The sequence below is a fragment of the Odontesthes bonariensis genome, chromosome 1 (genome assembly GCF_027942865.1).
Source record: "Odontesthes bonariensis isolate fOdoBon6 chromosome 1, fOdoBon6.hap1, whole genome shotgun sequence".
Lineage (NCBI taxonomy): Eukaryota > Metazoa > Chordata > Actinopteri > Atheriniformes > Atherinopsidae > Odontesthes > Odontesthes bonariensis.
In genome coordinates, this window is record NC_134506.1 from 25,020,674 (window position 1) to 25,092,762 (window position 72,089).

The window sequence follows — 72,089 nt, forward strand, 5'->3', positions numbered from 1 at the left end:
AGCCGCAGCTCGTGTGAGAGCATATGACAGTTTTGAAGAAGAAATTGACAACAGAACTAGCTCAGCTCACTACAGGACACAAACAGAGCCTTGGTTGAATCCAGATGCTGCTTCATTCCGACCTCGACAAGCAGTTCCTGAAGTGACAATGACCCAAGAGTCTGTCAGTTTAGCACAAGCAATTGCTAGCTCATTGAGTATGAACCGCTTGCCAGTCCCTGAACCCAACACGTTCAGTGGTGACCCTTTAAAGTTTACAGATTGGAAGATGTCATTCATGACTCTGATCGACAGAAAACCACTTCCAGCAAGTGAGAAGATGTTTTATCTCAAAAATTATCTTGCTGGAGAGGCACGCAAAGCTGTTGAAGGTTTCTTTTATAGAGATTCAGAGGATGCATACAATGGAGCATGGAAAGTTTTACAGGACAGATATGGGAACCCATTCATCATACAGAAAGCTTTCCGCGATAAGCTCATGAAATGGCCAAAGATCAGCACAAATGATCCGCTAGCACTACGAGAGTTCGCCGACTACCTCCAAAGCTGCACTGAGGCAATCCCACACGTCAAAGGATTAGCTATTCTTAACGACTGTGAGGAAAACCACAAGTTGCTCAAAAAACTGCCAGAATGGATCGTTCGAAAGTGGAGTCGAATTGTTGTGGATGAACTTGACACATCTGGCAGCTATCCAACTCTTGCATGTTTCACAGAGTTCCTTAGCAGAGAGGCACGGATAGCTTGTAACCCTATTGCTTCTCCATTCTTGATAAATTTCAAACCTGTAGATGATAGAATCCCAAAGAGAGCCAAAGCTTTCAACACAAGCATACAACCAAATAGTTTCGCTCAAGAGAAACAAGAAACGAACAGCAACAAACCAAAATCGCCTTGCTCTGTCTGTAAAAGTGAAACTCATGGCATCACAAGGTGCCCCACTTTCACAGCAAAGAGTGTTGAAGATAAGAAGGCATTCATTCATGAAAATCGGCTATGCTTTGGATGCTTAAGAAAGGGTCATATGACTAAGGATTGTAAACGGCGACACACGTGCAACACATGCAGCCGTCGTCACCCAACCTGCTTGCACGAAGACAGGAATCAAAGACCTGTGGAAGCAATAACGAACAGCTCCACTTCCACAGAAGAACGTGCAAGCCAGGAAACACACAAGGTCGTGTCCCATACATCAACACAACGCTCTTCTGCTACCTCAAGTATCGTCCCAGTCTTTGTGTCTTCAGTACAAGAACCACACAGAGAAATACTTACATATGCAATACTGGACACACAGAGTGACTCAACATTTGTCCTAGAAGATGTCCTTGATAAACTGAATGTGGATGTCCAGCCAGTAAAGCTGAAACTGAGTACCATGACAGCCATCGACACAATCATATCGAGCAAGAGTGTTCATGGTCTACAAGTTCGAGGACTCTACTCTGAGAGTTGTATTCAACTACAGCAGGCCTACAGTCGTGACTTCATCCCGGTGGATAAGTCTTACGTTCCAACAAAGGAAACAGCATTACAGTGGCCTCATCTCAGAAACTTGGCAGACAAGTTGCCACCCCTTCAGGACTGTGATGTAGGGCTCTTAATAGGATACAACTGTCCGTCAGCACTGGCTCCTCTTGAAGTTGTCTTAGGTGACAAAAATCAACCGTTTGCGCAGAGATCAGAACTAGGATGGAGTATAATAGGATCGTCAAACCCCCACCTAGACAGACAAGGAAGTCAAAGCTTTGTGCATCGGTTAACAGTAAAAGAACTGCCAGTTCCAACGGCAACAGATGTTCTAAAGACCCTGGAATCAGACTTTATTGAGAGAACTTATGAGGATAAATATGTGTCCCAAGATGATGTTCATTTCATACAGTTCCTCAGCGACCACATCACGCAAAAGGAAGACGGACATTATGAGATGCCCCTCCCTTTCAAAGGCAACAGTCCACCCAACCTACCAAACAACAAGAGGCTAGCCAAAGTTCGCCTACAGTGTCTTAAGAAAAAATTGAAGGCCAACAAACAATACTATGATCAATACAAAACATTCATGGAGGAAACCATTAACAAGGGTGATGCAGAATCTGCCCCTACAACATCTGAGGGAGAGACGGAGTGGTACCTTCCGCATCATGGTATCTACCACCCCAGAAAACCAGAAAAGCTGAGAGTCGTTTTTGACTGTTCAGCCAAATTCCATGGTATTTCTCTAAACGACACCCTGCTAACTGGGCCTGATCTAATCAATCCTCTGGTAGGAGTGCTTTGTCGCTTCAGAAAAGAAGCTGTAGCCATTATCTGTGATATCGAACAAATGTTTTATCAATTCTCTGTCACTCCTGAATCCAAGAATTATCTGAAGTTCCTCTGGTGGAAAGGTGGAGATTTGGAGAAGGAACCACAGGAGTACAGGATGGCTGTCCACCTCTTCGGAGCTGCTTCGTCTCCAGGATGTGCCAATTTTGGATTAAAGCACTTAGCACGACAACACAAAGCCAACTATCCTCTGGCATCAGCATTTGTGGAGAAAAATTTTTATGTTGATGACGGGTTAGTCAGCGTCCCATCAGTTAATGAAGCCAAAAAACTGATAACTGAGTCCCAAGAGTTGTGCAAAAGAGGAGGCCTGCGCCTTCACAAATTCAACTCAAATGAAGAAGCTGCCCTGTCTTGCTTAGACCCCTCTGAAAGAGCAGCAAACGTTAAGCCTCTAGAGTTTGATCCAACCCCATCAGAAAGTGCTCTTGGCATTCAGTGGTTGATAAAAGATGACACTTTCAGCTTTAACATCAGCTTGAAGGATCAGCCTTCAACCCGTCGTGGTTGTTTGTCTGTCATTGCCTCTCTTTATGATCCACTCGGATTCATTGCTCCATTCAGCCTAAGTGGAAAACGTATCCTTCAAGAGCTTTGTCACAGAGGCATTGGATGGGATGACCCACTCCCAGAAGATATAAAGCCACGGTGGGAGGAATGGATAAATGGTCTTCTCAAGCTGAAAGAGGTCTCAATCCCAAGATGTTATCACCCACATGACTTCCATAACATCGTCAGAGTAGAACTACACCATTTTTCCGATGCCAGCTGTGTAGGATATGGTGCATGTTCTTATCTCAGGTACAAAAATGACGAGGATGCAGTCCATTGCAGTCTCGTAATGGCGAAAGCAAGGGTTGCTCCCTCAAAGGTAACAAGTATCCCGAGACTGGAACTCGCAGCAGCAGTGGTTTCTGCAAAAGTAAGCGTTGTGTTAAAGAGTGAGCTTGACATGAAAATAGATCAAGAATTCTTCTGGACTGATTCGCAAGTTGTACTTGGGTACATCAACAATGATGCTCGTAGGTTCCACATATTTGTTGCAAACCGTGTTCAACTGATTAGAGATAATAGTGATCCTAATCAATGGCATTATGTGGAAACCTCAGAAAACCCGGCCGATCACGCATCCCGAGGTCTTCATGCTTCAGACATTCACTCAACGAACTGGCTGCGAGGACCAAAATTTCTCTGGGAGCGTGAATTACATCTAACACCCAGCAGTCCAGCAGACTTACTTGTCGGTGATCCTGAAGTAAAGACAATTCAGGTTCTTGCAACCGAGACCAATAACTGCAATGACATCCTCGAGCGTCTGAGTCAGTTTTCCTCATGGACAACACTTGTAAAGGTGGTTGCAAGAATCAAGAGACTGAGGTCTAAACAAAAACAACATAGTGAACATGTGACTGTCGAGGAGCGCGAGAAGGCTGCTGAGACAGTAATTAAGATCGTACAGCAGCAAGCCTTTCCCCATGAGATAAAGATGCTTCAAGGTGAAAGGGACCTTCCAAACTCAAGCTCTCTCTTCAGTCTTGATCCCATCTGGTCTGAAGGACTTCTCTGTGTTGGTGGGAGATTAAAACAGTCATCTCTCTGTCACAAAGTCAAGCACCCACTCATCTTACCAAACAATAGTCCTGTAACTAAGCTCATAGTGTCTCACTACCATGCTAAGACATGCCATCAGGGTCGAAGCCAGACACAAATGGAGCTTAGGGCCAATGGATTCTGGGTCATTGGTGGGAGCAAGCTGGTCACTAAGCTGATACGCGCCTGTGTGCTTTGTAGGAAACTTCGACGACCGACAGAGAACCAGCGAATGGCTGAACTACCTAAAGAACGTCTTGAAGCCTCAGCACCTTTCACGTATAGCGGCATGGACTGTTTTGGACCATTCATTGTAAAGAAAGCCCGCACAGAATACAAAAGATATGGACTCATTTTCACATGTCTGTACTCTAGAGCTGTCCATATTGAGATGCTCGAAGATTTGTCGACAGACTCGTTCATCAACGCATTGAGATGCTTCATCAGTCTCAGAGGAGCTGTTAGACAACTTCGTTGCGACCAAGGCTCTAACTTCGTTGGCGCCAGAAATGAGTTTAAGGAAGCACTTAAACAATGTGACACCAAACTTCTGGAAATCTTCCTGACTGAAAGGCAGTGCGAATTTGTCTTTAACCCCCCCTCTGCCAGCCACGCAGGTGGTGTCTGGGAACGGCAAATTAGAACCATTAGGAACGTGCTAAATGCTACCTTTGCACAGTGCCCAGGTCGACTTGATGACGCCTCTCTCAGAACACTGTTCTATGAAGCCATGGCTATTGTGAACAGTCGCCCATTAACAGTAGATGGAATAAATGATCCTCAAGCGATGGAACCTTTAACACCAAATCACCTCATCATGATGAAATCTAAAGTTGCACTTCCTCCCCCTGGAGTATTTGTTAAGGAGGATTTGTACGCCACAAAGAGATGGAGGAGAGTTCAGTATCTCATTGAACAATTCTGGGGTCGTTGGAAAAGGGAGTATCTACTCAACATATCCACAAGACAGAAATGGCACTTACCTCAGCGCAACCTCAGGGTCAATGACATTGTCATTATTAAAGATGACAACCTCCCGAGAAATCATTGGAAACTAGGACGAGTGGTGGAGACTGTTCAAGACAGCGACAGCTTGGTCCGTCGAGTCAAAGTTCAAGTAGGAGACCGAAAGCCTCATAGAAAACAAGATCCCCCCTCTAAACCTTCAGTTATTGAGAGGCCAATCCAAAAATTAGTACTTCTCCTTGAGAACTGATTAGACACACTGCTTGATTGTTTGTGATGTTGTACAGTTCACCTGTATACCTCAATGTGAAGTTATTAATTTATTAGAGAAATCCTGTACAATTCATTTAGTTTTTGTGTATGTGTTCATTCATTGTAGCAGGATTTGGTGGGAGTGTAAATGGCAGCTAATTTTGTTTATGATAAATGATGCAGTTCTGCCACTCTACATTTTTGTGCTTTTATTTTGAAGAGCACCGCTCTTCTTCTGTTACTTCCTGTTAACGCTGACGCTAGATTTTCTGCTCCCGTCTCATAACGACATGTGCACGTTGCTCCAGAGTTGGTAAATACACAAGAACAACTTAATTACTTTTCATATTCTGTTGAAACTTGTGAAAGGTATTTTATTGTGGTTCGCTCCTTGTTTTGTGTCATTTGTATGTCACATGCAAAGACTGTCACTGAGAGATGTGGAAGATAGGCTGCTAGCAGACAGAGCTCAAACTTAGCGCCCTTGGAAGCAGAAGGAGGTAAATGGTGTATTTATTTAATGAGTGATTTATTTAATTTAAGACAAAGGGAAATTGTCATTATTATATTATTTTCAGTTAGAGCTGTAACTCATAAAATGTTAATTTCATGTAAAATTCATTACTTACGTTTACTACAAATGATTCATTTAAGTTTAAAATGTAAACATGATTCTATGCATTATCTGTGAAATATGGTACTATGGCATTTGTATTTTTGTGTCCATTTTATAGTTTTCACGGTGTCAAAATGTCGGTGGTGAAAAGAGGAGAGAAATAAAGTTGCACCAGTCGAAGCTCTGAGCATTTTGTGTGAACAATCCAAGTGGGCCGCTACAGTAGACAGAGAAGTATCTACAGCAGATAGCTGAAATCACAACATTTTCACAACTTACCAGGTAGACCGGGCGAGCTCCTTCGTATTCCTATTCCGGTAGGAGGGTGAAGTGATGTCGTATAGCTCCGGGAGCCCACAGACAGCAACGATTAATTGTTCCTCCATTTTTCATGGAATAGGCGGGATCCCAGGACGCATGACGTAGTCCAGAATCTCAACGCTGATAGGCTGTCTGACGCGAATATTTTGCCAAAGTTGGATTTTATGAACTCGCGCGAATTCGCATCTTTTCACTCGCGCAGCGAGTAACGGTAGTCGTCCACTATTCCGGCACGTCAACGTAAAGCCTGATTCTTACTCGGCGCAACCTCGCTTTGACCCATTCTTACTAGCTGGTCGCAAATGGCGCAAACAGTCACGTGACCCAAAATTCCGCCACGCCCCCCATCGCAGGCTAAAAAATCCTCGCGCGTCGCAAGGGCGCGCACACAACTTTTTTTCTGACTTCGCGCAAGCTCAACCGGAAAAAGCTGACCAAGAGAAAGGAAACATGAACACTGCAGAGACTGCGGGGACCGAGAGGGTGCGCCTCTACAAACATCTGTACGACACGTCTATGAAGTTACACTGGGACAACGTTGTCCCAAAGGACAACGTTTGACAACGTTTGACAAAGTTCGTCTTGTTGCAAAGGACGAACATTCCACCTTCTTTTCTGTTTTTGCCGCAGCCGCTTAGCTCTGAGATACATATACAGTTCTACACCACAGGTGGCATTGTGTATGCTTTCTTCGTATGCTTTTCTTCGTCCGGTTCTTCAGCTTGTTTCCTCAACAGTGACGCCCGCTGGTCTGGAGAGAACTGCAAATGTGACGCATACTCGGCGCATACTGCGCTTATGAGCTGAAGGAACTGTGAAGGGGCTGGCGCTTTCGATGACGTCATTAATGGTTCTCGAGCCAGAACAGTTGCGCGGTTGCGCCGAGTAAGAATCAGGCTTAACTCGCCGGATTGGATGCCTAGTCTCGCAGTGTTGCTACTACAGTGGGTGTGTACAGAAGGGCGTGTAGAATGGCTCCGGGGGAAAGTAAATAACTTGTGATTTTAACCAACCAAAGTTTCTCCCTCTAAAAATTTGAGTTTTGGAGGGAAATTAATGTGTATAAATCGTCAGCAATGGAACATTATTTCATATTGCACCATGGATCCGGATCTGCGAGCTACCTACCTTTACGGTACCTTTAGTGGACGACTACCGTAAAGGTAGTCGTCCACTATTCCGGCACGTCAAGCCGTATCCAACGCATTCAATTCATTTTCAATGAAATCCGGCCGATCATTGTCGCCGTGCTCGCAAAGCATGCTGGGATTCCGGCACGGCGAGCGGGGGACTTGCGGCACGTCAAAAAGTTGGGCTCGCTCGAACTTTATGCAAATTTGCCACGGCAGACGGAGTGCGTTATCCAATGAAAGTAGATCATGTGATCTCCTGTGTCGCAGCAGCAGCAGCAGCACAGCAGCTCTCCTCGCTCGCAGATCCACAGCCATGGTGAAATACGAAATAATGTTCCATTGCTGACGAGTTATACACATTAATTTCCCTCCAAAACTCAAATTTTTAGAGGGAGAAACTTCGGTTGGTTAAAATCACAAGTTATTTACTTTCCCCCGGAGCCATTCTACACGCCACTCTGTACACACCCACTGTAGTAGCAACACGGCGAGACTAGGCATCCAATCCGGCGAGTTACGTTGACGTGCCGGAATAGTGGACGACTACCATAAGCCTCGCTGAGATGCAGCTAAACTGGCTTCGTGGAACGACTTGAGGCTTAATTGGGAGATGGTGCTAGTTCAAACGAGGCTTTCCCTCTACAGCCTGGCTTTCTTTAGCTACTTTCGTGGAATACCCCTCAGGGGGGAACCAAGGAACTTAGTGCACAGTTGCCAACACTTGCCCTCAGAGATGGGATACAACAAGGCCAAAATTCTTCTCGCAGAGCATTTTGGAAATGAATACAAAATTGCAAGTGCTTATATGGAAAAAATTCTTAACTGGACACCTGTTAAAAGTGAGGATGTTAAAACATTACAGTCGTTTTCTCTATATCTGCAAGGATGTTTGAATTTAACAGAGCAAATGACTCAAATGGAAAGAGCTGGACTTGGCCTCTAACATGAGAAGCATCATCATGAAACTTCCGTACAAGCTAAGGGAAAGATGGAGGAATGTTGCTTGTAACCTACTTGAGAAAAAAGGTCAGAGAGCACTATTTGTCGATCTTGTCACTTTTATTGAAAAGTAGGTCAAAATTGCCTCAGATCTGCTTTTTGGCAACATTCAAGACTCACCACCTACCAAATCCATGTCCTTCAAGACCAGCCATTTCATGCAAAGGAAGAAGGAAAGCAGTTTTGTTACTAATGTAACCACGATAAAGGAAGGAGACATGACTCAATGTACAGGAAATAAAATCTAGCCCTCCTCAATTCAAAGTTGTCTGTTTTGTTCACAAAGTAGTCACTCGATGGATAACTGCTCTCAGTTTAGAATAAAATTACATCGGGATAAGATTAATTTCATCAAGGAAAAGGGAATATGTTTTGGTTGCCTGAAGGTAGGCCACATGAGCAAAGACTGTAGGAGTCGCTTGGATTGCAGCGTGTGTAACCAAAAGCACCCAGGAATCCTTCATATCGAGCGACAGGATAAAGGTAAATTCTCCAAACAATCACTACAGACTGTGAGCTCTCCAAGTGTTTCTACTGTAATGTCACAGACCTGTGGTCATATTGGGGCCGGTGCTGAAGATGATTCTATCTTATCTGTTGTTGCAGTTAAAGTTAGGAGCCCCAAGAGTAACAAAACTCTATGGACATATGCTTTTCTGGACCCCAGAAGCTCAGGAAAATTTTGCACAGAGAGCCTGGCAAAAAAATTAAATGTGAGTGGTAAAAAGACACGTTTTTTGACGAGAACAATGGGACAAAAGAAAATTACGCTAAACGCTCACATTTTGTCAGGTCTTGTGGTGTCTGCTGTGAACATGAACGATTTCATCCAGTTATCTGATGCTTTAACACAGAGATCCATGCTTGTGTCCTCACTCAATGTCCCTCAACAAGAGGATCTTGTTCAATGGTCTTATCTGAAGGATGTAAAGGTCCATGACATTGAGGCAGATGTAGACCTCGTAATTGAAACTGATGCCTCCAAAGTAATGGAGCCTTGGGAGGTAATAAACAGCCAAGATGGAGGACCCTATGCAATAAGAACTAGGGTTGGTTGGTTTATTAATGGTCCACTTCGTGGCACAAGCTGTAAAAGTGGCCGCCCTGCTGTAACAGCCAACCGAATCTCCGTTGAACATCTTCAAGACATGTTGGTTCAACAATATGACCACGATTTTAATGAGAGATCAGCTGAGGAGCAGTCTGAAATATCCAGAGAAGATGTCAAGTACACGAATGTTGTAAGCAGCACAGCAGAAATGATTGAAGGTCATTATTGTATTGACTTACCTTTCCGACAGGAGGATTGTGTCTTGCCAAACATTCGCTGTGATGCAGAACAGCGCCTTTAAAGCCTGAAAAGAAAATTTAACAGGAACAGCACATTTAAGGAGGAATACGCTGCATTCTTAAAGCCATAATGTGTAACATTTCACGTTGTCTATTAACAAATTTGAGTCTTATCATTCACAAGTATTACCTCAATCGTTATTAATTACCTCCATCACAAAAGTGCAGTGTTCTTATATTCTTTATATTCAGCATACGAATGTACATAAGAGTGTTACACTCCAATGAATGTCTCCATGTTGCTCCGCCATTTTAAAACTACGGGATTTGTAGAAGGACATGTCCACATTGGAAACGGAAAATGCGAAGCTGATGACATGTCCTTCTACAAATCCCGTAGTTTTAAAATGGCGGAGCGACATGGAGACATTCATTGTCCGTGAAATATTACACATTATAGCTTTAAATGACATGATCGCTCAAGGATATGCTGAAGTGGTGCCTGCTGATGAACTGAAAAAAAGTGAGGGAAAGGTGTGGTACATTCCCCATCATGGAGTCTATCATCCCAGAAAAGGCCAACTGAGAGTTGTTTTTGACTGTGGAGCAACATATAAAGGGACATCACTGAACAGCCAACTCTTGCAGGGACCTGACCTGACTAATACTGTGATTAGAGTCCTCATTCGATTTAGGCAAGAACATGTTGCAATAATGGCGGACATCAAAGCCATGTTTCATCAAGTACATGTCCCAGATAAACACATCAACTTTCCCCGTTTCCTCTGGTGGCCAGATGGTGATACTGCACAGTCTCCACAGGAACATCGCATGAGAGTTCATCTGTTTGGTGCTGTATCCTCACCAAGTTGTGCAAATTATGCTCTAAGGAGAACAGCCTAAGACAATGCACAGCATTTCCCACTTGAAGTGATCAATACAGTGAAACATAATTTTTATGTGGATGACTGCCTGAAAGCCATGGCTTCAGACGTAGAAGCAGTACAGATGGTCAAGGATTTGACTGCTCTCTGTGAAAAAAGATTATTTGCTCTTTCAAAATAGATCAGCAACAGCCGTACTGTGCTGCTGTCAGTCACGGAGGAGAGGAGAGCAAATAAAATGATGAAGCTGGATTTGGATGTTGATCAATTTCCAACAGAGCGAGCACTAGGGCTACAATGGTGCATTGGGACTGATATGTTTCAGTTCAGAACTTCAGTTCGAGAACAACCACAGACCAGAAGAGGCATTCTTTCAGTGGTCAGCTCTCTTCATGACCCTTTGGGATTTTTGGCCCCATTCAGTATGCCAGCCAAATTGTTGCTACAGGAGCTCTGCAGGAGAAACCTGAAGTGGGATGAAGTAATTCCCCTTGCCTTCTCTAAGCAATGGTCTGAATGGCTCCAGGATCTCCAAAAAAATGGATGAATTCAAAGTGGAACGCTGTATTAAACCCAGAGACTTTGGAGTCCCAGTTTCAGCACAGCTTCACCACTTTTCTGCCAGTCAAGTTGGATATGGAACTGTGTCTTACCTGAGACTGGAAAAGGATGATAAGATACAGGTAGCATTTCTTTTGGGAAAGGCTAGAGTTGCTCCCCTCAAGCAGACCACAATCCCAAGATTGGAACTCACAGCTGCAGTTCTCACTGTTTGAGTTAACGCTACGGAAGGAGTTGCAACTTATGCTGGAGAAATCAGTTTTCTGGACAGACAGCACAACAGTTCTTAAATACATCGCAAATGAGACCAAACAATTCCACACTTTTGTGGCAAACAGAACTTCTGTCATCAGAGAAGCGTCAGATGTTGAGCAGTGGAGATATGTGGGTTCAAAAGATGAAGCATGAAGAGGAATGAAAGATCAGGATTTCCTGACAGGCAGGAGATGGTTAAATGGATCTGAGTTTCTCTCCAAACCAGAGGAGGAATGGCCTAATCTGAAAAGAGATTGTGATGTGGTTTCTGACGATGACCCAGAGGTCAAAAGGGACTTGACAGTCAATGTTATTTTCAAGGATGTGGAAAAGGCCACCAGCCAGCTGATCAATTATTTTTCATCCTGGATTAAGTTAAAAACGTCTGCAGCTTGGTTTTTAAAAATCAAAGCAGCGATCATGACATTGGCACAAGAGGGAGGAGTTTAGTGCTTCTGCAGGCCTTAATGAAGAACAAGAAGTGGACAAGAAAGTTCAGAACTTAAAATCACACTAAAAGGGCAAAGTCTGACTCCTGAAGATCATTTTGCGCCATATCCATAATCAACTGGGGCATGTGGGGAGGAATCACATGCTGTCCAGGTTACAGCAAAAATACTGGATAACTAACGCAAACTCTGCTGCCAGGAAGGTAATATCTGACTATATTGTGTGCAGACGCAACAGACTAGAGGATCTTGGATCATAGGGAAAGTTTTGGATATCAGACCAGATGCAAAGGGTCTGGTACGCACTGTGCGTCTTCAAACTAGGACCAGTATTCTGGAGAGACCTGTGACGAAGCTCTGTCTACTAGTGGAAGCAGCAGTCTGACATCATGACTTACGGTCACTATCTCGATTTTTCTCTAATTATTTGACTTAAATAATCTATTGAAACAGCTGTTTGTTCTAAGGGGGCAAAACCTGTCCTCCTCTGTCTCTCTCAGGTTTACAGTCCTTCTGTGTGCTTTCCCTCACTCATGATGCCTAAAGCAGGTAGGTTTCACCAAGCCAGTATCTCAGTATCTGAGATTTCATTCTGGATTGCAAATATCTAATGCTTGACTGGCAACAAGCAGGTCTCTGAGCACAGAATCTGTCTCTGGGCAGGCAGTAGCTTGGCACCCATCCAAATTTCTTCAGAAATGTTCTAGTTCTGTTTAATATTCGCTTTAAGTACTCCAACTTTGGCTGTTTCTACTAGAGTGAGAAGCAGTGAGAACAATGCTTTTATGATGTTGTCCCAGGTTTTAAACTCTTTCAACCATAAAATTTTCCATTGCATGTGTGTGGTTTGCTTCCCAGCATCAAATTAGATTACATTGCTGTCATCAGATCCCAAAACACAAACTATCTGCTCACCAACACGTCACTCTATGGATAAATCTTCAGTGACTAAATGATATGTGTTTTCATGCAGTTGCCTCAACTTACTCATAGAAATATGTATGTTTAACTTCCCAGTCCCCGCAAGACCACACTTTGATCAATGCCAATAGCTTCTCAACCATTACAGTTTTATTCAAAGCAACCACTTACCAATGGCAAGTTGCCATTCTTCAGCTCACACTGAAGCCTCAGGCCTCATTCTGCTGAGCTGTCCTCTAGCAGACCCTTATTTGGCCCCTTCCTCGTATGGGAAATAATGTGTGTTCTGACCTCTTGCAAACTCATATGACTGGGTACCTCAAATATTTGCATCAGTCCATCCCATCCTCTCTCCAGCTTTCTCGTGCCATCTGTATGATATTATCAATCCGCTTTAGACCTGAAAGAAATGAACAAAAAAACTTGTTTACTTGTAGTATGCAAATTAGGATGGAATTATATCTCCAACAGAAAAAAAAGCATTCACACCCCTTGTGCTCTATATAATTTCCCACCTTTCAAGTCAATTTGTGTGTGTCGGGTATCAAAAGCACTCTGAATGTCTCACTATTTCCGTTTAAAACGCCCATGCGGTTTGAAGGTACTTTCGCGTTCGCGTTTCGTTAAAGCCATCCTTCTGAGCCGCCGTAGCTGTGATAAACACTGACAAGCAGCTGTTTCTTCATGTTACTGCTCACGTGGAAGATTTAACATCGTGAAACGCAGTCGAGTGTTGTAGAAGCAAACAGTTTGTATCACTAATACCACAATGGAGCCTGTCATAAAGATAAATCCAGGTACGGTGAATCTTCGTGACGTTAGTTTGGTTGTTAAAACGGACCGTTGTTTGATCAACATGGTTGATGTTGCTTCGCCTGGCTGTACATTTTCATAAAGCCCGTTTCTCTCTCCCGCAGGGGCGTCGAAATGGGACATTCGTCAGAAGGTTTGGGACTACATAGAGGAAAACAATCTGGCCAACTTTCCAAGGCCTGTTCACAACAGAATCCCAAACTTCAAGGCAAGTTACAGCAATTGAGTTGAAGAAGAGGCCAACACTGTTGCTTTTCAGAAGTTGACCCAAATTCTGTAGCCTAATAAGGAATCTTCGGCTTTTGCAATGTCTTTATCTAGATATTTACGTTTTTTCATTGCCCTTTTCTCCACACATGGTGGGGCCTGAGCTTTTCGGGTCATTAGGGTCATTTAGTTTTTTTGAGGGACACTAAAAATAATTTGGGACAGCTGTTGACTAAATATTGTCAGGAGAGTTGTTAATGCCACAGAGACACGCCTATACACTCAAGCTCCCGTTCGTGTAGCAATACAATTTGAACCCTCTCTTTTTACCCACTTCTAAATACTGCTGAGTGGCATATTTGGTAACAAATACCTCGAATCCAAGTCTGTTAAAACTATGATGAAACATCAGTGGCAATACAGCTGAAATACCTGTTTGGGTCACATAATTTGGCGGCATACATGCAGCTTGAGCTTTTGGTTGAGTTTGATTTGCTTAGTGGCTCCATTGTTACGCATGTTGTTCGAAATCTGCTTAGTCATAATAAAAATGACCCATACTTAAAGCAGAACAAGAAACGCACTAGAAAATTATACCTACATGACATATGTACATATAATTCATTTGTGAATGTAAGTCTGTTTAAGGATGAAAGTGGTCATGTTTGTAAAAGCATCGCCGCGTTGCTGCTGTTTTTGACTGCTGCTTTTGACTGATGTTTTTTTTCGTTTTGAATGATTAATTGTTGTCCTGTTCTATGCATCCAATGTGTTTATTTTCCTGTGTGCTGACTGGCCAGGGTGCAATTCAAGCATGCAACAGGCTTGCGGTGCTGCAGGAGTTCAAGTCCAGCCAGACAGTCAAAGTAAACCCAGACAGACCGCAGCAGCAGGCACGCTTTGTCGCTCTGGAAGTAAGTTGAATTAAAAAAAGCTTTTTTTTTTTTATTATCAAAAGCTGTTTTCTTCTCTTTAGGGTGCTTTTGTGGCCTGCACCAAATTGGCGGAGCTGCAGGCGTTCACCCAGTCAGCTGAGGTGAAGGTGGATCCTGATAAACCCCTGGAAGGTGCCCGACTAGCAGTTCTGCAGGTAGCACTGCACTGCGGGAGGGGGGAAATAGCATGAAGAGTGCTTCAGGCTGCATTAGAGAAAACTCTTTCCTCGTCTTTACATGTTTTGTAACCATTTCACTTTGACCCTCCACGTGGAAGCTTTTATGAGGAATTTATAGATCCTCTGTTGTAAGTTTCTTAATTACACCTTCTGATTCACTTCTCTCTGTAAATTTCATTTCAAGCACAACAACCAGTTTGCATCTGCTGAGTTTGAGTCACATTTGCCACTTTAGCCATCACTCAATGAATTTTTTTTATGTCATGTAGTATCAACCTACAGCCATGTAAAATGATTAAGAATCTTTAGTGTCTCATTTTTTGGACAATTTATCACAGGCAAGGAAAACTTTATTGGTTCCAACTCCCCGTCTTCGCACTGGTCTTTTCAACAAGATCATTCCTCCCCAGGGCGCCACCAAAGAACAGCTGCGCATATGCGCCTCCTCTCAGGTTTGAATGTTTAGATATATGCATAAATTTTTACTCATTGACCTTCAATGATATTGCGGTTTATTTATTCTGTCTCTTTTGAAACTGCTTCAGGGTGTGAAAGACTTCAGCGTGCCTGTTGGCCTGGATGCACAGGTAAAGGTAGACTTGGTGGTGGTTGGCTCTGTTGCAGTATCAGAGAAAGGTTTGTTGGCACCAACAATTCACCACCTCACCGTAATTGTTCAGTTTAATGAAGTTAGATGAGATCTATTGCAAATTGACCGAACTAACAGATCGATTAAAGTAAACCTATCCCAAATAATACATTACTCATGGGGCTTTGTGGTGTTTTTAAAAAATTTTTTTTTTAGATGAGCCTTGCCTCGAGTTCCTGACCAGTTAAACCAGCAGTGGCAGTAAAATGTACTATCGGCATCAACATGATCAGCATCCTTACTCTGTGCGGAGCATTGAACGTCACACCATCACTGAGCGGTTTCTCTGCCCAAAGACTATGTTATTAGACAACGAAGTCACTACTTGGAAGATCCGAGCTTAATGTATCACAGTATCCACAGGAGAACATTTAAGGGCCCTTACAGCACTTGAAGTATATGACAGAGTTCTTCTTGAATAGTCTGTATGCATCTCTGCATGCGTCTTAGCCCACAGAGGCACCAGGGCTCACCCTGCCAGGGAGAAATGAAGAAGAACAGAAATGAAAAGAGGTAGATGTGTATAAGCAGATAATTGTTCTCCATCCTGACTATCAGATGAGATGATAGGATTTAACTAACGGAGTACTGCAATGAAAGTCATGTTTACTGTCATGAATACTTTTACAAATGGAGCTAAAGTCATATCTTCACATTCTGCTCATAAAGTGTTGACCAGTGTTTATATGTGTTCTCATCAAACCTAATTTAGCTCCTTTAATGAATTGGAAATGTTTCTTTTGCTGCCCTTACATGCAAGCCACTTTGTTCATAACGTGATTCAATTTTTTGCTCATGGTGTTTGCCTCCTCCAGGTTGTCGGATTGGAAAAGGGGAGGGATTTGCTGACATGGAGTACGCCATGATGGCTTCAATGGGGGCTGTGAATGACTCTGCTGTGGTAGTCACTGTCGTCCATGACTGCCAGGTTAGTTTGCTAAATTTGAACTTGCCAAACAGACCAAATGTTTCATGGAACTTTTCGGCATTTACTTTGTAAACTAATTAACTGACAAAAGGATTAGAAATACAATGCCGAGAGGTTTTAAAAATATGATAAACAAGCAACCATGTGAGTACGGTCATATTATAGGAGTTGTGTAGTAACCTCTCTGTTAAATTTCATAAGAAATTAATTGTTTGATATTTGTGTTTAAGGTGGTAGATATTCCAGAGGAGCTAATGGGAGATCATGACCTGACTGTTGACTACGTGCTCACACCCACCAGAGTTATTAAGACTAACTGCCAGCTACCCAAACCACAGGGAATCATCTGGACTAAGGTAGATGACATTATTTTTTTATTTGAATTAAGGTCTGGAAATTACATTTAGCTTCACTTTGGCAAACAGCGCTACTTAAGCTTCGCAAGTAGCTAATTTCAAAGTTCAGATGTTGTATTTCAAAATCCACCATACTAATTGAAATATCAGAATTTAATCTTTTTGACTTCATGATAATATCTGTTATGATAAAAAATACATTGGCTTAATTTCAAAAAGTGAAACTTCTATTTTTTTTTTTTTTTTAAACTATAAAACAAAAACTGTAACAAACCATACTTTGTTTGTTTGTCAATCTCGTAGTCCAGTTCAGAATTAGACGTCAGCTGTCATGTAAAGTTTTAGGTGTTTTCTGAACTGATTCAGGACTGAAAAATCTTTCTGGAACTTTTAGTGTGAAATTAAAGAACAGACCCCTGAGGTTTCCAAGAAGCCCTTATTTTAGGTGACACTGCCCTCTAATGGACTTATAGTCCAACTACTCCTTAAAAGAGCACCCCTTTAGACAGCAGTCATATTTCAATGTATGCGTTTTATGTAATATTTCCCCTGTGTTACTCTTTTCTTCACTCGAATTAATTTGAGTGTAGTTTCATACATTGCACATGCAATGCACATTCTATGTATTGAGTGTGGAAGTATTTGTTAAAATCCCATTTAGTCTCCTATAAGTGTTTAAATTATGGTCTGTACCTCTGACTCGGTCTGACTTATTGACATTGGTAGTGAGACGTCACGTGATTTTCCTCCTGAGAATACGTCTTTAATTAGACATGATGGGGGGCATTATTCTTATCATGTGTCCAGATTGTGTGTAACCTCTGGGTTCCTTAAGACACGCATGTAAGTAAACAGGAGCCAGTGACCTCACAGACAGGAAGGCTGAGTCTGATCATCAAAGGCTGATTTTGCCCAGCCACCTTGGCTCTGCAGGGGCAGGGGAACGACGGGTCAAACAGGCCGGTGTAAAAACAATAGGCTTGTATATCCTTTACAGGACTGGTCAGCATCAAAGGCTGCCAGGACACTTGAAGACCCAACAAATCAAGAAAGCAGTCGTTATTTTTAACTACGTGGGAAGTGAAGTATCCTGCTTCTGTAAAGGTAGTTATTAAATATGGCCTGTGAGCAGTATGGACTAATACCAATTAATTTGTCTTCAGCTGGACCCAGAAAAGCTGGAGAGGATCCCCATCCTGAAGAAGATGCGTGCCCTGGAGGAGCAGGCAGGAAAGGATGTTACACTCGGGGAACCATCACTTGCAGCAGAGCTCGGTTTGCAGACTGATCGACCCAAAAAGCAAACCAGACGGACACCGAGGCGGCACACGCAGCAGGATGTCGAGGGAGAATTTAGTAAGGAATCCACACAGGAGAAAAGAGTAGATGGAGAACAGAAAACCAGACAGCGACCAGGTAGAATGAGGAAAGAAAGCAGAGGAGATGGCAGGGGAGATAAGGAGGGTGAAACACGCAGGCCACCAAAGGGTAAAAACAGGGAGTACACGAAGGAGCAGGACGTAGAACAAGGTAGAGGTGAAACAGGGGCTCAGCGTAAGCTCCCTCTGAGTGTGACCACAGTTTACCTGGGAGGAATCCCTGCTGGGCTGCGTGTTAGTGAGCTGAAAACTGCCCTCAGAGAGAGGGAAGCTGCGCCACTCAGGCTCACCTGGCAGGGAGCTCAACACCGGGCCTTCCTGGACTACAGTGACCCTCAGGCTGCAGATCAGGCCCTGGAGGCGCTGCAGGGTCTCTGTCTGAATGATCACAATCTGCAGGCTGAGCTGGCCAAGAGCCAACGTGGAGGCACAAGGTCTGGACAGTCCATTAAGAGACAAAAACCACCCGCTGCTCCGAAGTCAAAAATGGCACCACCAGATGCTGAGAGTGACACTGCTGGGGAGACGGAGCAGTAAAAACAACAGGCAGTACTAAAAATATACATTTTTATCCAGCCCTTAATACGTTTAGAAGAGTTGAGCCTTTTTCTTTTTTTTTTCCTTTTTTTTTTTTTTTTTTTTTTTAAAGAATTGGACCTCAGTTACTTGAATGTCATTAGTTTGATGAAATATTAAGCAACTGCAGTACTAACAATTATGAGGAAATTGAATTGATTTGCAGCATAAAGCAGTACCTGCGAGATCTTTGTATTTTTGCAGTGCTTAAACATGCCTTGTTTAATGCGCCTCGCTCTATTGACGCACACCTCCTGGTCTGCGTGTCCTAATGGCCTTTCTTCCTTCATTGCGAATGATTCCTACAAACAGCCTTTCTCTCTCTGATTTCAGGCTGAAAGGTTGAGTTGCTATAACATAAAGATTCATTAAGGTCTTTCTCGTAAACAGCTCTCAATATCCCCTCCTCCAGTAATGTGTTGGTGGACCTGGCACCTTGGCACCACCAAGTGGCCAGCCACATAATTCTCTTCAGTTAGTTGTAGATTGAAAAGAATCTTTTTATGGATATTCATATCATCCACAGCAGCGCGGGGCGGCACTGAGATTCCTCCATTTAATAATTTTTTTTTTGTCTCTACAGATTTGAGTCAATCCTCTAAAATTTGGATGATTCTCAATTTTGCATCCCGAAGAAGTTAAATTGATGGAACTTATTCAATGAATGTTGTCGTAAATCTAAAATTTTGTTGTCATTTGAGCCAAATTTAGGACTTGGGTACACACGGCCAACGTAGATTACACTCCACAGAAATGTGAGGGGTATAAATTGCCGTATTTGTAGCCATGATTATTTCCCCTTACTTACACAACAGAATCAGGGTATCGTCTTGTAGCATTACTTTCAGTTTATGGGTTTTGTTAACAACTAGGAAATATGGAGTATTTAAACAGAGGGCTGTGTGGCCTCATGCTGAGTCATTTCTACGTGCTTGTTTTTTTGTTTATTTTCTGGATATTTTAGAAAAAAGATATTTGCCATTTGTAAATCGATATTTGTACCTTTTTATTGATTAAAAAAAGACACATTGATTGCGTTCTGTGTTCTTAGTTCAGTTTGACAACATTCTTTACTAAAAATTTGACTGTACCTGTTCAGTCTTTTCTTCTTTTTTTAAATTTTTTTTTAACAAACCGCAGTTTGTTTCTTTAGGTTTGATTTGAAACTGAAGGGATGGATTTTCTTTGTTTTGCTGCATTTGAGGAATTGCTCCTGATTGGAGATGACAATGTGTTGCCTGTCACCCACTCAGACTGTTGCTTTTCCAAAGATGTACTTTCGGGTTAGAAGATCCACTTAAAAGATGATATTTCAGACCGCTGATGACATTTTGACTAGTCGTGGAAGAGTGATGAATTTCACCCTGTGCGAACGTGCGATTCAACAAAGTCAGCTTAAACTGTTGCAGTGACGGAGGACGGACTTGGAGCAAATGTTGAGTGTTGACTGTTTTCCTAATGATTCCCTTTCTTTATTCATGGAGGGGGAAATTATGCTATTTTAAGAGTGAGTTAATCTGCTATAACATGGGCTCTCAGGCTGTAAAAAGGTCAATTTAAGTTTGTGTAACAAATAAAAATACTTGCCTAAGAACACCATCTTGTACCTCCATTTTTCCCCTCTGTGTTTCCGTGCAGTTTTCACCTGACAGACGATCACTCACATGACAGTCAGTTGTGAAATATGTGTTCTTTGCTCACTGAAGTCTTGGTTGTACGGAGACACAAGTCCACAATGTGTCTGTCTGCAGGCTGCAGGCTTTTTATGGAGCTGTCATCCAGTCCTGGCCTGAGAACAGCTGTGGAGCTCTATCTCTCTCCTGAGCACCGCCAGAGCACTGAACCCCAGCAAATGTCATCAGTTTGTTAATGTGCTGTTCCACTGCTGTCGAGCCTGCTCACTCTGTGCTCGGTGGCATTTTGCTAGGGTTCAGTCGGTGGTCATGTGAGATCTCCAAAGCAATGTAAGTGTCAAAATGCGGCATTGCGTTTTCTTGTAAATGTATGCCTGCACGCAAAATTCTACATGTCTGGTAAAAATCTAATTACCAAAACATCTAAATAACAAGAGGTGCACATCAGGTCAAGTTTTCTCAAGTTTTTCTCAAAACATCTCTGAAACAGAAGCAAAGGCAATTTATAATCCTTACTGGTACCAACTCAAATGACTGAAATGAATTAAAGCCACAAATTGGGTCAAGTTGGTGAGAATCTGAATATTGTTAGGGAAAGTTGCCTCATGCCCGTTGTGATAAATTGTGGCCAAGTAGTCTAACTGGGTGGTGTGGTAAAGCATTCAGGCCTTCACGCATTAATCATTATAGTTTACTTGAATTGTATCTGATTCCTGTGACTTTTGCTGTACAAGGTGATGTGTTTTAGGGGTCAGACAAAGCTTCTCTTCACGCTTCCGAACGTTTGCGCGTCTTGCTTGACACCCTGGAACTATTCATCACAAGATAAGCGTTCATTTTGATCAGCACCATTTATTGTGTGCTATTCAGGATAGTAGGCAGATTTTTTTTTTTTGTTTCGGACAAGCTGCATTTAAGGACAACAGCTGCACCGGCAGAACGACGGGGAGTGCTGCAGGTTTTCTCTTTTCCCTGTGACCAAACTCAGCCTCTGTTTTGTTCTGCCTTCGTCGCTGCGCACTCTTCCACAGAAGGGGATGTTAAGACTGCACTTTCAAATACTTTATTTTCAATCAATGGAATCATTGTTTGGTGGAAAATCGGATTTATGCATAGAATATCAATTTACAATATCATTACCAGCTTCTGCAGTGAAAAAAAACAACATCATTACGGCAAGATCAACACTTCTATGTCGCTCTAAAAGTCTGATTTTGGACCTTGTTCGCATTTTGTGCTGTCCCGGTTAAAAATGGCGTTTGGTTTAGCTCAGTCTGAACTGATTCATTACAATGATTCGAATTTAGAGACGAACGCTGCTGAGTTATTATTGTGTTACCAAATTCACACAACCCCCCCCCCCCACCTTTTTTTCCTCCAAATCGCTTGCACGCTGTTCATCTTGTTTGTGACGATGACTGTAATTTAATCTTATTTGTTTCAACCTATTTAACGACCAGAGATGATGGATGTTTGATCAAATCAAAATAAGTCTTGTTTTTATTTCATAGAATTGATTCCAGGGCCTGAACAGCTCTGGGGATTAATCCTATTTTTATTTTTTTTTATTTTTTTTTTTACAAATGGTTTGTTGTAATAAAACCTAAACATTAGCCCCCGCTGGGGGACCCTAATTTCCCTACCAATATATAGTAAGTATACAGTGCTGAAAGTAATGGTCTACATATATCTGACACAAACGACACAGTGCTTACAATATATCCTCACTTTTCATTTCATAACAAATAATAGGCATTCTGACAAATATTGCCAATAAAGCATGTAACTTCTTGGCCAATCCGCTTGAAATTAGAATATAGGCCTACAGAATAAATAAGAAAAAGTTGCGCTTATAGGCAATTCAAAAAGTGCCATCTTTCATTTTTACACAGTATACAGTATATGGACGTACAGTTTATGGGCCTAAGTAGTGTCCATAATTATCAATTTCAGAATTCAACGTTGGTACATTAGTCAAAAAGGGAACTTGTGTCTAATTTGTCCCAAAAAAAAAAAAAAAAAAAAAGAATGGGGGGTGGGGGTGTACAATTTTAAACGGAGAAAATGGAAGTGCGCTTTTTTTTTCTTTTTCTTTTTTCTTTTTTTTTACAAGACGAATAAACATGAACAATAGTGTGAAACGATAGTCATCCGCTCTGCAGGACTAAGTACCAAACAACAGCAGGGTTTCCTTCGCTCCTTGCCCCGCTGGTCGACGATGGTGGCATGATAAAGTTCATATTATCATATATTATTATTAGGTGGCGGCTTCGTAAATTGGCCTGTCTCCGTGTCGGTGTGAAACAGGGCAGAGAAGTAGTCCGGTCTACTTGAGCGCTCTTCGAGGCCGTGACGTGACCTCGCGTCTCTCAGTGGTCATTTGTTCTCATATCAGTTCATTCAGCTGCATGGCTCAAGTCTGTGAGACACCGTCCTGTGGTCTGCAGATTGTCCACGGCGGGTGGCGATCACATCACGCAAGGTTTGATGTCCTGGTAGGCGACCTGTTGGTGGTGGTAGTACGAGCTGCTGCTCGGTGAGTGCATGGCCGAGGACGTCATGGCGTTGAACGAGAACACGAACTCCTTTCGGTCGCACATGCTGGGGGACTGGGAATGGTACCGAGGAATACCTGCAGAGAGACAGTGAAAAAAGTCGATTAAAAAAAAGACCGTTTGAACTTTGAAAGGTTTTTAGGTGAACTGAAATGTGCAGGCAAGTCTATGTTTGTGATTTAAATTGAAATAAAAACAAACAAACATATTGCTTTAAAAATGTTTTGATAAATTTAAAAAAAATGGGAAAAGGCATTCGGGCTTAACTGCTAATTGTGAGTTAACTGGCTTCAGTTTTATGGAACTACTTAAAATAAAAACGACATTCCTTTTTCCTTTTCCCTTTTTTTTTTTTTTTTTTTTTACAGGGGGGCTTTGACACTTTCCTTAAAAATTTGCTCTTTATTTCAAGATAAAGTTTGATGTTTGAAGCTCAGATTTCGACTCCGTCTTAATAACTTGAAGGCATGTGTGTTTTCCTCACAGAGCCGAAGTCCATTAAGCAAGCACGATTACGGCTGTCAGAAACAGAGGCGGGCTCGCAGGGCTAATTGACAGTGGCCCTCTTGCACGCCAGTCCCGGAGGACTGAGAGCCTCGGGGCAAGGCAGGCTGGACCAAACCGCGCTTGTTTTTCTTGCCAAGACATTGGCATGACTCTAAACTGTCCCGGCAGACTCTCCCTTTCCTCTCGTACCTCCCTTTTTTTTTAAGGAAAATATAACCGAGCGAGTTTGAAGCTTGGTATCTGGGTTTTATGTGGACAATAGCTACCTTGTTATTCGTAGCAAATTGTAGCAAAACCGCGAGAGAACTAAATTTCTGTGGGAAAAAAAAGCGTGGTTTCTTTTGGTTTCGTCATTTTGTCTTAATGACCTTAATTTAAGCCCTTCCGTTATAGCAGAGATAAGCCTGCGTTGTTTGACTGTGAAAAAAAAGCAGTTTCTGCCACAGTTCACTATTTGGGTCCACATTTGGCACAAATGTTTTACATGTTTAGCAAATATGATCTAAACTCTATCCTAATAATTGCATCCCTTACACGCGAACGAAATGTTCCTACTTATGTTTACTCCTCTTATTTGTCACTCCCATATTTTCCTGTTTATAAAATTGTGCCGCACTTTTTCTGAACATTTTAGTTTTGTGAGTTTAGAAATGAAACGTTACCTTGTAAATCTGCGGTGCTGTGCCCGTTCTGGTGCAGGTACGGCTGCTCTAATGAATGCGTGGGCAAGCTGGGCTGCAGGGGGTTCGCCCCCGGATTGCAAGGTGACAGTGGCTGCTGCTTAATGTAGGAAGCCCCGTTATTCAGTGAGGCTGAAGGGGCCGGAGCCCACGCTGAGGCTGAGCTTGAGTACACGGGATGAGGCTCCATGACTCCCCCGCTGGTGAGCAGAGGGGAGGCGGAATTATCGTGGTGGGGATAATCGCTCCCAGTGGATCCTGTACAACTTCCCATGTAGGAATGTCCACTGTTTGTCGACAAGTGTGACATGGAGTGCCCGGACAGACCCATCCCATCCATGTTACCTGCTAAATGTCCATTCATCATCCCAATCCCACTGTCCAGAGACAAACTGTTGGGCGGGCAGGATAGGCCCCCGCCGCTCCCCTGGAAGTTGTAAGACTCGGGAATGTGGTTGAATCCCAGGCCGTTCATCATGCTGTACATGGGCTTCAGCGCCTGGCACTTGCGCCTAAAACCCCTGGGTCTCCTTCTGAAGGATCCTTCCTCGAACATAAACTCACTTGCCGGGTCGATAGTCCAGTAGTGGCCCTTCCCTGGTCGACCGAGGCCTTTGGGCAGCTTAATGAAGCACTCGTTCAGGGACAAGTTGTGACGCACGGAGTTCTTCCATCCTTGATACGAGCCCCTGAAAAACGGGAAGCGACTCTGCAGGAATTGGTATATTTCGCTGAGCGTCAAGCGCTTGGTTGGAGAGCTCTGGATAGCCATAACTATTAAGGCTATGTATGAATAGGGAGGCTTCTCAGGTCGTCGGATCCCCGCGTTTGTCTTTTTGGTTTTCGTAGTGGAGGAAGCGGTTTCCATCACCACAGTCTGTCCGTGCGGCTTCTCTGGAGCGGACATCGGGCTGCTCTGGGCAGGAGTCTGCGCTGGCGGCTGCTGGACCTCTGCCGTCATTAGTCTGGCTAGATTTCAGTCTTCGAGGTGACAAATAAAAAAAACTCTCCACCGATGAACGCTACAAAGTTTGCTGTACTACTTCGCTGACATAAAGAGCAAAAAAAAGAAAAAAGAAAAAAGAACAGTATAGACAAGTCAAAGGCGCGACTGTCTTCTTACTCTGAGTTCTCTCTTTTGTTTCTGTCCTGCTGCAGCGTGAAGCCGGACCGCTGTGTGCGCAACAAGCGAAATGGTACAAGGAGTAGAACAGGAGCCTCTTTCCACTTCGGTTGGTGTGTTGTCGTGCGTCCGAGGAGCTCACTTTTTACTTATCTGTTGCCATCGGGCAATGGAAGCTGTCTTGGTCATCCTAATGTTGGGGCCCGCCCAGTTCCCCTCCTACTCCAGTGGTGGGCTGTGAGCATGCACATCTGCGTGCGCTGACTTTTCTGTGATTCTTTTTTTTTCCTTTTCTTTTCTTACACTCTGAACAGCTTCATCCCATATAGTGCCCGTTATAAACAGTCTATGCGTGATTCTATTCCACAGAGTACAAATAAAATAGCAGGGGCATCAACTCGCACAGTAACTAGCCTGAACAATCTTCAGCTACAAATTTGGCTTGCCTCGTTTTCCAGCATGGCTTTACTTTATTGTGATTCTTATTTTAAAAAATGAGCGTTTTACAGTCAAATTTGCTCATTTATAAAGCCGCGGTTCAAGCAGTGCCTCCTCATTTCAGGCGACAGCGTCAGTGCACCACACAAGCTGCTGTGTGTGCCATGTCACGAATTCCTTGAAATATTTTAGAAAGCAATTTTCAGTGCAATAAAAGCATTAATAGCAGAGAACATGCCACTCGCATTGAAAAACCAGCCTCCTGATTTCTGTAAAAGATAGACAGGAACATGGGCAGGATGTTTATACAGCAGAATGTAAACATTTTCCCTGGCCTTCTTTAAATAAAAAATCAAGCAAAAGCTCCGTTAGATCAGCTAATACTCAAATTGATGCGTCTCCTCGCAATGTCCTCTGTGCATGTTGGACCTTTTTCTTCTTCTTTTTTTTTTGTTTCTTAACAAATTAATATTGTTTGTGTAATGCAGTCATAATATTTATGCAGCGACGCGGGAGGAGTGAGGCGGAGGCGCAGCTGAGCTGTGAGCACAGAAACTCGGACGGGGACTTGAGATCGACTCACAGGCATTTTTACCATCGATTGATCCAGGATTTGAGGTAATGTGGATTTAACGAATTCGGCTACGGTATCAATAACAGAAATTGTGGTCGCCGTATAAGTCGGTGCCTCCAGGGGGAAGCTACGATGTTACGGTTGTTTTTTTGGGGACATTAAATAATTGCACTGAATGGGTTACAAATCAGACAAGCTTGAGCGCCAGTTTATCTGTTTGTCGAAAAGCTTTATTTTAGCCCCATCTACTCGTCTGCAGCTGTGAGCGAGAGCTGCTGGAAGGCGATCAGTCCATAGCTTAAAACTGTTGACAGTAAGTTGCTTATTGTTCCCTGGAGAGCTCGATAGCTGCAGCCTGCAGCCTTTTGAGTATCCGTGAGTCCGGATAAACGAGTGCGTGCCTCCAATTTACCTGAGTTGCTGCTATGGGATGCTTTTGATGCCCTTGTGGGTTTCACAAGGAAAAAAGTGAAAGAAACAGCTCATTTTAGTCTTTGCTCCAAATATCAGAAGTCTTCTTTATGGCCTTAAAGATCCGGTCGAAAATATTTATATTGACATTTTATCATCGATTGGAAAGATGAAATCGTGTATCACGTGGTTTATTGATATTTCAGTTGATCAAACAATGTGGATTCTCGTTGCCACAGTGGAAATGTGAAAACAATTCCCTGTTGAATTTTCGGTGTCACCCTAAAAGTGATGTACGTTCCACGGTTAGTTTTTGCTGCCGTGAATCCGATTTAAAGCCCAGGATAAATGAAAGCACGCATTGTTTTAACCGGTTCCTGCTCGGTCACTCGCTCGGAGTGAGAGCCACATATTTACCAGTGAAGAGGACCACCCAGCGCGCACCAGAGGCAGGCGCGCTCCCGTCCTTTCTCTGCCCACTGCATTTAATTACCACTGATGACTTCATTCCATTAAGGCCTTTCCCTCTCACGCTCAGTCGCCTCATGTAATATTATTCCCTACGACTTGTCTAAAGGCCTGTATATCTCTACGTATCTTTTCTCTTGGAAATCCAACCAAAGCCAGCGTCTGAAATGTAAAAATGTTTACGCAAGACGTCAGCATTGGATGGAAATGCGCTGCTCTCTGCCGCATTCCACTATGACCAAACACAGTCTATCATTTTAATCACCCCACATCACTTTTGAATTTCAAATATTCCATACGGGTAATACAGGAACCGGTTGACAATATAATGGGTCGCATCGGCAAAACGTGCGTTAAGTCCCTGTATGGAGCCACGTTTTAAAATCCTCTACACGTGAGTGAGAGTGCCAAAGGAGAAGTCTGCCATGAGAGCTTCGGTGGCAGATGATGTTCATCAGCTGAGACTTGAGACCCGAGGTCAGAGCTTCCCTCTTGCTCCATCGCAGACGAAGTCATGCACTTTTCCATGACGTCCCATCGTGAAATATTTGACAGCGCTGCATCCTCAGGAATGCTCGGGCCACTTAGGTGGAGGTACACCACAGAGTGCGCGGTCCTGACAGACTTTCCGGACCGTCTCTTATGTTATTTAGTGCGCAGACACCAATTTAGGTCCCTCGTCTTGATGAGATAGGCTATGTAACAAAACTGTACATGCAAGTGTTTTCTCAATGGCTACCTTTTTTACTTCGTTACTATTGTTGGAGGTTTAAAGGGAACACACCTGGTAACAGCCCATCCAATCGCAGACGCAACAGCAATGTCATTAGATTTGCACTCACTACAACACATCTCACACTTGGCTCAGTTCTTCGTGACTGCGCATTTCAAGTGTTAAAGTTGCTAAATGCTTCTTTCACGGAGCATCGTGTCTGAGCGATAGTTTTCAGAAGTTTCCCTTCTGGGTGGTGAAAGAGGGCGGCGGAGGGTCACCGGGAGGCTGCGGAGACTTTGTTTGGAGGACAGTGTTGCAGAGAAATCCATCAGGCCGTTAAGTTCGTCCGACCTGAACTTGAGTCAAGTTTTGAGGCAATAAAGTTTTATGGGCCCGAAGATATGAATAATTAAATATATTACTAACTTTAGAAGGTTGGAAAAAAAATTAAATAATAAATTCTCATTAAAAAAAAAACAATAAGAAAAAAAAAAACAACTTGACCTGGAACGAGATTATCATATTTGGGAGAGAAAAAAAGTATGATAGCCTAAGTTAATAATATGTCAAATGAATAAAATCATTTAAAGACAAAAGGTTGAACTTCATAAACATAAACATTACAAATGTTCTCTATCGGTCTACAAATTGTTTGGAGTCTGGATGAGTTTTCTTTTCCTTTTTCTAAAATCGCACAGTTTTAACACTGTTGTCATTGAGTGTGTAGTTGTTTGCTTTTTTAAAAATCTAGTTTTCCTCCATTAAATAAAGGCTTATGGAGGTTTAAGGAGGCAAAGGCGTAAACGTAACCGAGATAAATATACAAGTGGCAGGTTTGTTTTTTTGCTGACCTCGAGATTGACGAAAGACTGCGTTTTGGTAAATGCGCGTGCAGTTTTATCTTGTCTCTGCATGCATTTTCAAAAGAGAAAAGAAAAGAAAAGAAGAGAAAAGACATTCTTATAATTACACACGTCGCAGCTCATCTCAGAACCCCAACCAAATAAGTTTAAGTTGCACTAACTGGTTTTCTGGCTCTTCATCTCCTCACGTCGCCTGCAGTTCACTCAGCATTGTCACTTTAATTGAAAACAGTGTAATGTCGAGGTGGGTACCCCCTCATCACTTTCCCTACGCCGTAGGTGGCCGTGTATATTTTCGTTAAAGTGCTGTTTATGTGATCGAGAAGGGACAGGATTGCTAGCAGACCGCCGTCTGAATCCGCTGCAACAAAAGTGCGCTCTGTGACTTTCTTTACATTTCCAGACGAGCTATCTGCCTTGCATCTTGCTGAGCGCGAAGACGCACAGAGAAAAAAGATCCACAAAACACAACTCCTCATATATTGTCTCTACATATTTTTCATATTGTCCACCTTGACAGCCATGGGAATGTAGGGCCTTATTGGCGAAAAAAGAAAGTCTGCACAATTCGCACTGCTGAAGGGTCCTTGAGCAGCACAGTAACCCAAAGCCTGCTATGCTTGTTTCACAGGGTGGTTTCAAAGCAAAACGTCGTGTGCACATTTTCAGCCTGTGTGTAATTTTGCAGGTTGTGCAGTCGAACAGTGAGGAGGGTATTGGCCTCATTTTAAGCAAGTTATTGCTGTTATTATTAGTTGCAATCCACTGGTTTAAAAAACGTTTAAAAACGTACCAAACTCTGGGGCCATTATAGTTACATAATGGCTTTTTGTTTTATTACACAACCAGGTCCAGTCAAATATAACACCCTCCTATATAAGGCGACTTGATGACAACTTGTAGGCTACAATGATGGAAGCGAGGGGGAGAAAATACATGCACTTCATATTTTCACATCTTATGGTAATCTTTATTAGGCACTGAACTTTTTAACATCGCAATAATTGTATATCGCAACGATCGACTCATTTATGTACTGAATAACTGCAGTGTCAGTCATTTCTCATCAGAATCCTGGTGTCACATCCCACTGACAGACACCGTCATGTCCGCGTGCACACCTGCGTGGCTGCCATGGTCAATTACAATCGTGGAGTGGACAATGAAGAGTTGTAGTTGAGGGTTTTATGTTTAACAGCATTCATTCATTTTTGCACTTTAGATTAATTTGTTGATCAAAGCGATCGAGCGCATCATTAGAAAAATGATCGTGACCTTATCGTCAAATCTGAGAGCTGTGTTCCGGCTTTCCCTTTGACAGTGATTATGTGGACCATAGCGTATTTTACACTCAGTATTTTTCTGAGTAAAGATAAAGAACTTATCACACCAAAATCCAAGAGTCATTTGCATAAACAACACTTCACAGGCCTCCCCGAAACAAACTCCTGTGAGTTTTGTGTGCCATATTGTCAAAAATAGATTTGCCCGTTCCACACATAAAATTCCCACTTTCTTATTTCTGGATTCTGTCATTTGTCACACGTTGAAGCGTTTCTGTCAGACAATGCTAAAAGAATGAGAGCAAATGTAAAATTCTTGCTGGTTTATTTTGCGATCATGGGCAGAAGGCTACCACATAATTTGACACGAAGGACGGCAGTGGGGAGGACTTGGCAGGTCCAGAGTCTTTTCAAATTCCTAACTGTCCAAATGTGGTTAGCACTTGCAGGGAAAATGTTTCATAATCATAAATACCTGTTCAGAGCAAATGGTGTTTCAGCAGGTTAGAAACTCGTTTTCTTTTTGGTGAAAAACGGGACAAAAGAAAGAAACAAAATCAATAGAAATATGGACACATTTTACTTCAAGACTAATACATGAAGAGGCAAACAAAAAACAACAACTCATTGTTGATTCAGAATATATATTTTCAAATGGCTGCTGGACAGCTTGTCATTTACTGCTGCCCAATTTGTTCTTCACAAGTTCTATAGTTGAATTAAAGAAATCACATTTCTGATTATTTTAAACTTTAATGAAATTGATGCAAGTTGATGTTTCTTTGGCAAATTTGTTTTTTAATTGCCTACATTATAAAATATGAATTAAAAAGCAATGCTAGCCTTCCTTAGAGATGGTTGCAATATATACTTTCACTAACTCCTAATTGCTGCTACAGATGTAACTGTTCCATGTTTGTGTGTGATTGTCACATCTGTCTGTGTGAAGTTTGCAGATAAGCCATCGACTGGATGTTTCAGTTTTAAAGGAAAAAAAAAAAAAATCAAATTTATAATTTCTAACATTTTTTCTTTTATGAATAAAAAAGGCTTTATTTAAATGTTCAACAGTAGAACACTCACATTGCCAGCTTAAGCTTACTCGGTGGTCATTTTGAGCTCAATTTGTACTGAAGATTTTATTGAATCAAAATGACTGATGGTGTTTCTTTGATATTTCAGATTTATTTTGCTGAAGTGAATGCAGGCATATGTCAAACATCTCTGCATATAAAAGCATTGTGCATTGCTTGGTACTCCTTTTTCAGGCTGAACAAACACAGTTGCTTGCGCTCTTGGTTCTTTGCAGCTTTACCGCTCTTCCCTTTTTTGCTTTGGCCTCTCCAGTAAGACTCGGTCTCACACAGTGAGTGGGAGCCTGTTTGGTGCTCCACCCTGCAGTCCTGCACACCTCCCAGGACTGGTCCTGTCTAATGTAGAGAGAGACATCAACAATGAGAGCTGAAGCAGAAACCACAGTGGAGAACACAAAAGAGACAGGGAGGGCAGACGCAGGCCACAACTGGCCCTGCTGCAGGTTAGCTCCTTTGATATTGCCTTGATGGCAATTTGATGGGTGCACATGGGGCAACATGGGTTTATACGTAGATGTTTACATAATATCTATGGTGTTTACGCACAGCCCACCAACCCTTTTTTTCTTTGCTCTGAAGGGGGATTTTCCTGTGGCATGCTGCTTCGGAAAAAGCAATTAAGAATTCCCAAACAGTACACCACAATGGGAGATATCATTTGTGCAATGTGTGTTCCATGTCCCTTGCAGTTTTTGTCTGGAACGAGTTGACTATTTTTAATCTGCGCACAACCAAATCCACCTACAGACAAACCTCAAATTGAATGAAGGGGAGGGGGATGAGTGGGCACGGTAATTGCCTATTGTGGAGCTCAAAGTTCTCTGTTCTGCCATGAACAGCTTTGGTAGTTCACAACTTGATACCCAGTGCTCTAGCCGATGTGAAATTAGGGCATATCTTCATTGTCTGTGGGAACCCATAACCAGGCAGCGGTTGGAATCAGTCAGGAATGCTTTGGGATGGTAACTGAATTCAGTTGTAATGCCCAACTCTCCACAGTGGAACACTAGGGTGGGAAAAAAGCCCAGAGCATTTCCTGAGTGTGGGGGGGTCCCAGCGAAGCATCACACACATGGCATCATGTGACAGAGACTCTGCCAGGTTAGGCCATGATCGCAAGTAAAGGAGTGGAGAAGAGAACAGCTGTGGGGGAGGTGGGGTGGGGTGGGGTGGGGTGGGGTGGGGGCAGTGGGCAGTGCCAGGGAAGGAAAGGAGAGGACAAAAAGGAGATATTGGAGCTGTAACCTGTGAAGGAGAGCGTGATCAAAGTTGCAAATACAGGAGGAAATAAAAAATAGTGATGAAACATAGCTAAAGTCTGTTGTTTTCCCACACAAAAACATATTTAATCTGTCATTTATATTCAGCATACTGATGTCTCAGAGTTTAGCTGCTCACAAAACACACAGAATACATACAATATTTTTTTCAGTATAATCCAATAATCTGTGTGGGCATGTGTAAAAGTGGAAACGACTAATGTACATGTAGGATTTAACGGAGAGAAAATACAAGTCAGAATTTCACTGGGCCATTATGCATAATTTTTCTTATGAATTGGAGAGTGAGCATTTATTCAGAGGAACTCCCGACAAAAATAAAGCATTCTTTCCAAAAATATCAGACCATAAAAAAACACTTCGGACCATCACTATCTCATTTACTGTCAAACAGCTTAGGTGTAGTGTATCAGATTTAGGAACGGCACCTGCTCAGTGTTTGTCTAGCACGATCATGCACTGCTTAACAAATGTTTAAAAATAGTTGAAAACTCACCAAGGATGATCCTGTTTCAGTGTCCGAATGTCAAACTCAAAACTATCTGCACATTTATGTAATGAGCCTGGTCGTTTAATTTTTGGTACAATATAGCAGGGAAAGCATTTTCTGTTCAGGGTAAAAGAAAATTGCACTTAAAGACATTAATGATAATAATAATAATGATGATTATAAGAATAATTCAAGCCAAATCAGTACAAGAAGCCCTCCTTTTTTGTATTATTTCTGATTTATTGATGTTTAAGCAAAGTGGATGCCGCTGTTACAGAGAGAGTGCCACTGATTGGAGAAGTGTGCGTGTGCGTGGGATAGATGTCTGTGTGTTTTGATCTGACCGAGTTATGGCTCTGAGAGGCAGGGTTGTGACATTTGTGGCAGTTTGTGTCCATTCAAAACACAAGTTGGCTCTGTTCATGTCAGCATGGTTCCATCCGTGAAGGAACCTCCAAAGTTGGTTGCAGTAAACTGCACTCTAATGTCACGTCAACGAAGAATATCTGCAAAGGTGACTTTTTTTTGTAGCTTAATGCCTTACTCTTTCCATTGTTTGCAGTGGTGCTATTAGCAGGAATTAGGCTGACAGGTGTCACCTGTGTGTCTATTTTTCTCTGCTGATGCACATCTGTTTATCAGTGGCTAGTTTTGTGTGCCTGTAAAGGCTGTATGGCTGCAGGTGTCAGTGCAAAAAGGAGAATACTGTTGACCAAATATTTACAAATGTGCCTGTGGATGGGACCTGCTCCCTCTCGCTGACGTAAATGTTAGAAATGTCGGGAGAAATGTTACCCTATAGTTCTCTATAGGGCTTTTTATTTCCACCTGCTACCGGCCTCTTTCCGTTGGTGTGCTCCACAACAATGGCAATGAGAAAGCTGCACAGTGTAAAATGATTGATGTTGGACTCTATTTGGCCCGTCTTCAGATGGGGGCCTGAAAGGAAGTGGCTATCCCTCCCTTCCACCCTAACCACCCTGCAATAACGCTGGGCTTAGGAGGGCGGAGTGCTGATCACGACTTTCTTAGAGATCCCATTTTAACAAAGTGCCAATCGGCCCAAAAGACAAAGATGGCAGGCACTTATAAACAACGTTTTCATGACTAATAAATTAATTAGCCACCAGATGGAACAGAATGACATTAATTTACGCCGTACAATCAAACTCAAATTTTTCCTCTCCATCTTGTCTCCAACCGTGATTGCTCTTTTTCTTGTCCTGTCAGGCACGGAAGAGACGCAGGCTCATCTCAACTGCATTCTTTCCATTTTGCTGAAGAGCAGCGTGGTAGAAAAGGTAATCTATCACCTAAATTGTCTGTCGCTCTCTCTGCCTGTTTCTAACTCTCTGTGTTTCTCTTTCTCCTTCCTCCAGGCAGGAGTGGGCAGGCGTGCGGCTTTGGCCACAGGAAGCTGTGAATTCTTTGGAGAATGGAAGATGTCTCATGGGGAGACGTGCTGGCCCCCCACCCGCCCACAAACCACCCCAAAATGACCCCTGACCCTTTCATGTGTTTATATCAGACCGTGGAAGTGAGAAATAGTGATGAGTCACTCTGGCTGTGTGTTTACACTCCGGAGTCACGCAAGGAAGGAAATCAGCCATGGTCTGCTAAAAGTGGCGAGGTGAGAGAGAGAATAGCTGCTGTGATTTACCTCTCGGAGCCAGAATTTATTTCACGTCATCTTTGCTGAGAAAACCTTCGACCAACAGAGAACAGCAACATAAGAAGCACAGAGGACTGTAGTCGAGGAAAAAGAGAACAGCAAGGGCCAAAACATGTAGTCGGCGCAGTTGTAGATGTGTGTTTGCATACCTGCTGTTACCATACTAATTATATCAGCCATTAAAACCGAAGGATAACTGATGTATCAACTGAATGCCAGATAATTCTTATTGTATTTTGCTATATACACACTTGTACAATCACTAATAGTTGCTTTCTAAAGCCGACGCACATATCATGTCTCCACCCATTCCAAATTTATTTTGGAGAAACTGGGTTCCATGACTGCAGCCCATGTTTTGTAATTAATAGAAGAGGTTTAACTGTGACGCATTTCAGGTTATGTAGTTTTTTTTTTTTTTTTATCATTACTGAATTCTTGAAATAAAAAAAAAACTTAGAAAAGTCATTACAAATTTTAGGAGTCTTACTTTTATTCATTATCGAGTTGTTAACAGCAGCGATTCACCTTCATCAATATCCAAAATCCAGTTTTAATCTGACATTGTGATTATTATAAGTTTAACTCCAGTTACAATAATGCCCTACAGAAGAAAAATTAAAAGGAATGACCGCAGCGATGTGCGATCAGTCACATGTGATGGACAAATGAAGTATTTCAGATTTGGATTGATGACAAAAAAGCAAACATGTTGCTCTACACACAGCTCTGAAACTGGCTTAGCATGACATTTTCAGCACCTTCATTTTGCTTGAAAGACAAGAGAGCATATGTTTAATCATGGCAATAGCAGGTGATTGTATCCTTTAGGAGGGTGAAATATTAAAAGAGAATCTGCTCGTGGTAGTATGAAATGTTTTTTTCGAGTATGTGTCATGCATAAAAGCACACTTGATACGTAATGTGTTATGCTTTGAAGGACTTTAGGTCGGTGTCCTGTGAGGTGTGTGTTGACTGCGGCTTCCACCACTCTTTCAAACATTGTGTCATTGTTGTCCTCCGTACTGAGTGACTTTAGATTTTAAATTGCACAACTGTTGTTTTTGAGACACGGCTGAAGTTACAGCATTTGTACTCAGTGAATCGAAGTGACAATTTCTTTCTTTCCATCGCTGCACTGGTGCTAGTAGCTTCATTGCTGACTGCAGCGAGTATCCTTTTACACACCCCCATACACGCCGCCACAATGAGAGAGTCAGCAGCTTTTATTTTGGCCGATCTCTCCTGAATTGTAAGTGCTGTCAGCGGCTTTGATTGATAGTTGTGTTTATCACCATATTATTAAGTAATCAGGCTCACCACAGCAGGGCCTGAAGCTCCTTAATTCCAGTCGAAATACACAGCCTCATGCTAATTAAAGGTTTGCTAAGCAGGTTTATTTTTGTGAATTTTTAGAATGTAGTTGTGTCTGTTTTTAAGAGTGTAGAGTGCGCTGATCGTTGCATTTGTATTCTGTCTAGAAAAATCAACCATCGACAATCAACCTTTAGTTTAGTGCCATCATCAGAAAAACACAACATGGACGGTAGAGAGAATTTCATGCCACATAGACTGCATTTAGGGTACACAAACATGCTTTTCAACGCTTAATGGTCAAATGTTCTGCATCGGTGTAAAAATTTCAAAACAACAGTTAATATACAAACAGAAGATTCTGTGTATTTTCACACACAGCAAGAAGTTCAATCTCTCTCAGCAGAGAGAGACTGAACTTCTTGCTTCGTTAATAGAGCCTGCAGCGGCTGCGTTTGTGTATTTCTGAGATAAACACAGTCACGGCAAAGTGGACACACTGCTGAGTGTGTCCTGACTGGAGACAGAGAGCACTGTGGCACTGTACTTTCTGACACACTGGCAGCTCTCTGGAGTTGGGGTTAATGTGATGAATGGCCATTTGGTAATTGGCCATGCATTAGGATGGAACGGCTCTTTTATAAGCTGTAGTTTGAGCCGTTGCTGTGGCCAGTTTGATTGAAGAAATCTGTCAGGTAGCAGATGTTTTATGTTGCATCAACTGTGTCCTGCTCTCCCTTTCAACCAAATGAGGGAAGAATTGCATGTAGCAATCAAACTAACTTAATAGAATTAAAACACAAGTGATGGCATGCCGTGATGTTGGAAAAGGACATTGGTTTTATAAAAAAATATTTTTACTAAGGTTTTGAATTGTGTCAAAACATCAGTTAAACATCAGTGAAATTTGAGGTTAAAAATGTGACTCGAGTTTTATAAAAAGTCTTGTACCTGCTGCCACGATTGTATGTATCTTCTACTGAAACCATACCAGCTTCAGCAAAGATGCTATCAGTGAGGAGCTTTTGATTGTACTTTGTATTAAACTTTTATCGCCTGTGGATTCAGTATTCTTCTTCTTTTTTTTTTCTTTTTCAAATGACTCAAATATGCTGATTACGATTTTTAATAGAATTAATTCTGGAGGTGTTTTCAGGAGTTGTTCTTCCCTTAATTCCCATTCCTGTTATACCATTTCTCCTCTACCGTTTTATGCTGCACAATGTGAAATAAATAAATACTTTTGTTCATATTGTATCTTACATGGGTTAACTTCTGCTGCTATTTTGGCAAAGGGCTCATCTCTGATTTAATATTTGTTTTAACAGTTTCATCAATAATCTTCCTCTAATTACAGCTTGGAACTTTTGGTGATGCCTTTACCCATAATTTCACACACAATGTTAAACAAGCTAACAAAACAACACTCACTGATGGGAAACTAGGCAAGGCAAGAAACAGAATAAAGAATCTTCTTTTTCTTTTACATGTGAAACCATCTGTTTGATTTAAATTTAACTTCAGAGTCTTGTTATTTGCCAAATTCAAGAACCACTTAAGGACCTTATGATGACTTCTCTGTTTTTCCATGGTGGGATGCAGAGCATGTATAAACACTGCCAGAAACAAATTCAGTAATTCTGAAGCTGCTGGTGGTCCTGTTATTTACTTAAGTATTATTGTTATGTTTTTTTTTTCTAACAGATGGCTTATCAGTATTCACACTGTCCAGTTATATAAATAACTAGACCCTGCAGCTGAACGATTCTTAATCAATAACATCTGCCATGTCTGATGTATAACAGCGCTACATGGTGCTGATGTCGCTATTTGGCCTCACACTTCAGACATGGCTAAGAGAAGATTCACATTGGTTTATCAGTTTTTCTGAAGAGATCATGTGAACCTTCAACATTCTGATATTCATATCTCCTCATTTGACGTTTCCCATCATGAAATCAGTATAAATGATCACTGTGTTTGCTCTTGTTAAATTTAGATATTTTAATCTTCTTGCATCACTGAGACAAAAAGGCAAAATGGATGAGCTTCATTAAAAAAAGGTTTTAGCAATTTAGTTAATCTTGTAATCAGTTTTGTCTTTAATGTTTAGCTGATTGGGATGGATGTAAACCCTCAGAAATTTGTGATGCCAAATTAATGTGGAGATAACCAGCTGCAGTCTTGTGCTGTTCCCCTGTGTCCAAACAGCCTTATCACAGGTGTTGGGAAGGACAGACAGAAGGACAGACAGACAGCCACATGGTTGTACTTTGACGTTTGCTAATTTCAGGGAATCAATCCTAAATGACACCTATGGGATACACAGAGTGGATTTCCCTCTGATGCAGATTGGTGGTGGTTTGCAGATGAAAGACAGTAAAATAAATAAAGCTGTGGTGAGCAGGCAAAGCTCTTCTGTCCGCACAATACAACCATAATGGGATACATACTGACATGAAGGAAGATGTGGAGGCCTGCTCATATTTTCACCACTGTTGCCATGGAAACGTTGATGGACTACTGCTGTTTGTTCCAAATATCTGTCTCTACATGTCTTGTGAAAAATATTCTATTTTTCAGTTTCAAACATCAGGACTAAACAAGTAAAATAATAGCGATTAGCAGAGAACAGCTCTGTTCCTTGTCACCCCCTCTTCTTCCTGCCACACTGCTGCTGATTCTCTTTTAATCCTAAAGCAGGTCATTAAATCAAACTCAGCAGTATCAAATGGCTTTTTAACCTCCTCCAATCAATCTTTTCATCAGCTGCTGTGCCGGTGGTTGGCCTGCAGTGAGAATAGTAATGGTAAGACAATCCTTACTTGACTCATCCTGGCTGGGATCATGATACTCCTACAAGTTACACTGACCTTCTCTTCCCCATCGTGCCAATGCAAATTCAACTTTGTAGCGTGTAACACTGAACTTTTACCTGAATAATCTCCCAATTTTCTCTGCATCTTACTGTTGAGTGGCACGACTTCAAGTTATTTACCGCTCAAAAACATGTTTTGATTATTATTACTGAGGCCTGTGCAGTTTGAACCAAAAAAAAAAAAGTTTTTTCGAAAGGAGATAGATTTATGTGCATGTATATCATTTGGGACATCAAAGCTTTTTGAGAAGCCAATCCTGCTTATCATAAACATCTGAATATGTAGTTTGATCACAAGATAGTCCTGCAATATCACATTTGATATAGTTATAATATAACATGTAAGCATGTTAGCTTATTGAATTTTATTTGAGCCATGACAATGTCATTTTACAATACTAAGCATGTACGGCAGTTTCAAGTAGTGCAAAACGTAGGCATGTTACAATTTTGAAAGGCAGATGTAAGCAAATAGCACTTTTTTTTTCTTTATGCCCAAAAACTGTAGACATTCTACATTTCTTACATTTTTGGACCCAGAGTAATACATATTTGCTTATTTGGATATTTAATGAGAAAGACTAATCTCATTTTAAGAAAGTTTAACCAGTTAATTAAATATGTTTGAAGATATCAGACAAGACAACATTAAAAGTGGTTAAACAATTAGCCCACTTATCGCTCCACAATAGTTAGAGACACAAAACTGTTCCTGCAGATAATACAGGAGCATTATCAAGGTTTTGTCACTGGTGCCACTGAAGTGATTTATTCAGATTCTGGTCAACTCCCGTCTGATGCACTTCAACAAATCACAGCCTGAGGTCTGGCAAACCCCCCAACACACTCATCTTTGTCTCCCTCTGTGACCCCCCACACTGCTTGCAATGACAGGGTGTAGCCCCCAACATAGATATCATCCAAAGCTCCAGTGACCAGGGGTCAAGCCATCCTATCCTCAACAAAAGGGAATACAATGAATATGTGAACTGAGCAAATCTGTAATATTGTCTTTAGTCCTTACATGATGTCTTTTCAATGACAACATTTCTATCAGACTCATCTATTCACAATTAATAGCTGTTTGTAATGATTAAAGTATCTGTGAACACCACGCACAACTGTGTGACCCAGAGGCTCTGGGTGATAAGACCTCCATAACTCCACTTTATCCCCCTGCTCATTATCAACCTCTGTCCCCAATCTGCCCCGAGCCCTCAGGCTGCAGCAGGACACGCTGCTCTCCACCCTCCACAGCCTGGAGATTACTGGGGAGACAAACAGGCTGAGTTCAGCGAACACTTAAAACTCGTTTCTAGGGCAGGCAGGGTGAGACATCTTGTAGCAATCAACTGAAAAGAAATAGAACATTTTCCAAGTTATATTTGATCAAATTAGCACAATTAGAATATATTCTAATTTGTGTTTTATTTATTTATTGATTGATTTTTTTTACTTCACACTTCATACCTACTTGTAGCATGGAATAGCAGGCAATTCAGAAGATTTTCAATTGTTTAACTTTTTAAAGTTTCTTTGTACTTCAGATACGTGTGTTGCCATGATGTTGTAATGCTGCCTACGTGTTAGCATCAGGCTGCTGAAGAATATTGTATCAGTATGTTATTTATATTCAAGATGCAGCTATGAACAAATCTTCCCATCAGTTGTACAGTCATCACTTGTTAAAGGCTGAATAATTTTCAAAGCTGATGGTCTGGACTGAGTCCTAACCAACAGGGCTAATGAGGCTGTCGGTCGACCACGCAGTTGCACCGCTCAACTTTGGTATTTTGAATGGATACTCCTAATAATTAGTAGCTTAGAACAGTAGGCGTTCATGTATGAACATGAAATCTATGCTTCAATTCTTTGCATGCGCATCTGTCACATGGCGTATCCAATTTATTCTTCTTTAAATTCTTGAAGCAGCAAAACGCAGGACTGTTGTCACTTGTTTTACTTTTTTGAATACAGCTTCTGTCTCACTGGTGACACGTAATTGATGTGTATCATATTGAATTATGTGGTTCTACCTTAAATGTAATAGTCAAAATTTGTTTTGACTGTAAGGCATTGTTGTTTTTTCTTTACTCATAATCTTTGAGACGTACACAGATTGCATCCTAAAATACATGTTTCTCAAAGCTTGAGTTTCTGTTTTTCACATTTTTAGGCTCATATAATTGTGTTTCCTCCAACTACTGTGTATGTTTTGGTGTGACTAAGGATTTCCTTCAGCTATTCGACTGCTTGTTTATGCATTTGTGTTTATGCGCATGAAGGAGCGTTTAGGTCAGATTGCTTGTGTGCGCACTTATGTCTCTGTGTTTTATATTTGGTGTGAGGGGCACGATGACGGACAAGACTCTCAGTCTGATGACCAGCCAAACATTTATGAATGTAATGACAAGGATCCTATAATCTGTTTATATTAGAGTGTCTGAAACAGCGGTGAAAATATTACAAAAAGTCAATTGTAGTGCTTAAAATCAATTTAATGATGCAAGCAGATTGTATGATGAATTTATAGATGTAAATCAGTTGTTATTCCCACACACAGAAGTTATGTATTGATCAATAAATTAGAGTGTGGTTGATTAATTCAGTAGTCTCAGAGCTGTAGAAAAGAAACTGTTCTGTAACCTGGTGGTATTGTGGCAGATTCTTCTGTTTCATTTCCCAAACAGTAATGGGTTAAACAAACAAGCAGCTTGAGTGTCTCATATATATTTGATATGAAATTATTTTGGTTGTACCAGACAAATTCTGTTCTGAAAGTCATTTCTGAATCTTGGAAGATAAATCCTGAAATCCTGTTTTGAAGCATAAGGAATACTGCTACACTATAGAAATTCTTGATATGAAACTATAAATGTTACTGGTGTCCGTAGAGATAGATATACACTGATTTTTAAAGAAAATAAACAACAACAAATATTGGTTTATTAACATTGGAGATGAATGAATGCCACAACCATATGTGTTTTCAGCTGACATCTTTTTATAGTTGCAAAACTGGAATGATTTCACTCACAGTTACTCAGTCTTTGGATTTGGCAATATTAGAGTTTCTACATTTTATTTACATAAAGACAACGGGATTCTATTTGTCAGAGTCTTGCCATTGAAGGAGACTTACTAGAAAGAGCTTTGCAGGCACTGCGGAACCAAATAAAACTCTGGACAATATTTCTGCCTGATGCCTGAAGATCATTAACCCAGACCCCATTGGTGAATGCATGTGAGACAGACCCCACACAGTGCTAAGCTTTTCCCTGTCCACTCCCACTGCTCAGTATTTGCTGCAAAAAACCCCAAAAATCTCAGCCATGCCTTTACATATCCCACTCTATTTGTCATGTTTTTGTGTTCAGTTTTCTCCTCTCAGTTCTCCCCAGCAGCTGAGCTACAGAGCACCAGTAAAGTAGACTGGGAAATAGCTGTAAAATGATTCATCATTTGGCTGACCTTTACCACGCACATGCATTTTGTGCCTTCAAGTGCATATTAAGAGAGAGGGAGCAAAGAGTGCAAAGGAGGCGTTGGCGTGCAAATTTCTTGTTTTAATTACTCAATTGGCTCTTAAACAGAGGTCAAAGGTTGTCTTAGCACAACAGCTCTGACAAGATAAGCACCTGTTTCTGTGCTGCTACAGGCCAGAGTTATCCTATTACCCCCAAAGTGTAAACCTCTCACAGGACCCGTACACACATGCGTGTGTACTGACGTAAATATGGGAAAACACCAGTATTGCTCTATCAAGGAAAACACTAACACTGTCAGCACCTTCCACCCCCATAACTTCACAGACACCCAGCATTACCTGACTACAAACTCCTCATCAAGAGCTTTGTTTTGAGCTGCGTTTGAAGCTTTGTTTACCTCGTTAGTAGAAAATCTGTAATTGAACGTTTCAGGATGCCCATTACACATCACAAGTTAAGAGAAGATGCATTATATAAAACGTACTGGCATGGATACCTCAGTGGGCTTGCACTCCTTTGGGTTGGCATTGATGTATTTTTAGGCAGAAAATAGGCACAGAGAAACCACCTTTCTCCGCCACATTTTGGCACCCATAATTTGGCCCTCCCCTTGTTTATCCTCCCTGAGGCCTGCTTAATCTTTTTGTTTTTCTCTTGGTGAATGATGAGGGGTCACAACATAACTGGACAGAGACTCAAAAACAGAGATAGCCTCTTACATCTGTACAAGCTTTTCATCATTCCACCCTTGCTAATTCATCAGAGGCAGGCAGGAATAGTTTCATTAAGTTTACGATGGCGCTAACCAGACAGTGCCAGCTGCTGCATGTTGGCTTTGGCTTTGAGTGACACAAGTATGTATGAAGTATTGATATAAATGGTTTCAGTTTCTGACTGTGGAGGCATTACACATAGAGGATACCAATACCAAATGTGCCCGTTTGGTACTATCTGTTTTGAGGTCAAGTTATCATCAAAGTGACATAAGTCTCAGTTTCAAAACACGTGAATATTACTTTACACTTAGTTAGATTTGCTCCATCGATAGTAACTCATAATGAGGTGAAGAAAGTTAACTGAACATAGATCAGAGCTTTGGAAATTCAGCTGATATTATCTGTGCCGTAAACATCTCCTTAAACTCCTCTGTTACTACCCCCATACAGTGAATAAATGAGCTTTTATGTTCTGTGTTTGTTTTCCTTTTCATTTCCAATCAGACTTCCCTTTCTCTAAGGGCTAAGGTCTTATCCTGTGCTGCAGAGAGTGTGTGCATGTTGCTACTGAGTTAGTGGTCGCTGTGTGTGGTACCCAGCCAAGTAACTTTGTGTATCTGACAGGCAGTCCTGTTAATCCATATGAGTAAGGAGTCATATTGCACCATGCTTCTCATGCTAGAGGTGTATATAGTATACTTATCAACATGTGTTTGTGTGCATGTAACTGCCTACTCTCACCATTCAATGTTAATTAGGTATGCTGATGTGAGTATGTTGCAGGCATGCATGATCAAAAGCAACAGATTGAATGTGAAACCATACAGGAACGGCAGGAAGCAGTCACGAAAGCCGTCTTGGCAGTTGTGAAGTGAGTGTGTGTGTGAGCATTGTTGCTGTGAACTTAGAGGGAATGCACTCTGGATGCTGAAGCCTTTCAGTAAGCCTGAACTTTCTGCTATAGTTACTCTGTGTAAAGTTAGATTCCCTAGCCTTGTGCTGAGATTTAAGACCTTGACACTCAAGTCTGCTCCTTGCGCTGTCCATCACGAGCGAGTCAGCGTGGTTTCCCACAGCGTGTGATTTCAGATGTGTGTGAATGCATGAGAGGGAGACAAGAAAATTTGACGTGTATGGCTGAGGCAGAGTTGAGCAGATGGGCAGGAGGTGGTAGAAGAAAAGAGGGGGATGGCTTCATGTTTGTGAGAGCCAAAAGTGGCAGACTTGATAAGAAGGGTCGGTCTAAATGAATGGGGGTCAACACTAGAGTGGTGTAGTGGGGGACCCAGTCTGAGTAAGAGAGGCACTCCGGGGCCCGGGGTCCGACAGGTCACAGAGTCACATAGACAGGGTGTGTAGCCTTACATTGTTCTGAGGCTGCCTGGCTGTAAGAATGACTGTGTTTTTCTATGCAAGCACTTTCTCACAATTGTCCATGAAACATTGTGAGGACATAGATGATTACATGAAATTTATACTCATGTATTCCAGAGTTGACTGATAATGACGATTAAATTTAGAAACAAAGAACAGAATTGCGTTAACTGTTTATTCTGTTCAGCTCATGAGACCACCGAAATGTACGGCATCACAGAAACTGGACTAGACAAGATGTCCTTAAAGCGCCTTATTTTTCCTAACACTGTCCTCAATAGTTGCGCGTTGTTCTTTGCAACATAAAAACCGACTACATGGCCCTTTAAGACAGCCGCACTGAGAAATGCACCACTGGTATGAGCCCACATACAGGCAGTGGTCAAAGCTCAACTCGTACTCTTTCTACATCTAAATTAGCATGTATGCAGTACTGTTTTTATGTGGGTACATTGATTTTAAAAAGGTGATTGACATCATTCTCATTGCCAGTTGCCATTTTTGCCAAAACCGCAGGTCGTATACAACAAGGGTGAGAGTACGAGCTGGCAGGTCCTGTTCTGTTAAAAAGGATTCTCTGCATTTCTTTAAACAAATGGGTTGGTGGTGATGTAGCCTCCTTCTATCTGACTTTAGGTGTTGTGCATGTGTACTCAAAAAAAAACAAAAAAACCTTATTCTCTCTAGAAGCCTAGAGAGCAGCGTCCAATCCAAAAATAAACGTGCCCTCCTGGGTGTCGTGCTCAGCAACAACATTACCAGACAGAAGCCTCCAGCCAGGCACAGAGAGTGAAACGCAGGATAGGCAGGGGTTTTTTATGTCTCGATTTCCTGAATAGCATGACACAAGTTTGCATTTGTATAAAGATTTTGAAAACAGGTTTCCATCCAAATAATCATGTCAGGTGTGTTTTCACAGTCAGGTAACTTGTTGTAGGTTGTTAATAGGTAGTGAATTTTGAAATATGATGTCTTACACAGGCGAGGTCTTGCTTGAAATGTTAAAATCTGCCTAGTTTGCTTGTTCACAGCGAGACCCGAGAGTCTGAATTTTAGGGGAAGAAGTTACGTTGAGGCCTGGTAGAGAGGTATTTTGTTTTGTAAGCATATATTGGGAATGACAGGAAGTGTGGACATTTTTTAATTTATCATCCTTCCATACGTCTCCGTTTCTCTGCTGCTCTGTAGAACTGCTGTTTGTGAGTCTGTATCTGTGTGAATTCAACTCTGGGTTGGCAGTGCCAACCCTAATGACCTAGAGCCACCCAATATCATGCCCAGACTACTTTGCTATTAAACCCCTTTCTAACTCTTACAGAGTCTTTGCTTGATCACTCTTGTTACTGCAGAGAATCTGTCAGTGTGACGCGGTGCTGGTTTGTCTTGGCGGCCACTTCACTGCTATGGGATACAGATGTTAACGGTCTGTGTGTGTTTCCCAATTAAAGCATTAATCCAAATCAGCCAAAATGATCGCACACAGCTTAACGACAAACAGGGAGGCCCCTATTACTTTCTTTCTATTTTCTTTCCTGCTCTTTCGATCTACCTTCTCTTTCTTCTTAAATGTCCATCTTTTCTCACCCTGTGGCCTCTTTAATTGTCTCCATCACCTCTTCAGTTCATCAGTGTAATCCACCTCTCTCCTTCCTCCTCCTGCTCCCCCCTGTGATTACCCACTCTGCATTCTTTCAGCATGTATCAAAGCAGCCAGTGCTAAATGTGGAAAAAGTGAATGTGGAGGAGAGGAAGACAATAGTACAGGGAGGCTCCACTCTGTCGACCATTTCATTTTTCCTCAATTTCTAAGATTTGAATGTGTTTACATCCCTCTCTCTGTAGCGGCTATGGTTTACTGTATATTAAACGACCATAGGAGGTAATTTCAGTCAATGACAGATTCCAAGTTTCCCAATAGAGGCCTTTAATTCAGTGGGATAACGTGACTTTTAAGGTCCTTTCAAACTCTCATGCTTAATGTCTGGGTGAAAATACATACACACATCAACCTTCCACCAACCCACACTCTGATGTGCTCTCTCACACATGCTGAGGTCCTAAACATCCTGCAGCGGCGAACACTAATTCATCGTGTGTACAAACAAATGTCTTGGGGAGGCTGGATGCACTTCGGCGATCGACACCCACCTGCGCAGGTCAAACAGTTCACAAGTTAGTGGCCTCATACAGACATTAGTACTCGACCGATGTTTGTTAAAAACCCTCTCGCCTTCGCCCAAAATGGGCCCGCATTCACGCACACGACTGCAATACTCCACTGGCACATGCAGCGCACACACAAAACTCCCACCTCAGTCATGTTTCTCAATTCATGGAGCCAGAAAGGCTTAACAATGGGCAGATATGGAGGAATTTTGAGTAAACAGTCAAAATATGGCTGTGGGGAAGGAAAGGGATGAGTTCCATCTGGAGAAGCTGATGTCAGATACGTGTGTGTGTGTGTGTGTGTGTGTGTGTGTGTGTGTGCGTGCGTGTGTTTTGTGTCAGCATTTTCATGTGCAATGCCAGTAAAGATGAAGATGTCAGTGTCCCTGTGCCGCTGTATTACAGAATGTCAGAATGTGTGTGTTCCCCTGTCCTCCAAAACCAAACACAGTTAACAGTAGCATGCTGTCATAACACCCTGCCATTCTGCAATGGAGGCTGCTATTCCCTCTAAACAGGCGGAAAGGAAGAGGAGGAGGGAGAAAGGCAAGAGAATTAGGGAGAGGCTGATGGAGAGGCTGAGGGAACAGCAGCAACATGGAGGTGAATGAACGGGAAGAGGTAGAGATAAGGTAGGCGTGAGGAAAAAATGAATTAGTGTGCAGGAATATGTTTCTGAATGGTGCTTCCAATGTGTGGTAAAGGGTTAAAAGAACAGATAATAAGCTTGCCGAGATCATAAATTGTCTCTGTGTGTGCATGTTTTGTTTTTGAATGGATGTCAATGCATTACTGCGTGTATACACAGACCTTGCACATCAACAAATCATTGTTTATTTTTATGTGAAAATGCTACATTCTCAAACGATGCAGAAATAAAAAAGACTGATGCAACTTGAATTTTGTAACATTGGAGTAATTTCATATTTTATGTTGATCTTATGTACCTCTGCCACTTGTTTCTTTATATCTAGGTATTAACAGAAAAACTTAAAATTAAAAATGAAATGTTGTTCAAAGTCATACTTGTTTTACATTTAAATCGACATGCAAACCTGCATGTTTTGCAAGGGACACGATAATACGCCACAGCAAAGTCACTCTAAATTGCTCTCCTCTGGTGGTGAATTTCAAAATATCGTTTGAGGCCAACTCATAATAATGTACAGCCTAAACAGTGAAACCGGTGGATTGCACACAGACTCACACACACAGGCCTTCAGCTGGGAGTTCAAGTGTAAACAAAAGTGATATGATTATATTTTCTTCATTTCCAGTGTCCATGAAAGCAACTTTCACGCTTTAACCTTTTGTATTTCTCCTCAAACTAAGAGGGGAATGTATGTAAGTTGTCATCAAATTAACATTTGATCTTTTTAATCATCTATGTCCTCACAATGTTTCATTTGACACAAAAAGATTTATCTAATGTTAACAGCTTCAAACACAATTTAAACAAATATAAGCATTAATAACCCCTTGAAATTAAAGCAAGCTCATATATAGGACTTTAATAAAATCCTATATATTTACTTTGGTTGATTTTTAAGGTTTTCAGCAGGGTCAAATGATGTCAAATTAGAAAAAATCAGCTATGCAAGAAATAATCACAACAAAGCTTTCTCTCCACAAAGCTTTTAATTATCTGTATCCCAAAAAAACCTTAAATTAAATGTTTAATGAAAGAACAACAGAAAAAAAGTGTTTCCCTGAATACTAGAGAATTCAGGAACCGTTTTTCATACATTGTTTCTACATTTAGGTATTTTGAGAATACTGCTCATAGTGTTTCAATAAAATAATAAATTCAATAAAAATCTTTTTTTATTTTGAAAAATATGTTTTGTTACAACTTTAAATTGTGAATATGTAGATATAAACTTCATATCAACTCCCATGTGACTGTGTGAGGTAGTCTTTTGTCTCTCATCCTCTCTTAGCCCATCACGGATTACAGGCTTGAGAGTGCCACCTAATAACAGGGTGCACCATGAGTTGCACTCCACACCATTTTGTGGATGGATACCTGATACCTAAATTCATCCTATCATTGTCATCTAAGATGCATGGCTTTAATTAGATGTAAATATAGGTCATTTTGTCCCCTCTAAATTATGCACACACAAATAAGAGAGAGCTCTTATTTAAACTGAGTTAGGAATTCAAAACACATTGTCAAGGACATCTAGAAACGCTGAGTATTGGGTGGAATTAGAGATTAAATGATAACCTGCACAGTAAACATTATTATTGAACTCAAAAGTTGGATCTTTAAAAAAATTTCTCTTTTCAGACTGAACTTGGCAGCAGTATTGGTGGACATTTTTCTCTGTCAGGCCGCAGGAGTCAGTACAACAGAGCCAGCTGCCGAGACTCACAGCCTGGCCTCTAATTAAAACAGTGGAAAATGAGATAACTCCACAGATCCATCATGGCCGCTGTTGGCTGTCAGAGCGCTCGGGGGCTGCCACCCACCGTATGTTTACATCAGGGCCACTCGGCCTCTCTGCTCTCAGGGTGTTTTTAGAGTCCCGGCCTGATTTCTCTAATGGAGCGAGAGTTTTTTTTTTTTACCTCTTTCCACCCCTGCTTTGCTACAAACCTCTCTCCGCTCCAGCCTCTTCTTCAAGTGCTCTTGAAAGGGTTGACAGGGACTTGGGGTGGCAGGGCACGCCACCCCCCATCCCCTCCTCCTGTATTTCCCACCCACTCTGCCTCGTTAGCTCTTCATTTATTAGGCCCTAATGGAAGCTGGGAGTATTGTGATGTCGTACACAGAGTTTTTGTTTTTGTATTTCTTCCCTCATCTTTCAGCTGCGCCTCATATACCAACACATTTACTCCCCCCTGCTCATATCATCTTCTTGTGAGTCCAATTTTTATTTTAAATTTCATTTTAAATTCTTTTTATCTTTCTGCTCTTGAACCCTGCTTAACTTAACTCAGCTGTTCAACATGAGATTTCTCAGAAAGGAACAAGCTCGGTCTGGCAGATCTGTTGCAAGGTCATACACAGGGTGTGAGGAAGGGCACCTAACGCTCAAAAATTCAATTTATGGGCAGAAACTTGGAAAGTGTGTGCGCTGCCTGACTATGTTGTGCTAAAAAGTCTATTTTGACAGCTGCCATTTAAAAGAGAATAAAACTGCTGCTGTGATTACAGTCAGGCAAAAGCTGTCTTCATTCTTGCTGGATAATAGCAGAGTGTTAGCAGATATCCTTCAACCTCTCATGCCAGCCTCACTAATGATCCTAAGGCCTCTTCCATAGCTTTTGCCAAAACACTGCAGAGGAATCCAGCCACCAGCTCTGTTTCCCTTCCACAAGGAGAGAACAGCAGCCCTTTACACTGGAAAGAATGTGGAGGTAAACCTGACAGACCCCTCACAGCTGGAGTCGTGTTAGCACCCTGTTAGCAGCTTTGAAATGTCAATTATTGAAAAATAATCCATGAATAAGCCTTTCTAATATAGTCTTGAAAGGAAAAATGTTTTCCCTGTTACTGAGATTTTAATGATTTAGCAGTTAGTTGAATAAAAAATGTCTCATAGTTCTGATGGCAGGCATCTTCAAAATACATAAATGACATGATTGAGGTGTTTGCTTTTATGGCACACAGCTGCTGACACTTACAATAATATCATTGTTGATCAAAAAAGGATCTTTAAAAAATGTGCATATTAAGGTTTTAGAGTCTGTATAAAAGTCAGAATAACTTTGAAGATTATTTTTATCAAAAAGAAAATGATCACAAGTAAATGAATAGAGATGACCACGAAACACCCATGTTTTTTCAGTGTGTGTATGTGTGTGTGTGTGTGTCCAGTGGGCCACCCAGCGACAAAGCTCATTAGTTTCAGCAACACATTACTTCATGTTTCAGGCTGAATATCATTACACAAACCCCATTGATCATGCCGCTGTGAATGCAGCTGCAGCTGATGACAAAGACCACAAATGCGATACTTGGTCCTGTAACTGGATCTGGATGTTTTTGTTCTCATTTCAGAGGCGTGTGCGCCCAGCTTGGTCAGCGGCATGTGCCTCATTTAGAAATCAAGCAGGGATCATTACAACACCACCCTCCCTCTCTGTCTCTCTTTCCCTCAGTAGTAGCTAACACGTTTTCAGACGTCAACAGATGTCAAATTACTCCACAATTAGCCCAATGGGCCTCGTTGCATGACTGCACTATGGCTTTTGCGAGAGGAGTGCTTGGTAGATTGGGCTTTTGATTTCTGTAAGATGACAAGTCATCCATCACGCCCAAGGCTCGCTTCTCCCTCTTCCACAGGCTTTTTTCTTGCCCTCTTTCTCTACCCCTGACCTCACTGCATGCTCACTTGCTCTTTTTCTGCCCCCTGACTCTTTGTCCCCTCCCTCCTGTCACTCTCAGTCAGGATGAAAAAAGGTCAATGTGAGAGTCAGCGAAGAGAAAGAACAGGAGAGTAAACATGGGAGAGAGATCAAGAGTGCTTTACACTCGGTGTAAATATTTGCCGAAATGTGGCTGCAACACGTGGAACACACATGAAGAAAAAGACAGTGTGGAGAACATTGTTTCAGTCAGATTTCTGCACACAGTCACATGTGACCCACATGCAAGCATGCAGATATACACAAACCAACAAAGTCTCTCTTAAATCTTGCTCTATTTAGGGCATTTAGACTGGCAGAGTAGTTCAGTGAGTTGAGAGACCACCCTTCAACCGAAGGGCTTGTGGTTCAAACATGTGACAATGCAGTGTCCTTGTGCACAGAGTCAAACACTCCAGCTACAGCTGACCACATGCTTCATATAGAAAACTGCTCCAGTCATTTTCAATGATTTGTAATCTAAGGGGGCAGAATATTTTCTCAGGGATGCTCATCTGAAATCACACTTGATACTGTGACCTGCAGATTTGTTGAAGAGCTTCAACTATGTTACGGTCATAATTTCCCTGTCAGACCCATGTCATCTGACTGACTGCCGAGCCTGGCTCGCACACAGCTGGTTTCACTCTCAACACCTCCCCACTAATTACTGACAAACATGCAAACAGCCAGTGATGCCACTGAGAGTCTTGGCTTTGATGGATGGACAGGTGAGGAGACCCCATCATGGCAATTGTGATAGCTCACACAAAACAGCCGGGTGCTGACAGAGAGATAAGGTTATGCCAGAGGATGATAGATAACATGACAGGGTGGCAAAATGAGTCCTGGTGGCTCGTGAGGTGCTGACAGACAGCAAGATGGAGACATGAACGGCACAACTGAGAGCAAAGATGTGCATTTTGAACAAATGATGGAGGGTGAAGAGAGAAGAGTTTAGGAATGAAATTCTCTTTTATTCTTCCTAAATTACTTAATAAGTGTCTGTCACTGATAAAAATGTGACATTTGCAAATAATAGCAGCTATTCCGAAAATGGATGTGTAACACTCAAACAACCTCAAATCAGAAAGAGTTTGAAACAGTATGGAAAGCACAAAAAAACAGAAAGTGCAGAGATTTCAACATCCTTTAATTTGTTAGTATATATCCATGTTTCCATCTCAGACTTTCAAAACATTCCAATAAAGGTTTAAATGGTAAAATCACCTGTTTTAAATGAAATCATAATTTTCCTTTTACATCATTTCTGGCCCCAAATTTCTCCTGTCCCAGCTCTTTTTGGAATGAAGTGCAAACCTTATAATGATAATGAAGGAATGGATATTTCAGGTTCATACCGTCTGCAATTGCATGATATAAAAGAAAAATACAGAACCTAATATTCTTTTCAAAACCACAGGGGAAAAAAAGGATGCTTACATCCACTAACATCTGGCTCTCGAGTGCAATGAGAAAGTGCTTAATCTGCACCCAGTCCCACGTCAAATGACTCTGCAATAGATGCAGGTTTCGTTTGCTCCATCTGAGCTCTTCACAACACAGTCTACGTGCAGGTAATTATTTTTAGGGGCAACAAATGGGCAGGTCACATTTTCTTTACAGAAACAGACCCTGACACTGACAGCAATATGCAGCGGACAAAAAGATGAGATTGGTCAATTTTTTTAAACTTTATTCATTTATTGATTTATTTAACCTGTCACCAAGAAACTTTGAAACTTATTTTCTCTCCAGCTGTGTGGGGCTGAAATCTACGGTCCAGTCAAACAGACTGGCCTGATTGTCTCATAATAATGATGATCAGAAACAGAGTCTGTGGGATCCAGTGTAATGCATCCCTTCATGATGGAATAGTAGCATGCCCTGCAGGAGGTAGAGGTATACTGGACCAGTAACTTGTAATCATCAGAGCAGCCATGTTAAAGAGGCCATCGTCTGTTTTTTAGAAGGTGTACCCGCGTTTTAAATAACATTTCACTAAACCACTTTTGGTGTAAAAACGATATAAGAACCTCGCTCCCCCACCCTTTTCTGATGAATGCTTTCACTTTTACTCTATCTGCACTGAGGAAAAAAGCAGAAAATCACTGCTTCCATAAAAGGAGGGAAATGTCTCACAGACATGGTAACACATATACAAATTCAACGTCATTTCCTCTTGTGTCATCTGTTGGGGCAGCAGCATCAGAACCAGGGACCTAAAAAGACTCAACAACCTGATAAAGAAGGCTGGTTCTGTTCTGGGGACGACTGTGGAACCTCTGGAGACAATAATGCAAAGAAGGATTTTGCATAAAATCAAGAGAATTATGGACAACCCTGAACATCCTCTCCATGAGACTGTTATCAGAAAACAGAGTCTCTTCAGTCAAAGGCTTCTTCAGTTTGGATGCAAAACGGACCGCTACAGGAAATCTTTCCTGCCCACAGCCATCAGCATCTATAATAACTCCTTGATTTAATTGAGCTACATCAACATTTAATTTTCCTCTGGGATAAATAAAGTATTTTTGAATTGAATTGAATTGAATTGAAAACAGAAGAAATATGGCTATCTGTACATTTGTTTCTCCTCGTCATTATAGCCATATTCATTCAGTTCTCATTCTCCACTCTGTTTCCAGCTCTGCAAGATTTGTATCAAGAAGGCTTGGTTGGACCTCAGAGAATGTCTGAGGTACAAGAGCAACACTCCATTGAATATTGTGGTTGAAAAAATACCCCATATATCAAGAACCAAGTCTCAAATCATGTACACATATGCAATACATGGTGACAAGATGTGTCTTCTCTATTCAAGTTTGAATGTGTTTTCTTTTTCAATAAAAATAAAAATAAAAATTTAATCGAGGAGCCTTTTGATATACTGCTACAATCAAGAGAGCAATATTATTTAGTAATTGCATCACTAACCTCTATTTCTTGATTTTAGACATGGGAACCAACAGTGGAAATGTGTCAGTTTTTGATAACCATACATTTAGGATGATTCAATGTGATCACATATTTCAAGGTGTCTTTGCAAGTTGTTAGTTTCTTCAGTATTCATATTTTCAGAATCAATATCAGAGAGCTGAGGGCCATCCTTTCAATATTTAAATTCCCACCGCCATAAATAATGAAAATGTAAGCAAGAGAGTTGAAACTGGACTAGAAACTTGTCAGTCAAGCTTCACTCAAAAGCTTCATTCTGTCATAGGTTGAAAGGTGAGTTGGTGAAGTATGCAAAAACCATAAAAAGCTCCAACCAAATCCCAAACTAAATATCATTAAATCTAATGATGAAAGATGGGTTGTGTTGTGCAAGAGTGTGACAGGGGAAAGTTAAGCAGATGATGAATAAATCAGTAAACCATCATTGAGATCTTACACAGGAAATTTTTTTTAATGCAATTAACAGTGGCTAACACACACTGAACCTATGAACCACGACATTCTTTATCTCTGTGTATACAGGGTTAAAAGGCCATCAGTGGACTCTGCCTCCTCCCAGTTCAGCCCAATGTAACCTCCAGGCTGCTCATCTGAAGCCCCTAATGCCCTCTACAGCACTGGGTAATTGAGTGGTGAACAGATAAGGAAACTGGCTGGGTTGATTGGCTGGTATGAGGGGGGAGAAAGGCCTGTAGGGGGAGGAGGGGGTCCCAAGAGCAGGGTCATTTGGCTGCTCTCCCTGGATTGACAGAGGAATGTCAGAACCAACCAAACACATTTTATAGATCTGCTTACTGAAGACAGTTCAGTGGATGGTCTCTCATTCTTAAAGTTGGGCCCAAAACCGAGTCTTTTTGACAGCGGATATTTATGAAGCAGGTCACAAATGCACATAGTTACACACTGACCTGTCAAAACGAAATAATTTCATGATATAGCTGTGCACTGTTTTAGCTAAAGTTACTTTTTTTGTAGGGTCCAATTTATCTCAGACTGAACTCTGTGTTCATCACCATGCTACTCACTGCAAAGCTGCAGTCCCGTTATGTGTCTTGTCTTTTAACCTCTCGACAGTATTGCTATGAGCTATGTCAACATTCAGTCTGTGCATGTTGATCATGTTATGATGTTGGTTGGTCTGGTAAGAAAGTTTTGTTTCAGTTTAATTGGGTAAAGATAACTAAATCGCATTGAATCCTGTTCAAAATCTTTGAGCACACAAAGAGCAGCCAGTGGTGGGAGCAGCATTAAGAACTTTAAAAGTCGTAATTCCGGAGTGTAAATATATCCTCAGCTAAATGCCTCTAGCTGAGGATATATTTCAACTTTCCCCTTGCCTCCTCCCTCTGCACCAAAAAAAAGAAATCTCTGATCAAAACATTTGATTTAAAAATCGGACTTTAAAAGAAAGCAACCCAAAGTCACTGGATATATATGATGAGCCTATCAACACTGCCAGTGATTTCTTCACATTTTTCTTTTTTGTTGCCCTTCAACAGTATTCTTCTTCCACTTCTTTGTTGAGGTGTAATATGGACATTCTTTCATGTAGGAGGACCCACGGTGCTAATCGATAAAACTGGTTTATTCTAAGAAAACAAAAACACAACAATTCATTTGTTAAATTAATAAACACAATCAGAAACATAGTCCAATGTAAGATGATAGTTTCTTAGTCATAGATCCTTTTTATACACTCCCTAAGGAGTAATTACAAGCTTGATATTCAACCTTTGAGGCATTACTAGATGCATCATGCATCTTTGAAAAGAAATCAGTCCAATCTATGTAATAATGTCTGTAACATAATAATACTAAAAGTCTTCATCACATGATACTGTACAAATGTACACGACACAAGGTGGAAATATCCATAAGTAACTGGATTGAACTGGACTGTATTTAGTTCGACTTGAAATTAAGGTGTTCACTTTCATTAAAAAGTGGCCAGAGATGACACTCTTGTGAATTTGTTCTTTTAAAAAAAGCTAAATTGAAATGAGTAAAACCACTGTCTGTCCGTTTTGTCTTGTGGTGGTTTCTGTGCTGCTGGCTGCGTGCTTCTGAGCTTTAGTGTTTCTGTCACCTCCAGCTGCTCTCTCTCTATCACATGTCATCACTTCTATAAGACTATCACAGCCAGTTAATTCCCAGCATCCTCTCAATACAGCTCAGCAGCATGAGCTGTATGTTTTTGTCTACTATTTTTGTGAGCTGCATCAGTTGCTCTCAAGGCTGTGACGTCACCTCAGAGGCAGCTGTTTTTATTCTTATGCCCCCCCTTGCAATTGCTCTGTAGGTGCTGAGTAATAGCTTAATCCTGAGGAATTTTTCAGATTCTTCCTACTTGTTATAGATTTAATCACAGTTTATCTCATTTCAACACATTTAATTTCGGGGACTTTATTATCTTTCTCATTTATTTTTGCAGAAGTACAAGACATCTGAATTTTTTTTCTCAGATTAATTTTGATGATTTTAAGTCCACACATCTAAATGACAAGTCATAATTTGAAGTTACTCTGAGGTGTATTCAGGGCTCAGTGGTGCTGTAGTCAGAAAATAAGGGTAGGAAGAGGGGGGTAATGAACCCTGGGGTCCTGTGCTGGCCCAGTAATGGCCCAGTTTTATCATCCTACGACTTCCTGTTGCCTCCTCTCCTGGGAAGGCCTGCTGGAGTTCTGCTAAAAGTCCTCTGATAAAAAACCCTGGCTAATGTTCACATGCTGCTGGGAAAAAGAGAGACAGAGAGAAAAAGTTGAAAGAGCGAGGGGGAGAAAGGCGGAGAGGAGCTAACTGTCATAAAAAAGAATGCCTCTGCCTACGCCTCTTTACATGCTCAGAATGATCTGATAAAATGCATTGTGAAGTCATGGTGACAGAAACCATGTGAACACAGAGATTTGTGTCACATGTCGGTCGTGGTAAGACAGTGGAAAACAGGCAAAAGTGCAAGAGTGAACAGATGAGGGGAGGCAAGATTGTTATTTTGGTGTTTTTGGCCCCAGATAAGAGTGAGTCCAGTCAGAGGATAGGCATGTTGGATACCAGAAATGAAAAGCCATGGGAGCTGAGACCCGGAAGAAGAGCAATGATGATCACTCAGCCCCAGATAATCCCATGGTACCACACTGGCTTCCTGTGTTGGGAAACAAAGAAGCTGAAAAAGGGACTTAGGAACTGGCATAAAGTGAGGAAAATGAGGTGAAGAACGCATCATTGTCACAGTGTTGACAGGTTTTCTCTAATTCGTACTACTCTAAGTGCCTTACAAGTGTTTTGAATAGAATTTAATTTAACTGATTTGAATCAGTGGTAGTCAAAACAAACGAATCCTCTGGAGATTATGTTAAAAAATAAAAGGAAGAGGAGAGAGAAGAGGAAGAAGAGAAGAGGACATGTTTCGCTTTGTTTGATGTATATCTTTGCTATACAGAATGTGACCTTTAGCTGACGCTGTCAGGATGCATCAGTAAATCTTTGGTAGATTCCCATTTTGTAAATATCTACGTAACATTTTTTCACATGTCTTACAAGTATCTGCTTTTCTTTAAATTGAACTGCTGTCATACAATCCATCATATTCTTTTATAGCTGTACTGTAATTCAAAATAATTTCAGTCACACAACTTTGTATATTGACTTTAATAAATCAGGACTTAGCCAGTTGTTGTTTTTCCGATGTTAGTTTAATATTTTCAGTTACTTTAAGATAGACTTAGTGCTTAGAATCAGAATAATTGATTTATTACTGCTGTTCCATCCATCCATTTATTTTCTGTACCCACTCCCATCTAGGGTCACAGGGAGCTGGAGCCTAACCCATCTGTCATTGGGGCGAGAGGTAGAGTACACCCTGGAGAGGTCGACGGTGCTTCACAGGGCTAAAAGAGAGACTGGCGACTATACATGCTCATACTTATACCTGCAAAATCTTTAGAATCACTAATTATCCTAACACACGTGTGTTTTTACTGTGGTAAAACAGAAGCTGAAGCACCTGGAGAAAACCCAAGCAGCCATGTGGAGAATGCAAACTCCACAGCACCATGTTACAGATGTTTATTTACCCAAAATCACCACTGATGCCAATTTTAAAATAATAAGAAAAAAAGTGTTTCAAAGAAATGTTTAAAATTTTGAATACCGTAAAGCTAAGATTAAACTAGTTGGAAAAGTAAGTGACTTGTATTACAGCATGTAACATTAGCCACATAAATCAGGCTACTTAATGTTTTTTGTTAGTATATCGTTGCTTGACATCCAGAGGTGCTCTGACTGTTCTCTGTCATGCTAGACCTCATGCCATTTATGTAGTAATGGAATACATTGAGGTACATGGAAAATTGTCATAACTCCTTCTGTGGACTATGTTACTAACTGTAATGAGCTACTGTCTGTGTAACAATAAGGACTAAACTGGTTGAGCTAGGAGTGGTCTAAATTTAGCCAGAGACATTCAGGGCCAAATGAGGGCTATGATTAGACACAACGTCAGTGCTCACTGTTTCCTACTCATCTCCACTTAAAGTTTGTAATGCTACAGTCATGACATGGTTCCTGGGAAGGTAGGTGATGGTGTTGATCCTCAGCTCTCCATTAGGCTCTGCATTATTAACTAAGTATGAGTTGGATGGATAGCTATATAGCTTTGTTAGCTTGTTACATGCTAAGGCACTCTATGAGAATATGGCCATGGTCATTTCAAGTAGAACTCAACTGCAGCATTGAGCCCTGATTTCTGGTCCAACCCCCCCAAAAATACCTTGAACATAAACCATTATACAGTCTAATTCTACACAATTTTAGTATCTCATTTTTACCAGTTTTAAACAGTACTGAACAAAAAATCTCCATTGAAACTTGTTTTTTACTTTCTCTACATAATCGACAATTTTGCTGACATCTCCTATCGACATCTCGTACAACTTCGAGTTATATCTGCTTCATGTTATACCTCAAATTACACTTCTCTCTTGCAATCTGCAAACAGATCCCTCCAACAGTGTGAGATGTTTTTCTTTACTTATTTATCCCAGGAAACAAGACTAAATTCTCTTGTGAGACCATTGTGTCAGGTTCGGGTACCAATTAGCAAGGACTAAAATACCATATTGGGTCTGAAAATACACACTTATGTGTTGCACACCAATATTATTAACCCTGTGTATCTCATGTGATGCGAAAGATTGGTGTACAGCTATGTGATGCCAAGGGGTTCTCAACTCAAAGCATCAAAATGTGTTTGAGTTGAGCTGGGCCTCACAATTACTATTTAATCACTGATCTGAAGGAGGAAAAAAACAGAGAAAAAAGTGATGGGAAATTCAGAATACTGTTACTGGGACAAGTGGAACAAAGGCTGGAAGGAAAAGGAGGACGGCATCCCTCTGCAGCATGTTTTGTCATGCCAAATAATGCTTTACTTCTCAGGAGAGAAAAGGCTTTCTTCTAGTCAACAAAAAACAGTTTTGCCATAGTGCCGTTTGGGTGGGGCCGATGCACAATGTTGAATGAATGAATTCCATTAGGGCCTAAATTACCTTTAATAATAAAACAACAGGCAATTACTGGGGCACCATTAACGTAGTATTGAGGTTGTTTGCTCGTGCGCATGGCGTGGGCCAAACATATGGTTCGGCTCATGGCAAGCCCATCGTTATAAAGCTAACATTGTCATGACTGATGTATGGTGGCGTAGTAGTGGGCTCTGAAAGATCCATTTGTCTTCTCAATTAAAGCTGAGAGGGGGAAGAGAGGAACGGGATATGGGGCCAGAGGGGTTAGGGGGCTACCCCCTGTGCGGTCCACACTTAAGAACATGTGGTGGGGGCAAAGATTGGTGTATTTGTGTGTTTGTGTGTTTGAAAGAGGGAGAGAGTGAACAAGTGTGTATCGGACAGTTGGATGCAGGCCAGATGAAGCCTGGGAGTTGTTTTGGCAGCTCCTTTTTACCTAAATGCCCCAACCCTCCCACTTTACTCCCTTCTGCCATATCTTTTTGTTGCTTTTTTTCCCCACCCCTGTCCATTTTGCCATGCAGTCAGGAATCTCTTCCCCGAGGCAGAGGCCACTTTAATGTGGGAAGCCTGGCAAAGGCAATCAGAGACCCAGACTCTTATACGCCAAACACACACACACTCACACACATAAACTTGCACTTAAACATTGACATACACTCAGAGTACTCTCTTATCTGACTTGACGACATGGCATGCGTGTTCTCTATTTCCCTCCATGATCTAACACTGTCTCACCATCAAGCACTACAAGCTAGATAAGACAAAATGAGGGAGAAGGGGGAAGAAGGGGGCTATTATTACAAGGCTCAGAGCTGCACAAATCAGTTTTTTTTATCCATTAGGGTATAGTTTTCAACAACTGGTTAAATGATTATACTATCTACAAAGACATTCTTTGATGCTTGTCTGCTCATCCGGTTCATACATGATGGTTTTCATCTCATTTTATCTGACAAATTAACTTAAATACAGCACCACTTAAGACAAACTATTTTCTCCTTGAGTGTATTAATTGGGGAAGCTGATGAATCAGTCAATGCAACTTTCTCACTGAGCTGGGAAACCCACCAGGAAAATCTGCCATAGTGTGAAATGCAATGTAAAATGTTACAAACATAAATCAGCACTTTGTATATTCCTGGCTTTGAGTCTGCCATAAGAAACAGTTCTTACCGTATCAGGTTAATAATTAATACCATGACAAACCATCAGAGCTCACTATATGACAAGGTTGATTGCAACAACAAGGCATGAGAAAATGTTCACTCAGACCAAATTTCTCTGTGTTTGCGATGCAGGGCCTGAAGTGGTCTTCACCGAACAACCACTGAGACTAAACAACTTTTTTGTAATGTCTCATTTGTTATGCGAAGAAGCCTTTCATTAGCATCACAGCTAAAAATAAAAAACAGAAACGATCTTGCACTTCTGTCTGTTTTATAGTCAGAGGGTATCCTGTATGTAGACTAATAGGCACAAGTTGGTTTTCTGTAAATTTCAGACTCAAACTGGTGGTGGCAATACTTTTGTCAAACATGAAAATGGTAATATTGCTTGCATATCACAAATTCTGCTTCAATTGTTTCCTCTTATAAAGGCAATCTTGTGCTTTTTAGAGTGGAAGCTTATTTCTGCAAGCAAAAGATCAGCAAAGTAACTACGTTTATTACAAATGGAGTTATTTTTTTTCACAGGACTCCTAGAAATGTTTGTATTACAGGCTTTTCTTTTGTTATTTTAATCACGATGTAATTTGTATGTATAATGCCTGCTTACCAGCTATGGGTTGACACTCCTCAAACAAAGAGGCAAACATCTGACCAATCAGTGTAGACCAGGCCTTTCAGGAAAGGGGACCTCCCAAAGACAGGAGCATTTCAGAGGGTAATAAGGGGTGCAAAAGTGTATTGGAACCCTTCATTTCTTTATGTATTGCCTGGAAAATGGGACATACAGTTTGCAGCAGTTTATTAAGAGGTGAGCAAGCATAAATGGAAAACCAGTATATAAAAATATAGATACAAATAAAATGTTTTTACTGCTCTAAGGAGCTTGAAAGGCAATAAGTTATTTCTTTAATGTCATCTTCTTTGGATTTCTGCTGCCTTTTGGGCTGTTCTCAGCGAAGATGATCCCACATTGCTTCAATAATGTTGAGGTCCAGTCATTCATCACTCCAAAAGACCTTTTGCAAGTGATTTTCAGTCCAGTTCTTGAGTCATTTGGCACACCTCAGACTTTTCTCCTTGTTCCCCTTCCTTGAGGATGGTTTCTTTACAGCTACCTTTCCATGGAGACCATTTCTGATGAGGCTTTGGCCAACAGTGGATGGATCAACGGAATGGTTATATGAATTTCTCAGGTCCTGTGTCATGTCTTTGCTGGATTTATTTCTATTCCATAAGGACATCACTTTCAGATACTGTTCATCTGCTGTAAATAGTTTTTTAGGCCTAATACTTCTTTTTCTGTCCTCCTCGTGTCCAATTTCTTCAAATTTGTTAAGGAAACACTGCACACCAAGCTGAGATATGACACGTTTTTGGCTTATGGGAAAAACCTTGTTGTTGCAAGAATACTATTTAATGCCTGTCAAACTGTGTTATCTTTGGCATTTTTCATAATTGCAACTAAAGACAAACTAGAACAAATTGTATTTCATTATAAAAAAACTGCTAGTGAGAAAGTGCCTACAGATGCACTTTTAAACAGTTTCTTTGGCTGTTATGCATAGACAGAATACTGATCCCTTCAATGTGTCTTTTTAATGCTTGAATGATTCATATGTCAGTCTTAAGTGGCTTAACAAACAAGAGAACACATTCCACTGAAAATGGTCAGGCACATGGACTGGACTGAAAATGAGTGAAAAGGCAGTTAATCTCCAAAACAAACAAAACAAAACAAAAAAAACTTTGAAAGACCTTCAGAGAGCCCGGCGAGAGATTGCTCAAGACGCACTTTAAAAAATTACAAGAAAGTCTGGCTCCCTGGAAGCAACATGAGAAAACATGAGAGGTAGACTTTTGCACTGTGCTGTAAAATCTAAGACCGTTTTCTCACCATCAAAACATGCCCTTCTAACACATTCAAGTGATCCAAAATCACAATTTCCCATTTTCATAGTTGATAACAGGTACTGATACCAGAGGAACTTCAATGGTGAAGTTCATCAGCAAATATGTACTGATTGTGCTAAAGCTTCTGAGTAATCACGACAAAGGCAGTACTGTATGAAACTTTTTTTATCCCATCCAACAGCTGCTAATTGGCCTTTTTCATTATCCAGCCTGATCTGTGCACTGTTGGTGGTATGCAGTGAAATAGAATAGCACTTCTAAGTGGCACAGGGGAAGTGCACTATATGCTCATGCGTGATGCTTTTTAATTCAAGGTCTCATCCAATTCCCTGTTGCTGCATGTGCCTAAACATCTGGAGCAGGCGTTAACCATTCGTCAGTGCGTCGAATAATTGCTGGCAGCACTGAAAGTTCACAGAAAAACGGATCTCAGTCGGTGTCCTGTAAGGCATCAGTCCAACTGCAGAAATGATGCTATTCCATAGATTTTAAAACATGTGTTTAAGAACAGAAATTACAAAGCACCTCCATTCACCTTGTTTCAACTCAGGCGCTCCTGAGCTGGCTTGCACCGTAACAGATTAAAAAAACAACAACAAAACAATGGTCGAATATGTACAGTATTTAAGTAGGTACAATAGCTTTTCTATCACACAGTAAGCTGACACTTGAAGCTTGACGTCACTTTTGAACTAACTTCCTCTAATACTGGCTGCATTTCCCATCTTATTTATTGTAAAAATGTAAAATAAATGAAGCAAGCGGTTTGCAGCGGAAATATTTTGAGCATGGTCTTTTTGTGTGAAACTGAATCCTCTGCTGCATTATGGAAATGTGAGGCTCAGAGTGAGTGCTAAGCAAACTGAGGCGGCTCTAATAGTGTGGTAGACTCTAATGAAATCAGCAACCCCAGGCCTCAGGAATGAAATCCATGCACCACTTCTCATTCGCTACATCCTCACCCAAGCCATCTTTTCAATTGGGCATTCCAGTGTTGGTATTAAGGAAAAGAGGCTTTATGTCTCATCTGGCTAAAAGGATGAAGGACTATCTCAGAATCAGCAGCATTTAAGGATTTCGAAGGCACTGCGTTTCCTGCCAGGGTCAGATTGAGAACAGAGAGGGAAGAGGTGTGTAATGCACTGTATCACAGGCTACCGTGGCTGTGTGCTAAACACATAGACTGTGCTGGAGACAACGCCAAGAGCCGTAATTTTAACTTTATATGGATAGTCTGATGAGAAACAGGACAGAAAAACAGCAGAAGGGTCTGTCAGGTCATATGCCTGTCTCTGTCTTTCCTCTTTGTCTTACTACAGTGACAAAACTTTCTAAATAAAAACAGTGATCTTATAGGCAACTGTGTTTAGATGTGTGCTTTCTCCTCTCTGAAATATGATATATTTTTAATATTTTTTCTATGAACAATCTGTCAGTTTAAGCTGCTTCCTGAAGCAGGGTAGGAACTCACGTCGTTCATCAAGCCAATTTTCAAAGGTGTGATGGCAAATGTAAAAAGCTAGAAAGTTAGGGGAGAAAATGCGCATTTCGTCTACTCCTTTACCAAAGCCATGCCTTTAAATAAAGTGACTGATGAATTAAAATGAGTGGCTTAAATGAGGAGTCAGACCCTTTTAAGGAGGTGAATTGGCAATGTAAGAGACAGCTATGCAGTCTCACAGACAGAGGAACCCTTAGGAAGTCCTGGGTTAATTAGATTTGTTCTACAACGCAGCTCAGCCCTCTCCACTTCAAATATTTATGGATCACACATCAGGAAAACAGACATTTGAGACCTCAGTGAGAGCTGTCTAACGTGAATTCCCCTCATACTGTGCTGCTCGCCCTCTACTGCCTTCAGACTCGCACACTCTCAAGCACAAGAAGCAGCAACGCACAACACAAACAGATGACTGGAATCAAAGCGTTGGAACTCTCACCCACACGAGAACTGCCATAATGAGCACAAAAGAATGTGGGTAAATTTATATCTAATGGCTTGTGAATCAAAATTTTTCTCGCTCTCAGGGGCTCTTGCATGTGAGGAACAACTCAGGTTCGGAAACTCGGAAATTTCATCTGTTTATCTTGATATAGAAGCGTGTCGAGCACACATTTAGCCGTGTGTTTACTTTCAACTCTACTTTTTTTTACTCAAACCTGAGGGTGTGTGTCTTGTGCCATTTGCCTCAACAACAAATAAATTGTTGGATAGTTGGATAGATATTTTAGCACAACATATGGGGTGTCAACTGCTGTTTATACAGAAACTCAGGAGGGAAGTCTATATCATTGCTTTGCGTGTACACATTTGTGTATGTGCATGGCAGTGTGTGAGTGTGCCTGTGAATGACAGTGCAGTGTGATCAGGACTCCCTGTCGACTGCTCTGCTCTGTGATGGGTCACAGAAGACCCCAGATTTTCTGTGACCCCCATTCGACACTTCAGGGACACTCTGGTTACTGTTTCCCCAGACTTCTGCTGTATCCCCCGCCAATACACACGCACTCACGCACACTTATACCCTTAAATAGCTGTGTCAGACCAATGCTGGATGCTCTCTACAAGGAGAGAAACTGATACACGGAGAACCCGCCATAAAAGTGATAGAAACTGGGAAAATAGATGAGGAGAAAAGGAGAACAAACAAAGTTAGAGAAATTAAAACTTGGTGGACAAGAAAGGCAGAAAGACAGGACTGTCTTGAAGGCAGCCAGATGCCTGTTTGCAGAATGAGAACAGGCCTGTCCAACTATCTCTTTTTGTCCTTTAAAGCTCTACAAGGCCTGGGAGACGTTTTATAGTAGCAATCACTCAGATCCACTTGGCTTTTGTTCCATCTCTGGATTCCACAAGACAGTACTCCATTACTGTTTCTATTATTAGATGAGCAGAAAAAAAGAGCAAAATTAAAAAGAATCAAGCCTGTTAATAATCATTTCTGTCGATATATTATTTTCTTCTTAATATGGAAAATTAGACATTGCAATTATTCAAAATCTCCTGTGCAAAATTCATTCATGATACATTCCTCTACATTCTGGTGACACTGACCTTGTAAGTTGTCTAAATGTTCGTCTCTGTGTGATACTGAGTGACACAACAGTTCTTTTGTTTCTGATGTCGATGGGAGTGTTATGCTGCCATTTGATCCAGAGAATGAATGTTGTTTCTGTCCCAGAGGGGAGCTGCTTTTCACTGAGCCTGCTGTGTCTGCTCAGGACCACACAGCCATGCTGCCTGGCACCCAGGGACCTCAAATCATTAGATATAAGAGGTCTGTAAGACGCTCCGTGCTCCCCACCTCTTCGCAGGACTGTTTTAGCCCAATCATGTGCCGCCTGCTGACAGACTGATGAAACAATTATGAGCAGTTATAGTGCAGCAGATATGTGAAAATATGTGGAAGGGCAGCAGGCACGGCAACCTGGTCACTACGTGTGTGTTTGTGTGTGTTCTTGACAGAATTTAAGATACTTCTGCATTTCAAACTTGTGTAGAAAGTCTGACTTTAATTGTTTTTGACTGATTTTAGAATGTTATCAATAATTTCTTTATAACTCTACTGTCATAACTACTGGGTATTCTTAGGATTATTTTCCCTTTTGTCAAAAAATAATGTTATCAGTCACTGCCTCTGTTCACCAACCAATATAGCCTGTGCACATCATTAACTCAGAACCCTTAATTAGTAACTTATACAGCAAAGTTTTCAGATTCTCTTATTCAGTCAAGTGTCTGTTTTCACACAACAACCCACAGACCCTCAAAGCATGTTAACGCCATCTAGAGGGTTCTATTAGTAGACTTTACACTCACTCACACATTTACAGTAAGTGTGAAAGTAATTTCCATCCGTCAGTATTCTATACCTTTACACTTTTTCAGTTTCAGAGTAAGTAATTAGTCAAGATTACTGGAAAATAAAAATATGTGTGAAAATGGATGTTAAATTCGATGCAAAGTTCACAAGATTCAAACTCTTTAAGTCAGAAGTCAACTTTAAAAAAAATCCATCTTTGAAAAAGTGCGTGTGTGTGGAAAATGAGATACAATTCATGATTCAGGCTTGGACTTGACCTGTAGAGCTAAATAAAATGAGTATGACCTCAAAATCTCCAACAAACAGTTAGATCTGAAGGAGAAATTTGAAATATGGTAAGCGTAATCAATGTAAGAGTGCAGGCTTACTTTGAATAATTGGGATTTTTAAAAAAAAAGCCGATTAATACGTTTTGCCTTTTGCCACAAACATCCCTTACAGCTACGCAAGCACTCAATATTCAGATAGTTTTACTCTTAATAACTTCTTAACAATAACTGACAATAAATTATAATTATTTTCAGCATCGCTACTCTTGCATCCACCGCAATCTTACTGTTTATTTGTTCACTTATTTTGTTAAACATGTCGATTTATATTTTTCTTGTTGTCAGTTTCAGCACGAAATACATGCACGAAGCTTCAGACACGCTTCGGTCTTTAGGTCGCGCAGCAGAACAGCACAGAAATGTTTTTTCAGCTCCATGCCGCGCAGGTGCTATTTTAAGAGCGGACTCCAGTGTTTCATGCGTAATGTGTTGGTCATAACCCGTGCAAGGCTGGACGTGTTAGACGGCAACAATAACCGAAAAGGGGGAAAAAAAGAAAAGAAAAAGGTCGCCATCATCTGGAAAGCAGTGAAAGCTGGATGAGATTCCAGACTCAGAGAGCTCTCTGAGTCCATCCGTCCACCTCTGTCTGAAAAGAAAATAGAACTCCGACTACTGAGAAAATCTGTAAATAGGTAAGATAATGAACTATCCACTAATAATGTAACCCATAACGTAGCCCATAATGTAGGCCATAATGTTGGCCACAATGTAGACCTAGCCCTAATAGATATATATCTATAGATACGTTAACAATGTCAACAATAATTATTTTTTTCATTAATTAATCCAAAAACTTTATACTAAATGCTGAACCAAGATCATTTCCTGGCTTCAGTGTTTTTTAATGATCATGACAACGTGGTTTGCGTGATACGGTGGGCCTGTGCCACTGACGCAGCATTTGGCAGCGGTCACGGTGTGAAATGTGTTGAAGCACTTTTCGGACAGTGTGCCCTCTTCTGAAAAAGCAAATGAGTCACCTCTCTCTCGTGCCTTCCTGCGCTGCAGCTCTACTCCCCCTGCAAGGTTTCCTCGCCAGTCCTCCTTTTCCGTTAAGGAACCAAAGGACAAGCTCGGAGATGTGGGGGGTCAAAGGGAAGTGGCCTACGTGAGTCTTATTAAGGGCGAATTCAGAGAGCTAAGGATTCCTCCTGTCTAGAGGAACAATAGAAGAATCAGAGCCAAAGTCTTTCAACTTTAAATTAGGATCACAGTTTCATCAGAAACTAGTATGTCTGAAAATAGATAATATTCTGTCCTCTGATGCATTTAGATGAAGTTATCTGCATGTTACCACATTAAACTGAATAGCAGTCAATACATTTTAGTCTATTCTTGATCAGATGAAGCATTGTATAAAAAAAGAAGAAGAAATACTCAACATGGGAATCACAGAAAAGTGTTGTTCAAACTGTCTTTTTTTTTTTTTTTACTGAAATTGTAAAATCATCATCTATTTGATGATCAAATTTGCTACTGTCTGCTTTGTCTGTTCTACCATTGGCATTATCATTATTATTTTTCTAGAATATTATTTCTAAATATATAAATTTGTTAAATCTTCATCAGTCTGTTGAGAACATCAAAGATCTCATATTTAATTTATTTGACTATTTGCAGAGATAATTTGTCCAATGCTTTTTGTGGGATAAAGGTATTTTCTGTGGATGTATGTACTGTATTCATGTGTGTGAGAACTTTGTCTCAGCCCGTGTAAAGGGCATGACCTTATCGTGTCGCCCTGGTGGGGACCCAGACGCTCTTGTAGTGAGGCAGGAAGGACAGAGTCTGTGTTATTCTTCCCCTCTACCTGACAGCCATATTTCACAGCTCCGTGACCTTCACCAGCTCCCTGCCCAACAGACAAGTGCCCAGCTACCCCTGAACCTCTATGCCCTTAAGCCCAAGTACCATGATTCCCTTTGACTCCCCTTTTCTGACCTATCACCATCACAACATTAAATAATCTGCATGCCCCGCAACACTATTTTGCACTTCTACAGACTGCCTCCAGTTGTTTTACTAAAAAACCCAGCCATGACCTCAAATCAACAGCCCCTGACCCTTCCTGTCCAGACACTGAACCGTACCCGTGTCCTTGTCCAACTTGACCCTGGAAAACAAACTGTCAACTTCTGCTCACCTCAGAACCACAAAGCCTTTGTTAAAGAATCCCTCCTTCTACTCTGAAAGACCCTGAACATCCCGGGTCGCCACAACAGTGCATCACCAGACAATTCAACATTGCTCTTGCTGCAGAATGCTCTCAAACATATCTTACAGATAAACTTGTGGATCCAAGTAGTTCATTCGAAGCTAATCTCAAAATCATTTCTCAACTATCTTCTTACACAGCCAGGAATATTTTTAACAAGTGTTTTGCCCACCCAGAGTTCAGAATTTAAAAAGGCTTGCAGGGCCCTGGACTGGAGCGAAGAATGCAGCTTGTTCCATTACGAGATAAAGGCCAGATGAGGAGGGATCGCAGCCCAAGCTACCTGTCATCCGTTATCATAAATGCGGTATTAAATGTGGAGATAAGCGTTGAAAGAAGAGGAGGCAGGGTGCTGAGGATTACTGATGCACTGGAGGCTGTGTGTTGTAAGCAGGCAGATGGTGCAGTCCAGCCCTGCTCCGCCTGATCCCTCTGACAGCTGCACTAGATCGTCAGTGGAGGTGAGCTTGGACTCGGTGCCGAACTTAGAGTACATCGTATCTTTCCAGTGGAAATGCTGACCTTGTGTTTCATAGTGTGTGTGTGTGTGTGTGCATGTGTGTGCTCACATGGTAAGGTGATGCGAGGCAGGCGGCATGACTGGTGGCAGTGGGGAGTAATTGTGATTGAGAGCATTACTCCTTACTCCACCTATGTCAGTGTAATGCACACGCGCGCGCACACACACACACACACATATGTTCACAGGCTCTCCCATGGGTCATTCTGACACTGACCAGATAAAAAAAGAGACTGATGGTTATGTGGACTTGAGGAAAGTGAGAGAAAAAGGGTGTGTGTGTGTGTGTGTGTGTGTGTGTGTGTGTGTGTGTGTGTGTGTGTGTATGTGAGTGGGTGTGTTTGTGTGGTATATATTTATTTTTGTTTAGCCTTCACGTGTTAATGTGTTTGCCAAACTTCTAACTTGTGTGTAAGGGAGAGAGTTGTGAAGCATGATAAGCTTTTTTTTTTCCTGTTTTGGACAGCATGATATTTTATGTAATAGTTAGGCCTTGAAAATCATCAATATCTGTGCGTGTTTCTCTGTGTCTTGTTTAACATTTTTATTCTCCTCTAGAAGCCTTATACATCTCAAAATAAAATATCAGCGAATTATCTATGAATATATTTCTGTTCATGCAGATGTATTTGGCATTTAAGAAATACAGCAATTTGTTCCATAGTGATGTGAAGAAAAACATTTAAATGCTGTACCATTTTATTAGCTGCATTTGTAAAGTGCAATCATGTCAAATAAAATGAAACCTTGGCCATCGATCAGTGGCTGCAGTTAAGCAGAAAAAAAGAGAAAGGCTTGTTGACAGTAGCTTGAGACAGCCACGACTTTTGATTTACCAATATGGTGATATTTTCCAGCAATTGGATGTGTGATTTTCCAGTAGAAGTCAGTGCACGTCTCCAACATGGAGGCGAACACACCCTCCAAACTGCACTTAAAGATTTGGCAGAGGAAAAGCAGCATACTTATGAATCTCTTCCTGTTTGTGTATACTCACTGTTACAGCTCTGCTATATCGAGGGATTGTGTCTCCAGTCATCGGGTCAGACCTGCCGGTTTTTCTCTCACACGGAGGCAACGTCAGGGTTCATCCAAGCTAACTGAGGCCAGCTCTGTGCCAGTCTGTTGTTCCTCTGTGCTCCATGCTGCTCCGCCCTGACCTGCAATATGCTTTTGCCCACAGGGGAACCCTGCCGATGGGGCGTGTGCTTGCGTGCATAGGCCCCTGAGCTCCGGCCCCTGTGTGGTCTGGCTGTATGTGTATGTGTGTGGTCTTCCCGGCCCCCTGCTCATCTGTCCGAGGCCTGCTAACGGCCTGCCCAGTGACCACGGCTGTTTACTTTACTTCTGTCTGCACCAACTGAACTCTGATCGCCCGCTTCCTCCAGCTGGGCCAAATCAGGCCCCAACTCTAGCTCCAGCTCACAGTGGCGCATGGAGAGGCCCTAGAGTATGGAACAAGGGCCTTGGGTCCTGGTGGATTAAGACACCTTCTGGCCCACCCCATGTCCCAACTCTGTTTTCCTCAATACGCTTGTTCCCAACTTCTTAGTGACTGGTAGCCATACCCAGGCATATGGTTGCTGCAAGGAAAAGCTGCCTGTAATTATGCTGTCAGAGGCCTGTCCTCATTGGCCAAGATAATTGGTCTCTCTGTAACAGTCAGTATCAGTTCAGTCTGTCTCATCAGTGGAAACAGACAGACTGGCAGCTCACTCAGAAGTGGGCAATCATATGCTGAAGGTTACATTTGTGTTTTCAACAACACGATTCAGCAAACGTTGGCGTCCTAGAAGCTTTTCTGACAACAATAGGAGATCAATATTTCTAAATATCTCAGTATATATAATTTTTTTTGCAACTGAAATATCAAAACAGAAATATACTTTAAACTTCTGATTCCTAACTACAAGCCTAACTTCTGATAATCTGATCTTGTTCTAATAACCTATGCCTTCTGTGCTGTATTAACCTTTATTCTCTGATGCTGAAATGGTCAGAGAGCAGGTAGCTTTGCATTTATTAATGAACTAATTTACAGTGCAGGTCAAGGAGTTAAACACCCAAGTGTGCCACTATACGCAGAGCATATGATCCTACATAAATCCACTGAGTAATGAGGCGGAGATGGCAGCATACCTGCTTCCCCCTCCCCTTTCTCCTCTGCCCCTGCCTGGGGTAATTCCTCTTATTAAGGATGGATTGGTGTTGAGTGTGTGTATTAGGCGATAGGTCCTGGTTTTGGGAACGGGGAGTCAATTGGAGTGAACAGAATCTGGGAGGCTGGTAGTGTTTAAGACCTGTGTTTGGCCAGGGAAGCCAGGAGAGGCCCTTTGGGGTCACCCTCTACTGGTTTACAAATTGAGGGCTATGCCGGCAGGCGCCAGCGCAGAGCTGAATGAGCGAGCCTGCTGACCTGTGACCCTGGCTCAGCCCTTGTGCAGGAGCCCCTGTAACCTGGGAGAGGGGACCGCTGACCTCTGGGGGTCACATTCCTCTTCTTCCTCCTCCAAAGCTGCAGGGGATTCCTGGGTCTCCCAGCACCCTTCCTGCACAAATTAAATTTAACACAGACCATTCCAAAAATAAACAGCTGGTTTAGTATGGATTTGTTCTGAAGACCCTCATGGTGAATAAAAAAACAGGCTTGAGGAAGTGGTTCTGTTGACAGAAGAAAGCAGGAAGAGAATTGAGTTGGTTTTGTGCTTTGTCCAAAACAAAGTTTCAAATTCTTAACAAAACTCTTATTTCCCAATGAATATAATGAGAAAGATTTACATTTATATAGGTACAGTGGTCCTGAGCTGCAGACAACACTGGCTCAAATAGAACAACAAAACCAAAACATTCCAAAAACATTCAATTTAAAAATGAAACATCCAAGCTCAAAATGAGAACATCTAAACAAACACATTCTAATGTGTGCTCCCTCAACGGCTCAAGCGTTCTCCTGAAACTTTCTTGTGTTTTTGGTT

General features: G+C 41.5%; 2 protein-coding genes and 1 long non-coding RNA gene across 5 annotated transcripts; 2 read left to right on the forward strand and 1 right to left on the reverse strand.

Annotated features, from left to right (window-relative positions):
• The first annotated feature begins 13,212 nt into the window (after positions 1-13,212).
• mthfsd (methenyltetrahydrofolate synthetase domain containing) lies at positions 13,213-20,178 on the forward strand. Of its 2 annotated transcripts, none has more exons than XM_075461919.1 (8): positions 13,213-13,359; positions 13,480-13,583; positions 14,383-14,496; positions 15,035-15,148; positions 15,242-15,332; positions 16,161-16,273; positions 16,504-16,629; positions 17,793-20,178. In XM_075461919.1, exons 1-8 carry the CDS (start codon positions 13,332-13,334, stop codon positions 18,543-18,545), a joined length of 1,443 nt encoding a protein of 480 aa, XP_075318034.1. In that variant the 5' UTR covers positions 13,213-13,331; the 3' UTR covers positions 18,546-20,178. The 2 variants fall into 2 exon arrangements, with proteins under 2 accessions (XP_075318034.1, XP_075318026.1); XM_075461911.1 differs by lacking the exon at positions 14,383-14,496 and adding an exon at positions 14,559-14,672.
• Positions 20,179-21,265: 1,087 nt separating this feature from the next.
• On the reverse strand, positions 21,266-25,232 carry foxf1 (forkhead box F1). The gene is made up of 2 exons (XM_075461933.1): positions 23,943-25,232; positions 21,266-22,850 (listed from the first exon to the last, which is right to left on the reverse strand). The coding sequence occupies exons 1-2, from the start codon at positions 24,919-24,921 to the stop codon at positions 22,687-22,689; spliced, it is 1,143 nt and encodes a 380-aa protein (XP_075318048.1). The 5' UTR covers positions 24,922-25,232; the 3' UTR covers positions 21,266-22,686.
• A 463-nt stretch (positions 25,233-25,695) lies between these two features.
• On the forward strand, positions 25,696-36,746 carry LOC142377633 (uncharacterized). 2 transcript variants are annotated; one of them, XR_012769533.1, is made up of 3 exons: positions 25,788-26,139; positions 33,930-34,000; positions 34,079-36,746. It is a non-coding gene; the product is annotated as an uncharacterized LOC142377633 (long non-coding RNA). The 2 variants fall into 2 exon arrangements; XR_012769532.1 differs by having other exon boundaries at positions 25,696-26,139; positions 33,930-36,746.
• The last annotated feature ends 35,343 nt before the right edge of the window (positions 36,747-72,089 follow it).

Excerpts from the sequence above, each read along its gene's own strand:
- mthfsd (XM_075461919.1), top strand. The coding sequence starts at position 13,332 with ATGGAGCCTGTCATAAAGATAAATCCAG. Across the intron at positions 16,274-16,503 it reads CTGTCGTCCATGACTGCCAG|GTGGTAGATATTCCAGAGGA; the intron begins GTTAGTTTGCTA and ends TTTGTGTTTAAG. Across the intron at positions 16,630-17,792 it reads AGGGAATCATCTGGACTAAG|CTGGACCCAGAAAAGCTGGA; the intron begins GTAGATGACATT and ends ATTTGTCTTCAG.
- foxf1 (XM_075461933.1), bottom strand. The coding sequence starts at position 24,921 with ATGACGGCAGAGGTCCAGCAGCCGCCAGCGCAGACTCCTGCCCAGAGC. Across the intron at positions 22,851-23,942 it reads CAGCACCGCAGATTTACAAG|GTATTCCTCGGTACCATTCC; the intron begins GTAACGTTTCAT and ends GTCTCTCTGCAG.